The 72089-nt window shown below is 39.4% G+C and overlaps 1 protein-coding gene across 2 annotated transcripts; it reads left to right on the top strand.

The window, feature by feature from the left end:
- The first annotated feature begins 41035 nt into the window (after positions 1 to 41035).
- RRP15 (ribosomal RNA processing 15 homolog) lies at positions 41036 to 63468 on the top strand. 2 transcript variants are annotated; one of them, XM_009472940.2, is made up of 5 exons: positions 41036 to 41178; positions 44605 to 44879; positions 46781 to 46878; positions 47722 to 47923; positions 63001 to 63468. In XM_009472940.2, exons 1-5 carry the CDS (start codon positions 41115 to 41117, stop codon positions 63151 to 63153), a joined length of 792 nt encoding a protein of 263 aa, XP_009471215.2. In that variant the 5' UTR covers positions 41036 to 41114; the 3' UTR covers positions 63154 to 63468. The 2 variants fall into 2 exon arrangements, with proteins under 2 accessions (XP_009471215.2, XP_087633281.1); XM_087777155.1 differs by lacking the exon at positions 41036 to 41178 and adding an exon at positions 41205 to 41738.
- The last annotated feature ends 8621 nt before the right edge of the window (positions 63469 to 72089 follow it).

Genomic DNA, 72089 nt, shown 5'->3' with positions numbered 1-72089 from the left:
CTGATACTGTAGTCATGACATTGCATGGGACAAACAAGGCTTTTTCAACATAGCAATTCACGTGGAGCATATTTTAAAAATACCTATTTTCTTTACCTATTTTAGGTCACATGCCATAGCTTAGAAGTTTAGTATGTTGGGTTTTTTTAAAATAGCAAAACATATTAAGCAATTTTATGTTTTGCCTTCAAAGCACAGTAATGGAAAATCATATCACACAGCAGCTTCTGCCCACACTCACTAGCTAGAACCATAATAGCATATGTTAATATATACTAACTAATGGACTTTTAATTCCCTTATAATTTAGGGAGTTGTAAAGAGAAAGAAAAAATATGGAGGAAGAATAAGAGGATATCTGTATTCAGCAAGAATACATTCATAATCTTTGAAGCTTTAATTTGTAGGAAAAAGTAGATTTATGTTTATGTCAGAATAGCATTACCATTACCTCTTTTAGAGAAATGTTCACTATTCAAGTATACAGTTTAAAACCCTGTGGAAGAGAATTTCCTCTTTCAAAAATGGTTTTGCTAAAAAAAAAAAAAAAACAAACCTCAGAGAAAACAGACCCTGCTTGCCCTCCTTTCTGACTGATTCCTCCAGGTCGATAGGATGATCAGTTTGGAGAGCAGGATTAGGTTCACATGTGAGTGGAAAAATTTGAATTATTCAGTCATGGAAGCAAAAGAAAGGTCTCCTCTCTCACCAATTTTATAGCATTGTTACTCCACTGAGCTGAGTCTGAGTAGAAAGTAAAGCAATCAAGCAATTTACAGTAAGGTCTGTTTTACTGCATGCTTTGGAAAGTAGGCATGTATGATATAGATATTCTGTCCAAAAAAATGCATCTTACTAAATTGTTACCACGTTCGGTTTTAAATTGGTAAAGATATAACTTGTATTTAAAATCATGTTTTAAAGTGACCTGAAATAACTTTTGTGTTTAAATGCACATCATAGCTTTAAGCTGCAATCACTCTGGACATTCCTGGGCTAGGTGCAACTTCTGTTTGTCCCATTAGAAAGCTAGAAATACAGTCTTTCCAGAGGTATAAATCATATGCTTTTAGCTCTTAAGCATCACAAATACCAGATCTTAAACCTGTCACTGGTGTTGGAAAGTATATTAAGCATAATGGAACTAGAGCCAGTGTAATTTTGGAGAGGAAATTCTACTTCTTACTGGAAGAAGATAATTCATTCTAGCCTCTTGTTTCTTTGAAACATGGCAGTTCAGTACTTTGGCAAGTTAAAGAAAGCATATGGTAAAGTAATGTCAGGCGCCTTCAATTACAAGCATAGTGGAAAGGCTAGCTAGGCTGGAAACACTGACCCCAGTCTATGAAGGCATTTAATCTTCTACTTATATTTAAGCAAGTGCTTTGAGATGGACGTCTCATGCTTGAAGTTAAGGAATTCCTACATTTCACTGGAAACTTCTGGTGTAGAAATTACCTAAAATTACTAGGACAAAATCTACATATCCAACATAAAAAACCCCTTCCATTTTTAATTCCATTACCCTGAGTAGAGAAAAGGCAGAAGAAATGGAGTATTCTCCATCCTTTGAATACTTGTACCCACAATCGGGTTTGCCCCAATATGGAGAACATAGGCACAGCATTTCTGCAGCATCTCTCCAGAAGGTGATGGACACCCAAAACCAAGAAACTATCCCACTAATCTGGAGATGCAGCTGTCTACAAAGGTGAGCATATGATGCGCTGCAAAGAAAACATCTTATATTCACCCAGTGCAGACAGTAATTTTTTTCTTGCAGATAAACAGTAACAATCCTAACCAGATCAGTATAATGGATGCATTTCACTGGAAATATTAATCCCACCTTATGAAAGCATTTGAACACATCTTTGATTTTCTTTAAGTCCTCAAATACTTTGCTGGGTTAAGGCTCAAGCAAGTATTATATGCAACAGAATTAATTCTGGTTTATGTATATTTGTGTGTGTGTGAGTAACTCTGTTTAGGTCAAGTAAAATAAATGCAAAGACAAGCATGTTAGCAGCAAAGTGACCCTTTAGAAGTCCTAAAAAATTACTGTTGCAGTCCATAGTCCAACATTTAATAATGCTGAACTTGATAAGGGATCTCAGAACCTGAAAAAGGAGATCTGAAAGGCACCTTTATAGAAAACAATTGATTTGCTTCATTTCATTGAAATGGCTAATGCTTTGATGGTTCATATTTACAATAGCTTGTCCTGTTCTTCAATGGAGTTGATATGTTGGAGTCTTTAACACCATAAACTTGATCAAAACTTCTTGGGTAATAAACAGAGCGGATTTAAGATGTGAGCCCCCTCCCCATCATGCTACTGCAGCCCATCTGTGTGCCAATTTGTAACTAAAGACATCAAGAAATGTGTTCTTCATGCTCAGACGCCCTTGGCAGTTGAAAATAGTTCTGAGAGCTCAATATGCAAACTGGGTTCAGAGTCTGAAAGACTTCAGAGTGAAAGATTTGACCTTCCATAGCAAAGGCTGTAGCTTGGCTAAATCCATTACTGAGAGTGGAGTTTTTACATACCTCACAATGCAATCTGGATTTTAAATTTTACCTGGCTTCAAAAAAAAAAACAACCCAACTTTCTCCCTACCTTTCAGCAAAGGGTAAACGTCTTCCCACCATCCTAGAATCTACATCAATGGGCAACGTTTCCATGATCATATACAGCCATACTTGGGCGTGAGGTGGGGGGGTGATGGAAGGTTTTGGGAGCAGAAAATGGAAACTTCGGCTTCTCACTCTCTGGTTTGAACTAGTATTAAATCATTAGAGAACAATGATTTCCCCCCATCCAAAAGCTGGTTTTGTCCTCTATGAAGATATCTGACTGTGTCACCACCACTCCCCATCCACGAGAGCTCTGATCAGATATCCAACATCTCAACACATGCTCTCCTGAGCAGTCCCTTCAAAGGGATCCTGGGCTGGCTTGAGACAGAGGGCAGTCTGCTAAAATCACACATGAGAAGTATCACTCCTGCACATTGCGATCTGTGTGTCGTGACCGCATGATGGGACATTTTGGCAGGACTTCTAGGAAGTTTATCTCATCTCATCTGTCTCTCCTCATCCTGTGTCTGCTCTGTTAATGATTTATTTGTAAAAGAAGTAAACAATGGGATAAAATAATACATAATTCTTAGTCTTGTAATGCTGCAATAACAGTACAGCAATTGGATTTCAGAACTAGGTAAATACACTAAGAGCAAGGTTACTTATCACAGACTTTCCATGCTGGTATATATCACTGACAATGGTTTTTCTTATGCTAAATTTCAAGTAACGTTGAACTTAAGTGTGTATTAGCAATCATATTTATGTCTGACTGTTAAAGCTACCTCCTTGCTCACCATCTCAAGGGTATTTCTGAGACTTAACAATTATAGACTATTTCTACTGGAGAATTATAGTTGTAGTACTTGCTGCTCTCACGTTTCATTTTGTCACTTATTTGCTTGCAAATCACTGAAGGCACATCTCAAAACATATTTTTAAGCATGGAGATATGCTGATAGGCATCCAGTGTGATTTTCATACACACTCAGTGCCTGACTCCCATAAAACCAGTAACTTTATAAAGCTGGCTCAGAATCAGAGCCCCCATCACAGACATTTCAACATCTATATTTCTTTGTGTGAGTACAGACTTATTAAATTCTCTGAGCAAAACCTGGCCACATTCAACATATTGCCATTAACACCTATTAACAAAGAATTCACTTTATTCTTATCTACTACTGTTACATTTTAAAAATTCAAAAAAAGGGAAAAAAAAAACAAAAATGCAAGTAACTGAAAAAGCTAATAGTAGACAACAACAGAGAGATTTTCTTGCAATCTGTTTTGCCTGATGTGCTACCTTATAGCAGCTTTATGGACTAGCATTCCTAAATATGAACCGTCTTTTCCCTATTTGGGCAAGTCTGGCTGTCCTTTTGACTTCCTTAATTGTATGCATTCTTTTAGCAATATGATTGATTGGATCAAAGTATAGCTTTATTATGTTGGTTTTTTTCTTAAGGCAAGTTATCTGAATTGCTGGAGATGAAAACAGGTTTATTTTCCAATAAAAGTAAGTCTGTGTGTCTGGTCTTCAAGAAAGACCATGCTCTCTATCTGTTGTTATGTTGCTCAGTACAAGTAAATAAATTGATTTTTAGTAGAGGTTTTCATACAATAATAAAATTTAACTATTAAGAAAAGCATGGATAAATACTAGAAAGAATTATAACAATGAAACCCACTCCAAATTAAAGAAAATGTCTAATCCAGGTGAGTAGAAAAAAGGGTTAAAAAAAATTGCAAGAATTCAAGAAGCTTAGATGACTTTGGAAACACAGATCAAAAACAAAGAGACTGGAAGTATAATTAACTCCATTACTGCTCAGTCAAATGAAAACAGCTGTGACACCCCGTCTTATTTATGACAGCAGCAAATAGCTCTATTCCCTTGCTGGTTATTGCTGTAGGACAGCAGTAGTTCTACAGCAGGTGAAATAGAAACAAGCTGCTAATATTTATGTCACTAGATCAGGTTATGGATACAAGATTTATGCAAAAGTTCTATAAAAATATCTAAGTAGCTTTTATATCTTCCTGCAGCAATCCTTTTCCAATAGCAAACTAAATATCTCTTTATTAAATATAATCCTACGCTCTCAGTAGTATTGTGGCACAAAGGCAGTTCCCCCGCTGCTGAAGACGAGAATGTGTTTTCACTGCAAACCCGGTTTTGTTCACTCTGTAAAACATAAATAAAAAGCCATCTAGGTCTCAAAACCACTCATTTATTTGCAGATCCAATTTAGACTTTGTCAATGTGGAACAGGATACATGGTAGCTTGATAATAGAACTATTTGCTGTACTTCAAAGAGCCTGGGTTTGCTTTAAAAGTATGGAAAGCAAGCAAGAAAAATAGTTTTCAGATTGAGGCCTTTATTTTATTAGCAAATGTCATTAAATCAGATGCTACCTACTTTGATATAAAAAACGTGTGTGGGCAGAAGATTTCCTAAAGCGTTTTTTTATCCTGCAGCTTTAATCACTTTGCTTCCTACACCTAATCAGTCTTACTTCTCACTCAGACAAACTGCCTGTTAAATAATGACTGAGAAATAAGATTGTCAATAACAGGGCAGAAAATAAAGCAAGTAGGATGTGGCACACTTCACTGCTAACCTTTTTACCCTCTCCCCTGCTCATCAACCTCCCTCCTCCCATTCCCCTCCAGTTTCAATGCTGCCTGCACTCCCCAGCTCCACGGTGCGTTGACGCTTGCTCCCCACTGCAGCGCCTACCTGCGCCCCCACAGATCCAAACCCCTTTATTTCTCCACCCCTCTTCCGTTATGCACAAGGAGTTTGTTCTCTAAGCACCTCACTTTGGTCCCATGTGGCCAGACCTGCCCCCCCAACAGCCACTGCCTTCCAGTGGCTTTGAGCAACCTTGCCATCCCTCCCAGAAGAGGTCATCTCCTCCACCTACCCCACAGATCCCACTCCAGGGACCCAAGTGGCATATGAGGCTCCTGATCCCTCTCCTACTGCAACAGCATACATCCAAATGCTCCTCCCCACCCCTCCCAACATCACTCTTCTTCCCCTCTTTATGTGTGTTCAATACAAAGAGTAACATCAGGAACCAGCCTCTGGGGTATGGCTATGCTGGAATACCTCTACTGTGCTGTGCCACCGTCCCCCAGTAACGCAGGAACAATGGAGTAGCTGAAGTTTGGGCTCAGACAGACAGACACCATTTGTCTTTGTGTCTCCCATCTGGTTCTCGCATTATTTTTTAGTATTTCTCAAAAATCAACACTGTTGGTAATATTCCCTGTGATCTTTTGGACCCATCAACTGCATATCCAAACAGAAATGCCATCAAGATGACCACAAGGGTTTCAGATGCAGGTAGAAACAAATTTGCCCTGTTTCTACCCCACAAACATGTGGATCCAGAAGGTCTGAGACTCCCTCCTAGTTTCACCAAAAATAATGTGCGGAAATCCACTGAGTAACTACACATGTATTTAGTTATGTATAAGCACAGCACAGACCATGGTGAGCTTCCCATATGGTCCCATCATTATACCTTTACCCAGCCCTTTTGCACCTGTCCACAAGAAACCACAGGCATCATCTCTCTTTGTGGTAGCCTTTAGCATCTTGTTACTGACTAGTTTGGAAGACATTTTTTGGTCCTGACTCTTAGAATTTTTTATGAGAGAGAATACAGGAGTGAAACTCTGGATCTGACAAAACTGTGAGCAAAACTGCAGCTGGCTTCAGCGGTACTAAGGTTGAACTGCTGGCAGTCCTGTGGGCCCATGCACAACAACCATGTTAAGACAACTTGGCATTGTCACACTAAGACTAAACTGCTGCTTTCAGCTCTTCCACAATGCAGATGCTTTGCCTCGATCTGGCAAATAATTTATCCATGTTTTGAGTAACAGTGGGAATATTTGTAGTTTTTAACTCACAAAGGGATGAATTCCCCCATGTATACTTTCTGCATGATGGAGAAGCAGCACTAGATGCCCAGAGGAAATAAGGATATAGTAACCATATTTTCTAGCCCTTTCCTTAGGGAATAAAATTCCTCATTCCTGCCTAGTACAAAGACCCAGACCCACAAGACAATTTGTGCAAGCAATGCAAAGAAAAGTGGTACTGAAATCATGAACAAGGTAAATGCTTGCCTGGATTTGGACCACAAACCAAACTCTCCCAGACCTCGCTAAAATCCCAGATGATTTCCATGCTTCCAGGAGAAACCCTGCATTTCTTGGCTTTCTCAGTCTCCCTGTAGCTGCAGTGCAGCATCACCATCACAGCTGTGAAGGCAACACACAGTGACCAGCTGCGCTTGGCTTCCCACAGAGCCATCCCTGGGAACACTGCTCAGGACAAATGAGCTGAGCATCCCTGGCAGCCAGAGCAATGTGGGGCCTCTTTCTGCCACAGTGTTACTGAGAAGATTTGAAAGTAGGGTTTTTCATTTCAGGTTTGTGGAGAGGGTCAGATTCTAAAAATTATTACGGAATTCCATTTTTGCTTCTTCTGGGCAAGTTATTTTGTCGATAGAAAGTTGCAGCCAGCTCTAGGTAGCTGTTCACTCTGTAAGAGGCCCTCAAGCAAAGAGAAGCACAGAGGACTCAGAGCACAGTGAAAGACTGAAGTGGTCAAAAGAAGGGCAGGGTACAAGGGATGCTGCAAAGGGCACGCAGCTGGCAAGGCCAAATACCTTCAAATCTTTGTCCAGGAGCTGGACTGTAAGGTACCCAAGGCACAGAGAGGGCTGATATCACTCAGAATCTAAGGAGCCTTGCACCCTGTTGACCAACAGCTGGAGGAGCGCAGGACAACAAAGATACCTCAAAGGGTGCCACAAATCCAGGTTTGGGCTGCTGAATCAAGCTCTGAGAGCTGACAACGAGCCCTGGGCCACCTTCTCAGGAAAATGTTCTTCTCTTGCCTTCTGCAAAAGGTTGTGGCCCAACCAAAGAATATGGCTGACATGGTAATATGTGTGTTGATAGAGCAGATGTCTTCACCACATCATTCTCGCTATTTTGTACCTTGCCAATAGCACGACTATAAATTTTCCTATATTATAGTAGCAAAATTAGATGATCCTAACAGTCATTTGTGAAGAAGCATATGAGGCTACCAACGATCAACACAGGAAGAAATTATTTTGTAACCTTAATGTCAGACCCACACAGAAAGCAGATTCACTGCTTCTGGCATATCTTCCCAAATTTGGCCTATAACCTAAAGACAAGTAATGTTTAAAAATTAGCAACAGGAAATACAGACTGCCCTGGTACAATTCTATGGATCTTTCAGCAACATAATCAAGAGACTAATGCAGTCTATGAGGTAATCATGTTTTTAGAAATTAAATAGTTGTTCTCTTAAAATAAATATGATGTCATTTAATACAATTTATCCAGAGAGTAGAAATATAATAGTATATATATATGATAGTATAATAGTACTCCAAATCAAAACAGAGGAGCTAAAAATAAAATTAAAAAACGCATTTGAGTAAGACATACTGTACTTTAGTTAAAATAACAGCTAAATGTCAGCTTATATTTCTGTACGGGAACATCTGACCTGCAAAAGACCACAAAAAATATTTTGTCTTTAATATAGGGGAGCTATATTAACTCTACTTAGTGAAATGAAAAAAAAAAAAGGACTTTTAATTAACAGCTGTAAATTGCTTATTAACCTCAAAATAAATTAATTTCTTTATCTGTCCCTAGTCCACATCACTGAGACGGCAATAGTAATTAAAAAACAGATAAACTGTTAAAAAAGTCCATAATTTAATACACTTAGGCAACCTGAATTCTTAAGTGTGCAACAATAGATACATTAAAAACCATCACACTGATAAGATTCTGCTTTAAAGATGAGACCTCATATGCCAACTTTCAACAGAGAGTGATTTCTTAAAGTCAAGTCATAAACCCTAAAACTGGGATTTCATGGAGACACTATAATTTATAATACTTCTGCAGTTTTCAATTATTCAGATGCTCATGGCCCAACAAATTGAATAATGAATGGAGTAATGAATTGAACCCTGACAAGATGATAACAGAAAATATTATGAGTAGTCAATACACAGTGGAACCCACTTACAGAAAGATCCCTCAAAGAAATAACTTCTTTGAAGGACACATTTTCTCTTGAAATCCAAAAGACTTGCAGGAAAATGTGTGCAGGAGTTGCCATTAACAAATAACTGCTAAAGGCATAAACCTGCAGAACAGTATATTTCTAGTGACCGAACTGTGAATCATAATCATAAATAGGCCAGTTATATTTTCTGTGGATGTAGGTTATGCATTTCATTATTGCCTTTTTTTCCTCCCTCTAATGCCACAGAGAGAGAAAAAGAATGGCCATATAAATTCTTAAACACTTTAGCTGCAGGCTTAGCCTTGGAGGTGTGATGATATTCCACAGATGCTAAAGCACACAGGTCTTAACAGTATTTAATACATTTGCATCAACACTGCAAGCCAGAAACATAAATAATAAAAATGATAAATATACTATTCAAAAATGGCGATAGGTAATGCACGTTTGTATCTCCCAGCTAGTATTTAAAGGAGCAGTGCAGGGAGCCAGCAAATGCCACATTTAAAAAAAATGACACAGGTTTAAAAAACAAAAACAAAACAAAACCAAAAAAACAAAATCACATTAAAACAAAACACTATTCTGCACCAGCAAAGAGATGGGCAACTTATCCTACATATTAAAATTTTATGAGACATTGACCACTGCTTCAAACTAAGGTAAACAACACTGTGTTCCAAAAACTGACCCCGAACTTCCTGCCAAAAATCAAAATAAGCCTTTGATGGAAATTTGGAAAATACTGGACTACCTATAACAGAAAAAACCCCGACTCCTGTTAGAGTAGATCCAAACCCAAAGCCAGTTATTTGTGACATGTTTCACTTGAATCCAGGGTTGGTCTCCAGCGCTGCGTTAACACTTTTACTAGGTTCGCCCCAAAGACCCAAATAGCTAGGAACACTGGAAAAGCTGGAAATAAACTTAACAACTCGAGACTGTTTGTGACTGTACTTTTGCCCTCTCTATTTTGATTTAGCAAAGAAAACTTGATGGTATCAGAAGCCCCTAAACTTAGTTACATCGGGCTTCCCAAAAGCCAGGGCAAAACAGTCAAGAAATCGGGACGTTTTAGTAAATGTTCAAATTCTTGGACATTCTTGGGCACAGCGGACTTCTCACCCCCTCCTAGTGCAGAATAACTCTACCTCATGGGACTATTGGGAAAGAAGCGTGCTTCTTTCCGTGAAATAGTGAAAGAAACTGCCCGTTTCCAGCATTCTGAAGAAAAACCCCAGTAACCCAGGGACCAGTGGCCAGGTGGCACAGCCCACCTTTCAGTAGCATCTCCAGGTGCTCTGTTCCTATATGGACACCTCTAATGTGCAATGATGGCTCATCAAAAAGCCACATCAATTGGGAAAATAGATCTGCACTTTGGAAGTCTCCAATATTGGCACAGCTCCTACCACACGCAATTCCCAGCTCACCACCCTTTCAGAAGCTCCTGTGCTCTCACATTTGTTTCAGCTCTCCCTAGACCACCTCCATAAAAATCCATGAGCTGGGTTACAGTGTACAGTGAGCCTAGACAGCACATGCACACCTGTCCCTTCTTAGAAATGTAAAGGGATCTAGTCAGCTCTCAGCACCTGAAAGACCTGTTCTTATGCCACGGAGAAATCCAAATCTCTGCTGTAATACTGTAAATCCATAATTATCTACATGGATGGAAGAAATAAAAATATACAACTACCTAAACTGTGCATATATGATTTTTGTTTATTGATTTCCTCTCATAACAGAGGGAAAAACAGGCATATCTGGAAGTCTGGACTAACAATAGCATTGAAAAGGCAAGTCTGTCTTAACAATGAATTGGCTTTGAAAATGAGATGCTCTAATAGAATCACTGTAATTACACTTAAAAATCACTTCCATTTTTATTTCAGCATTTTCAGTACCCTGCTGGTAGTAAGTGACCTCCAATCATATCCTAAACATTAAATTGCACCTTTTGCCTTTCCATTTTTCTTCAGAAATTGTTTTTTTAACAGGTCTGTCACTGTTCTCTTTCCATGAGCATTTTTCCTAGTATTTAACTCATCAGTTGTGGCAGCTTGCATTGCTTATCAAATCCAATATCCCATTACTAAAATCATGATCTAGCAGTAAAAACACATTGATTTGTGTTTACTGTTAATATTTTACAGCTTAAAGCACGTTTTTGTAGCCAGAATAATGATGTGCTGCTCAATTCTGTCATCTTATCTCATACTGAGTAGCTCCAATGAAGCCAATGGGATGGTTTACTTAGTATGGCAAGACTCAGTGTAGCACGGGGATATGATTCTTAACTAAAGACAGAAACTTTTGAAGAATTTTTAAAAAATTATCCCTATCATCCTTAAGCTCAACTGCAATTGAGGGCAGTGGGAACTACCCCAGAGAAAGCCTAGTAACTAGTTTTATACAGGCTGAAACTGTGCTCACCATCCTGCATTTTTCTTCCCCACATAACAGCCATGAACTGGAGCGCCAAAGGGAAACACGTGCAGTGGTCTTGCAAAGGACATGGGAAAGCTCTTTGCTAAAGGCTGAACTGGAAATAGTCTATGCCTCACTTGAAGACAAGCCTCCTGAACACAGGTTCAGCTCTTCTCAAAGGGATGCTTCACAAAAGCAATCTGAATTTCAGCATGGTGCCACCAGTATAATTTTGGTGTGGTGGAGCCCTGCCCCTGCGAGGTGGGGGCTTTAAGGGAAGATTTAAAGTCTCTTTAAGGAACATTGCATATGGAAAATGTCAGCCAGCTACTGTTAGGAGAAGAACACTTAAAATATGTATTTCTGAAGCACTGGCACTGCTAAAACCTTTTTCAAATGGTATTTTCTTCAGCTGGGACCTGTGTTTGATATTCTTCAGAATTTTTTTACTACACTGCTTTTCTTCCATAGGTCTCTTAATAGGAAAAGTACTGCTGTATCTTCATCACTACTTTGTATTTCTTATCCTTTGTCTGGTATCTTTCTAAGAAATGCATTTCCTTCATGAAAAAACTCAGTCATGTGTGGATGGTGAAAAGCCCTGGGCAAGACTGTTGTCTTTACTTGCTTGATCTGTATAGCCTGTACTGTCTGAGCCTCTATTAAATAGTTTGGGTTACAAATGACTTACTTAATTTTAATAAAAATGGTGATTTGTTTCTATGCCTTAGTTCACACATTAGCAATAACAGGCAAGGCACTAAAACTACCCCTGTTTTATTAATTATTATTAAATATTACCTCTATATTTAAATTCTGTTATGATTAGTGCTTCAATATTGCCCAAACATGTTGGGCTCTCTAGATGAAAGACATTATGTAAGTATAAAACTGCTATTTTATGATAGTTTCAGTTAGCTCTGTACAATGAATCTTGACACAAACTTATCTCAGCTCCTCTTAGGGCTAGCACAGCTTGCTGCTGGTGTTTCAGGGTACACCTCTTGCGGCAGCATCAGAGCAGTTAGTGGTTCTCATCTCCCTACATGCCATAGAACAACATTTATGCAAGCAGACCATGCTGATGCCAATATATGGATTATCAGCATAAATCCACTACTGAACTTCTAATTCAAATATTGGGCTTGTAAAGCACAACATAGAGCCTTTCCTGAAAATTCTACCCTATCCATCAGCTCCGTCTTCTCTAAGACCTAAAAAATTAGATGAACCCCACTTCAAATCAGACTGGGTCAGAGCCTCTGCCAAAGCCCAGCTACATGAATTACATGCTGCGCGCTTAAAACCATTGCCCGTATCTCAGCTATTTCAGGCAGACACAGTGCCTCTCTTCACAGTCGTCGCCAGGATGCCGCACCATGGGGCTGGGCATGGCCAGATGGCCCTTGTGTCCCCTCACAGTGCTGGGGAAATGCCTCGTTTGCTTGTTTGATGGGGAAATGATGCAAAGCACACAGGGATCCTCATGAAATGAAAAGGCCTGTTAAAATGTCGGATGTTATTTAACATCCCCTTCAACATGTTGATTTTTGTATTCCTGTGAGAAGAGGTAAAAACACAGCAGTACAGAGAGACTGAGGTTATGCTGCAAGTGCTGAAGAAGGATGCACGTTGTTGCTTGGAACCAAACACTGAGGCAACACCTGGGGGCAACTCCAGAGACGTGGCTGGAGGGACTCTCTAAGGAGCTCAGGAGCTCACTTTCTTTGGTGGAGCTCACCCTTGCTTTGGACACTGTTTAATCATCCCTACCAAAACCAGTTTTTACTCCAAGGGCTCCTAAAAATAATCCAAAGGGTATGGGTCATGTTATTATTCAGTAAAACACACATGCATTGGTACTCGCACTTATACAAAAGAAAAAAACAAAAACCAGTAACAGCAACAAACTTTTGGTGCAAAAGAAACTGAAACAAAGGATGACAGCTTATGATGAAGTATTTCCAAGAAAGATTCGCTCTTTCTTCAAGAGATCCACTCTCAGTTCAAGTTTGTTCCTTATGCTACACCTCTCTCTTCCAATAACCATCCTCATTTACTGAATGGTAGTTCCAGTAGCCGTCAAAACCGTAGCACTTGTATGGCAAGCCAAAATCACTTAAGAAAAAGTACTGGAATTTTGGGGAGCTTTTTTGGATTGTTTTTCGTTTCTGAGGATAGATACAAAAAGACATTTTCTGTAAATACTGAGGGTGCCTCTAAGTAGATATTTTTAACTGCACACAGTCCTAATATGATTCAGCACACCAATGAGAGTCCAGTTCTTGGCCAGACCAGGTTTTGTTGTCCTCACCCTCCAATGATGAGGTGACGTGCCTCTGATCCAAAAGCAGTGTACTCTCAGGAAGTCCCTAAACTTCATTCAAGCTTAAATGGCAAATAAACCTGGTGCTCGTATTTTGCACAACTATTAATATTACCTCATGAGCATCTAACAACCTGAGGCATGTAATTTATCACAAAGTTAAAAAATTTCTGTAGGAACTTCTTTTTTATATTATTGACACATCACTGGTAAAATCAGTTGCTTACACAGCAGAGTTAAAAAATGAAAACTCCACAAACAAAAATGCAAGCATCATTTAAAACCGCAAGAATGGTTATAAATATTGTGTTATTGCCTTTCTAATTGTTACAGAAAAATGAAATGATAAATCATGTTTTATTAAGCCATAGCTTCTATGAGAGCTTCTCTTCCATGAGATTGTCTCATGTTTCATTTTACTAACTCTGAAAACACTGCTGGAGTTAAATATAAAATAGGAAGCAGTTTGGGTTTTTTAAATCATGCTTCACAGTTAGATTTACTAATCCAGTTAAAACTGCATCACTTCAAAGCCTAATGTATAAACCAGTTTTATCTAACGTGCTAGGAAAGAACAGGTCGATGAACTGTTTGGACTTACAGAATGTACTGACTTGATCTATTAAACAGACAGCTCCACTCAGTGAGAGTCTGGTTTTGAATGGATTCCTTTATTTTTGGATACAAAAATCTATGTCACTCAGAAAAGTCTTTAAGAATGCGTACATACAAATTCAAATGTGTATATATAGTCCTGCTGGATTCAATGGGAGTCAATGTATTTAAACATCTGCACCTATGGAGCGTTTTGCTGGATGAGGGCCATACAAAATATTGACATCTGGATTAAAGCATAAGCATCCATTAAATGCATATCTAAATCAAAACTGTAGCACAGTTCTAACTGCATTAAGCGCTTAGATAACCCTATGTACTTGGAAAATCCCATATGGTGAACACATACCTGGCATATAGCAGTAGATCACCCAGGATTAGGTGTCTTACGTATCTACAGATCTGACACTGAAGTGAAGTCCCATTTGGAAAGTCAGAACTCAGACGAGTACAGTAGTTCCGACATTAAGAAAGGCAGCTTTATAAAATAATGACACATAGTCCTTAATATAGAATTTCTCATTTGTGGAACTGCTTATGTTGGGCTTTCTGCAGCAGGGTGGGGGGCAGATGTTACCTAGACTATGGTTTGTGGGATCCATCTGAGACTGAGGCATTGCTGTGCTAAACACTATATTGTAAAAACAGACCCTGCCATGAAGAATGCATTGCTTAAATGCGCAAGAAAAAGATGGTAAGAGTGGAAATAGAGACAGATGAGCTGACTTGCCCAATATCTGAAAGCAGAACAGTGCCACAGATGTGGCGGGAATCTGCCTGACTGGGAGAGGGACATGGAAATCTAATAGACAACAAACAACATTAGTTTTGGAAATGGGGATCAAAGGGAAGGGCAAGTGCCTCCAGCCTCACCAGAGTCTGGCTTACAATATGAAGGTGTGTCCCAGCTCTCCCAGCCAACTTCCCCAAGAAATACAGCCGAACCATTCCTAAGCACAGTATAGTACACTATACCTCCTAGAGGGAAAAAGGAAAGAGGCAAGTCCTTTGGGATTTCATGAAGGAATGCAACTGTACAAGCAACTGAGCAACTGTGCAGACTTGTCCCAAGCAGCTCAGAGATGAATTCATAAACCTCACAGCAGTCTTCCCATTGGAGTATAAATAGCCATGCTTGTTTTACAGATGGGTACACATCTGTACAAGTGCTTTCTGGGGGCCAGATCCTGAGGATCCTAAGGCTGCTGAGCACTTTCAAGGATGCAGAACCACAGCTACAACAATTTATTGGTGTTACAGCAGAGCTTGGACCAGTCCACAGCAGTTTTCACCACTATTCCCCTAAACCAAACTTGCACAGCAATTAGCAGAGAAAACTGCTTCCTACAGAACACTGCACACAGATGAAGCCATCTGCAAGTAACCACCCAGACCTTATCCAAAATGAATACACTTGCTTTTTTTTCTCTCTCTCTCCCAAGCAGAATATTGGGACAAGAGAAATATCCTTTCTGGAGTCTTAAAAGTCACTCTCCTATAGTTGAAAGCACTCTCTCTGGCACAGCAAGCACATGCATTGTGCTCTTCACCTGTCATTTCACCCACCTGTGCCAGACAAGGCCTCTTCTTGTCATGGAAACAAAGTCCAATGCTGAAGGATTCCAGCTTGAATAGAGAAGACCATCGTGATTTTTGTGGGACTTTGTCTGAACATTTAACATCCTCCCTTATTGCTCTCCCAGGAGGTCAGACTTTAAGAGAAGTCAATGCAGCACAACACACAAATGCACTTGCACATTTGAGATACGTTTAACGCACACACACACACAAGTCCCTGGGATTTTTTAACAGTAAAATAAACAAGAAAGGTGGGGGAAAGCAGAGAAAAGCTCTCTGATCACTAGTGTAAACCTAGTTCTTGGCATATTATGGAAAATTAGTAGCTTTTAAGAAAGGGCTTTTAATTGCTTAATCTAAGTAATGTGGACAATGGCATACGTGTTTTATTTTAGGGTCTATCTAGCCCACTCAGAAAATGTAATGGACCTAATTTTCATTTAGTATAGGTCTGTGCAGTTCCTAAAACATCTAAATGGCTATTAATTTAATCAGGTAATTTAACTATAGCTCTAGAAAAGGCCACCAGCTAGTTGTCACGCAATGATTATGAGGATGACATTTCTATCCCATGATGCCAGAGGCAGACTTTGATACATCATTTTCTTTTTGAAGGTTAAACTCAGATAACCTGCCTTTGGCATTTAATTAGCTACATATTAAACACTCTTTTAATAATAAAATGATTAAAAATTTTATTGCTTCTCAAATGAGGCCCTTTTAGATAGATTTAATGACTTGGTTAAAGCACTGTAGTTTGTGAACCAAACCTTAGTTAGACCAGTATATAGTATAATGATATGCTTTACAGCTTGCAAAATCTGTATTTTATTCAAATGACTGCCATAATCATTTTGGGTAAAACTTATAATGCATTCTTCTGTATTTTTAAGTCTAACTGTTAAATGTCATTGAAAAGTAACCAAGAACCAACTGATTTCAGGATTTAAAGAAATTATCAAATTCAGGTATAGTTACATGAAGCTGCAGTAGGATTAATGTACTGTATTTTATACAGAAATTGTTTATCCTTTTAAAAAAATCATTTTTCACAGTTCAGTATCTTTAAAAAAAACCCTCATGTTCACCTAGCAATGATAAAAAAGCATGCTACTTCATGACTGTAGTCTCCACTCTTTATTTGGTATAAAAATGTTAGCAATTTAATGAAAACTGACACAAAAAAGATAATATTTTTCCCATTCCTGCATGGTAATAACAGTGTCATGACTGCAAAATAGCTGTAAAGATAATAATTCCATGGGCTGTGCCCACAGAGCGAATAGTACTATAAGGCAAAGCAAGTACCTGGCATTTAAGAATACATATATTTTATGTCTGTGTGCATATATATTTCTCTCTATACTTAAACCAAACAGGTACCTTATCTACAGATTAAGGTAATTATTAAAAGCTCAACTTTTTGCAGCCAGGAGTTTGGCCCACCAAAATCCCATCACCTTCACAGCCAGAACTAGGTCATCTCCTCACAGGCAGTTAGTTACTGGCAGAGACGCATAATGTAGGAATCAACCTACCATCCAGTCCCTTTAAAAGTGGTCCCTTAGGGAAGAAGTACATTGTCAGGACAGCTGGATAAAGAGGGAAGTTCATCTCCAAGTCTGTCAACCTAGCACTTTTCATAAGCATAAAAATGAAGCAGAAAAAACAAGAGCAAACCCAATGAAGAACTGAAGAGTAATATCTTTTAAACTCTACTGCTTTGTTCCCAAGTCTTTGAAGGATTCCTCACTGACTTAGACCGCGCTAGAAAAAAAACAGTCTTTCCTCAACATCTACTCAACCCAGTCATGACAAAGTAAAAGCCAGAGCCTTCTTAAACACTACCTTTACAGGCAGGTAGGACGGATTATTTCCTTTGCCAAGATCTATTTGATAAAGGAAAAGGGGGAGGACATCAGGATTGTGGTTATGCCCCTTTAATTTTCAAACTGCCTTAGTCCCTGTCCAGATGTAAATTAAGAAAATCTAGAAGTTGCTCTGCTTACAGTCTCAGCTGAGCACACCACAGGGAGTAAAGGTCTACTTCTCTCTGCTCTTCCCATGTCTCCTGTGCCAGGGTAGGCACGCTGCGGTAAAGCATGCACTGGTGTCCTCACCGCTGACATCCGCACAATTTTACACCTCATGTTTGATACAAGAAACCACATACCTAAAGAGTCAGGGTAGATGGTCATGTCAGGGCCGATGGTTGTTTCAGGGCCATGAGTGTGCCAACAGGCTCTAATTGCCCTGACCAGCCTGTCATGCACAGCGTACCTGCCTTTTTGCCTTGGTGGTACGTTGGCCTGGCTTGTCCTTGGACGTACTTTGTAACCACAGGCTTGCCTGGACTGTTGGTTGCCCCTGGTTGCTGTTGTTGGACTCAGGCTGCTCCTCTTGTTCAGGTACTGTGGGGCTCAGAAATCCCTGCCTGGGCTTCCCTTGTTGTTACCCTTGCCTCCTGTCTCATCCACCCTTGGGAAGCAGCCTGCTCCTGCTGCTCCCTGACAGGTTGCTGGTGAGCACAAAATGTTGGGGGTTTTTTTGCTTAGTTGTTTTTTTACTGGGTACATCTGCACAACATAACATGTAGAAATAACCAAGCTAGACTAGAGCTAAACGAGTTTGGTAATGAAGCCAGGGGCTAATATATCCCTGTGAGAAGCCTGGGCAGTCTTGCTCCTGCTAACTGTTGAGAGTTACTGTATATGGCTTCACACAGCATTATGCTGGTGTATGGACATTCCTAACATGCTTTCTTTCAGATTTTTTAGGCCACACCTCATTTCAATTAATTAAGACTTCTTCATGCCTCATTATATGATATTGCTAAAAGGCTAAGAGGTGCTTTGCACCTCATTTGATGCTTTCAGCACCTAACCCATGAGATGAGATAAAACTTTAGAAGTGCTGCCCTGATAGCCCAAAGGTGGTACCATATAGCATATTTACATTTTCCAGCCTGGACAAAAGCCTTGCCAGAGGGGACCACCACAGAAATGTTTCTAGAAGAAACTGTAGTAGATACATCAAGAGAAAAAGATGAGGCTATCTGTTCTTGGGCAGTTCTTACAAAGGCAAATGGAGAACACGTAAAAGACTACCATTCAAGTCTACCTCTATTTTACTAAAATGCCGTTAAGCCACAGAGAAAAAGAACCACGTACCAAGAACTGAAGGTTTTGAAGGCTATTTCTTCTCATAGTTAGAGGACAAGTTGCTTGAGGAGATGGTTTATCACTGGGGTGATGCCATTCACATTGCTGCCTTTGAATTGCCCTTTTGTGAGCGGTGGGGGAAAAATAATCTCCCAAAGTTTGTCTTTAAGCATGTACAGATTTCAGCATGAACTCAAAAAGAAAGATGGTAGGGAAGGAGATAGGTCAAGGATTTTCCTAAGTACTAGACCTACAAGCATGTCAGAACAAAACAAAACAAAAAAATCAGTCTTTCTAGATTTCTTTTTCAGTAGCATCCATTTTAAGCATGCCTTCCAACACTGTTGCCCTTTCCATGGTGGCTTTTGTTTTCTGTTTTGTTTTTTCTTTCTTGGAAGTTGAATCTTCCCTTTCAAACCATGTAATTCTGCAAGCTATTGTTACTTGAAAGCAGAGGAATAAAACAAGCAGCAAATCTGTCTTAAAATGCAAATGCCCTCTTCCAGTCATGCGTGTGCCTGCTCTGGGAGCATGCCCACCCTCTGCAAAAATTCCTAGGCATACCAGCTTTCATATTCTCATTTTTCTTTGTGAATAATGACTATCCCTTTCCTTATGTTACACTTCTGTGCCCAGCTATTCAGTTTCCGCTTTTTCACAGAGGAAAAAGCAATGATCTTAATATCATGGGATGATATTGAAGTATATTATTTTACTATGCATCTATGCTGCAGGTGAACTACTGAATGAAGAAGAGTCAGGCAACAGCCTCTCTCTTTTTACTCCTGTTTTGAAATTATGCAGATTTTTCAGTCCTTGAATACTATGAAAGGGCTTCCTAGTGTGGTGGATTACATGGCCAAGGACTAAATCTATACTCAAATACAAATTGTTAGCCCTTTTGTGCCTTTTACAGTGCCCATCAGGACTAGCTAATCTGAACACAGGTCAGAAACGGTCCTCCAGCAATGCCACCAAGCAGATACTTGGGTAAAAGCCTGACTTCAGGCAAGACGATGGGAAAACTGACTGCCTGCAGTGATGCTTAAGTTTCACCCAATTTATTCAAATATATCAGTTATAGTTAACTCCAGCTGGATGCTAAAGGTATTGTATTAAGGGTGCTGTAAGGGTGCTGTAAGGGTGCCTTGGCTAAGCCAAAGCAGTTGCTTGTTGCAATGAAATAAAGCTTTTCCCTTTCTCCCAGGCATGTGATCCTACACTCCGCAATACCTTACGGAGTCAGCTCATCACATCAATAAACAACTAACTTGGCAAGGAGAAAGCTTTCTGGTTGCACAGTGAGCTGAGCTGGCTCACTAAGGGATCCAACAAACCTGGCTTAAGGGAACAAAACTGTGACTGGGACCAGGACGGTCCTTCTCAACAACAGCAAGCCTTTTGATGTCATCAAATTATGCCTTAAATAGGAACTAAAACATAAAAAAAAAAAACCTCTTCAGGACCCCTCCAGCAAAAAGATGAAACCCAGTTTTAATTTGCTGAGAAAAGGCAGTGATCCAACCTTGTACAAATTAAAGGGTAATCACGTAACAAGACTTCTAGTTTTCCAGCATCATCACATGCTACAGAAGATATCTGATAACATAAGCAATGTGATTTGGACCTACACCTTATACTTTAGCTACCTGCAAAGGAGTAGCAAGTACAAAGTGAAGCTGGAAACAAAACACACTGCACTCAGAAGCCATAGGAATTTCAGATGTTCAAAAACACATTTCTAGTTAATATTTAAAAAAAAACCAACAACACCAAACCAAAAATGAAAGCTCTGTATGTAATGTTATAAGCTCATCCCATGACTGAGAACTGGCAAACTAACTATTTGTAAGAGAAAGGACATGAATAGCACTGTTTGTAAGAGAAAGGACAGTAATAGCACTGTGCTAGCAATGATCAGAGATACAACACTTTAAAATTAAAAAAAAAAAAGGAAGATGAGATGCTCCCATAGAAAAGTTTGATGCAAAATTTCGTGGGGTAAATGGAATCTTTCCTTTGACTTCAATGGGCTTTCTGTGAGGAGTCAACTGACTGAAATTAAGGGGTAGTTTTTCGCTAACATAACTGGAAACAGAAAATAGAGTGACTAGACTAGAACTGTAGGCACTGAACTTTGAGCTTTCAACCAGGATTTTGTATATGGCATTTTTTTCTTAGACTGTTCAAAATATTCCAGGAACATACTAAAAATTTTAAGCAGTTCAATAATTTAGCTAGTGCATTGAGTGATAACTGGTGAAAGAAAATGCAGTAATTCTGGGAATTGCCTATAAACCTACTGCTCATCTAATCATGGGGAGGGATTCCAAGTTTACCCCCAGAAAACATATACATTAAAAAAAAAAAAATCTTTGAAAACCAGAGATTGGTATCACATCATTTGCAGAAGAATATCTGGTTTCCTACCTCATTTTCTATGCATAGTAAGATCCCCTTCCCACTCTTACAACACTTATCATACTTCTATTTGCTTATGCTTTTCCTTTAGGAAGTAGAAAGTTCCTGAAGTGATGAAAGCCACTATCACCTCTATATACCTACTTATGAAAGGGAAGACCTGTAAAACTACACATATAGTTTCATTCTTCTTTTAGATCTTTAAAAAACATAGATAGAACACACAGAACTGTAAAGAAAAGGTAGAGAATGAAGAAGCCTCTCATATCATGAAGGTACAGGTGGTTGACTAATAAATGTCTGAGATACTTTTTAAACAGTAAATACTTTTTAAACAATTTAAAGTCACACTATTAGCTCAGCATTATCTTTTGTGATTTGAAATGTTTGAAGAGAAGTCAAGAAAAGACAATATAGAAATAGGCACACATTTTTACACTTCAGTATTCTTTATCTCTTAAGCTCATAATGAGGTTTAGTGGCTTTCAGTTTCTGGGCTTTTCTAGGTACATTTTGGCAAGCTGTTATGCAATTTGTTTTGCTTTTCTTTTAGAGAACGGTTTTATGGCCAGAGCTAGAAAGAAGCTTACTGCTAGTTCCAAGCTCAGAAGAGAAATACTGGTTTGGAGTTCCACATACTTACAGCATGTAATGCTTCTGGCAGAATTAAAACAAAACCAAGAAAGCATCGCATTATTCAGCTTTTTACTTTCATGAACATGGAATGAACATCACAAAAAAGAAAAACAAAAACCAACAAACAAACAACAACCCAAAACTTCTTGTTTCCCCAAAGCCACCTGGAAAAAAGAGCATCCCTTCTATATGAACCTGAACTTCAGAACTTCAGGCCCTGGTGGCCATAGGAGTTTCTATTAGTGAAAGGATTACCATGGGAAAAGGAATCAGGATCTGGTATCTTGGAACTACTCCATTTAATCCTAAAATTACTTTTTCTCTTCAAATTGGGTAGAGAATTCCTACTGAAAACTAGTTAGAGCAGCTGCATACTTCGTATCCATGGTCCATAAGGATCAATATTTAACTTCGTGTTATTTTTCCTACTATTCTGTGTGTGAATTCAGAATGCCATGTTCAATTTGTTCCTAAACCCAAAGTAGTAATCATGATCTGAGACAATGGAGTAATATACTCTCTTTCAGTATATACCTTGGCCTATGTCAGAAAGCATGTGATCCTTTTGTCTTATTCCTGGCTTAGCATTCAGAAAAGTGAAGAAGTGTTCACTTGCAAGGAAGTGTTTCCAATCATTAGGCATACTTTGATCAGACCACTGCCTCATACAGAGTGATGAAAGACCAAAGTTGACTGCCTTTGTGGCAATAATGTCTTAGGAGAGGCAAGGAAGTGATTAGTTTTCTGCTGATAACCCTACCCACCAGTCTCAATATCTCCTTTACCTCCAATACAGTAACTCTGAAAAGGAAACCTTTCCATACAGGTTACACATTCTCAGTAGTAGTCTATTGAGCTCAGCCGCTGTGTTCAGCCATGTATACAAGATGTAACACTGCATTTTCATCACTGAAAATGCTTTGCCTGTAGCAGCCTCTGTTGCAGAAGAAAAGTTTGATATGCTCAGTGAAAGTGAGCACTTGCTCCACTGAGGAATAAATTACAGCTGTAGAAATCCAAAAGAGAAACTGCTACAATTTTTTTTTATACAAACTTCCTACAGACGTACAACTTTTCCTGTGTAGGATTACAGCAAGGATTCTTAGTTTTACAAGACTAAGTAAAATCCAGCTTTGCCTAATGACTGCTACCTGCAAAGCACAGGAGCTTTCCTTTCCTTGTGAGAAGCACATGAAATGTTGTTCCCTGCCCACACAGACCCAAAACCCAAAGCTGTTGTTTCTCTGCACACTTGCTGCTTTGCTGTCTCCCCTCAAGGACAGAATCTTGGGGGTTTCATGTAATTTGTATGAAAATGTAATGCTTTCTGGCTCTTTCATTTATGTTATGCAAAGTCAGTATTCTCCTCTCCAGAATTTAAAGCATACCCAGTGAAACTTGACAGGTAAGGGAGGGTAGGTGGAGGAAGGTCTTAGAGGTCTGAGAAAGCGAATATAATTTACAATGCCTAAAACCATAAAATCTCATTAAATATGTAAAGCCAGCAGAGCTACCAGGAGAGGAAACTAGGTAGGGCTGGCCCCAAGCACGGAGGACGCGCTCCACAGAGACTCCCTAGTGACCTTCAGCGGGGAGACGACTGCGCATAGGTGAGCTTTCCTGCACCCTGGCAGAAGTCTTGTGGGACGTTCTCCAGCAAGATGAGCTGCTGGGACACCGCTCCATTTCCCCTCCCTCTTCATCAATAGTGGACAAATATACAGGCAGACGCCACACTTCATCCATCACACCACTCCTTTGCTTGGGAGTGATTGCTGAGGTGAACGAGAAACCGTTACCCTGTTGTGTAAGATTTAAAGACCATTCCTGTGAAGTATCCATGATTTTTTACAGTTTCTGCTATGAATCCAATCATCTAGTGTTTTCAGCTTATAGGTAGGGTGTAGGAAATGTAGCTGGCCTCTGAACTATGATCCACCATGGCCCAGGAAAGCCCAACGTTGGGCAGATTTTACCCTTATCTCTCCTTCTGGTTCGACATTCTTTCCTGAGTCTATTAAAATAATTAATTCTAATAAAAGCATTATTAAAATGGTAAGTCAAGGAAGTACTCTATTTCAATAAACACATTTTTCAAACAAATGCCATTTTTGAGCTTTCCCAAGGATATCACGCTCAGACTGTAGATGGGGCCCATTTCTGTGATTTCAGTAGGAGCGGAGTGTGCTTAAAGATCCCAAGCACCCGTACAGAAGGTACAGAACCAGATCCTAGACTTCACGGATTAAATCATACGTGCATTGGTCAAACAACACAGAACTGATTCCAAAGATTTCAAAATGCCCAGTATTCTGTAAAAGGAGCACTAAATGCATATGATTTACAACGCTACTAATTGAAATCCATCCTTATGCTTTTAGTTCCTTACAATTTCTCCTCCACCCCCTCTTTCTGTTTGGGTGAAAAAAATAATATTCCACCTTAAGCACGGCACTCAGCCTCCCAGTTTTGCTATGGATATGAAAAACAAATGCTCAAAAGAAATGCACCTGGCTCTACGCAGTTCTCCAAAATACAAGATGCAGTGAAAGAGCTGTCACAAGTCTTACTGCAAGTATAGAAAAAAAAAACTCCGGGGTTTTTCCTTTGCATGCTTCACATTTAATCAATTTACAATGTGACAGTATTCCTAGAAAACCTTCTTTCTCACTGTATAAAGGCCTGGTATTCAAGCATTTTTGAGTGATTATTCAATAGGATTAAATTACACTTGTGACAGCTCAACCTCACTAATGAGGTACATTTCAGTAAACTGTTGACAGAACTGTCTGGAAGGCTTCTTTAATTTACCAACATGTAACAACATGGGAAAAGCATTAGTCAACTAGATGAAGATGAATAAGCATTGGGGTCCGGGGGCATTTTACATTAACACATGACAACCTAAAAGTGTTTTTGTCACTTGCTCTATTTAGCCCAAGGCAGTCACTGAATAACTGGTACCTGTTAGTGTGATTGACTTACCAAAGCAATAGAAGGGATTATATTTACGAATGTCGGTATGGAAAACACGCCAGAGAAATGTCTTTCTTTTTTCTTAAAAGATAACAGTTATTTTGTGGGAAGATGTCTTACAGCTACAGCCAGGCTGAAAGAATTTTTAAATCTCTTCAAACAGCCTGCCAGAGTGCTACATCGATTCTTTCTTTTCAGAAGTTCTTTAAGACTAGATTTTTTTTAAGCCTGGTTAAAACATATAATTCTATACAGCTGTTGACTAGCAATAGTATACGCAACCTTTTTCTAAGCAGAAAACATAAGAGGAAGAGAAGGATGCAGAGACAGACTCTATGGCTTCCAGTAACACAAAACAACTCTTTATGTATATCAGTTTCTGCATATATACTGCCATCAGCATGCTTAATTAGAAGCTGAGGGATATTTAAGGAACTGATGGTATCATTAAAGAGGGAAACTAAAATGCATAAGAAAGTGAAGATAAAGCAATGCCGGTAACTTTAAATGTGCAGCTTCCTGTAGGTGTAAATTAGTGCAGACAATTTTAAAGGTGTGATGAAAAGTCTCTTGCCCAATGTGCTCAACTGATATATCTATCATCTGCTGCATTTTTAAAACTAGAAAAGTTAAATACTTGCAAATAGCTTAAGACTTAAGCAAAACACGTTGTACCACGGCTTATGGGAAGTGGTTCACTGAAGGAAAAGCCTGTCTTTCTATTTAATCAGGTTGCATACTTAATGGGGGGAAAAAAGGTATTTATTCTATTCTGTCTCAGTATCACCGGGTGCAACGCTCACGGTTCTGTGTGAGTTTACTTCCCTCAGAGGGACTGTCTGCTTCAGAAGAATTAAAACATTCCCTGACGGGAGGGAGAAGAAAAGACAGCTGAACCAGAACACAGGTTTCCCAATGTAGTGGAAACAAGATAAACATCCTAAAGACAGACTGTGGTTGAGGACTGAGGGGAAGCAGGAGATTTTGTAGGCTTACCAAAGGAGACAAACTGAAAGGCTAAATTCACTTGGATGGGAATCAGACCCCAAAACCACATAGCTGTCTGATTACATTGAATTTGAACAATGTGAAAAGAAGAGAAACAAAAGAGGTGTAAATTAACCTTGCCATGAGTAAAGCTGATGAGGTTAAGTGATAGATAACCCACTGAGTCTTTTAAAAAAGATCCATCTTTTCCATTTGGATTTGTGCTAGTCCGCTGCTATCTGTGGGCTACCATCACCTTCATTTTTTCCATTTGTACTGGCTGTACTACCTGAACTCACCACTTCTTTCATCTGTCCCTAATTCAAACAAGACTTAATCTCACCAGTGTAATCCTATTGCCTATGATCACAAAATTAAAAATCCTAGTTTTAATACCAGTGAACAGCCCTCGCCAGTCTCTTCAGCATTTCAGACCGGTAAATATGACTGATGAAAAGGAAAAGGGCTACAGGGGCAACACCTGGGGAATAATATAACTGCCATAGTTTCATGCTCAGTGTCCCCCTCTCACCTCCTCCCTGTCATTTACACACAGACACCCCTGCCTCTGTACAAAAGCAGATCCACAGAACAGCGCAGACACACTATTAAGGACAACCTGAGTGTAGAGTAACCTACATTCTGGTCCCTTCACACCTATTATGAACAACATCCTACGAGAATAAACATACTGAAGGTCTGGTGCTAGCAGGCTCTTTTTTCCTCTGTCAGCTCTCCCTTCTCACCTCCCCCTGCGACTCGTCTCTCTGTACGGCTGCAGTGTTGGTGCTTTGTATGGGCTCTGCTCTCCTTTACAGCAAGTAATGGGAAGCCAAGAACTTTGACTGAGTTTGTAAAACTGTTTTCAAAACGTATAGAGAAATGTCTCAAATGACAAATATCCAGAAGGAGGAATGGGGAGGGGAAAGGTGATTGTCACATATAGAAGAGCTCATTTAAAATTGTTTCTGAAGACCCTTGCACCCTGTAATCCCAGTGATGGCTGATTGAAAGCACTGATGCCACAAAAATGGAGTAGAAAAATAGATGCATGCTGTGCCGATAATGCATCTTTTTTAACAGTTTGAGTCTCTGGGGCTAAAAAGGGCTGGCGCGTGACTTTGCCTCTCTTCCTTTTTCCCCTTGGATATAAGTGTATGTATTATGCAGCAGGCTGAAACCTCCGTGTCACAAAAGTTAACTTTTTTCCATTGAGTTTTACTATTTGCTGGAAAGGGGAATTGTTTATACAGCTTTCATTACTGCAGCGCCAGAGTAGCTCACAGTCCTGGTGCCTTCATCCTCACAGAATTATCTGAAGGAGGGATAACACTCTTATCTACATTTATGTATACGGCAGAACTTGAGCTCAGAAGATGATGCATTCAAACTCAGCGACTTGCCCAACAGTACATGAACTTCCCTGCCATAACAAGGCCCCGAACTTGGGTCACCCAAGTTCGTCTGTATGGAAAAAATAGCAATTGAAAGAGCTTTCTTTTCAGACAAACATGCTTCTGAAAGCACATAATTCCCTTCTTAACTGGTTCTTAGGTCTACCAAATGTCTACAGCTGTCAGATGACACCTTGAATAATCCTCAGGATGATATGATCAGGCATATTAATAAGTCTATTGACGGCTTTAAGTTTTTTCCTGCTCAGCTATTTTATTATTAATAGTTTCTAACTACGGTGTAATCAGTAAGCGAGAGTGAAAAGGCTGGCATGCATCAGCTAGCCAGGAAAGGGCTAAGAGTCCTAGCATCCAAAATAGCAACAGGAGTAATTTGTCTAGCCTGTTTGAAAACACAGGGCTTTGGTTAAGTTTTTTAAAAGCAGTGACATTTCCTAACCAATCACGAGCTTCCCAGTATGTCCAATCTATTCGACTTTGAATCAAGAAGTACTTGCAAATTCAAGAAAAACATCAAGGGCAGGATTGTATCCTTAGGAATAATTTAATTTCATTAAATCTTGCAATATTTTTCCTGCCCATGAATACATGTCCATTCACCGAAACCAGCACTACATTTGTAAGGAAAGGTCTCTTTCAGAGACCAGAGTTCACAGGTTTCCTCCCTTTTCCCTTCCACCAAAAATACTCAGAGCAAATAGGATTTAAGGAACTAATCTGGTCTGTATCTAATGAAAAGCAGCTTTTTTCGTGTTCATTTCATTAATTGCCAGAAAGATATAAAAAGGAGGGAAAGTTAAGACATTGACTGTATGCTCATTTACTTCTGGATGGCACAAGGCAACTTCAGAGCATCCATGAACCTGAACCACTTCTCTTAATGAGACAGCATCTAGGAACATCCATGGAATATGAACTACACTGTGTCTTCGCCACATATCAAGACTTTTCTCAGACACAAAAAATGATGCTTTGGAAGTAAGTGTAGCTGAATGACAACAAAGGCCTAATCTGTCCAGGTTCTGGGAGTACCTCATAGCCATCCAGCAGTGAATTCACCAGTGGGTTAAATTTATACTCCTCTGGCACATCTAATGAATGACTAAATTCATACTCAGTACTGTTATCCTTTCTCTACAGGCGAAGAAACTGGCCAGTGCAGAACTTGAAGTAGGACACTGGAATGCCAGAATAATCACAGATTTTGAGTGCTTCTTCCCAAACACCACCAACACACACAGCCTGGACTTGCTACTGATGCTAATCCTCTCCAGCACCCTCAGCAAAGTCCACAGGGCACAAAGAGTGGAGCTCAGCAACCTCCCTCGCTCCATCCCGTAAGTGAAGGACAGCAATGCCATCACATCTTCCTGACAGTGTTATTGTGCAATTCCAGAGCTGGATCTTGGGGTTATTTTCTCTCTGTGTTCAAACATTCCTGCATTATTAATTTACTATATGCCCACCACTGTCCTGATTCTTTTGTTCAGTGAAGAGTCCCCTAAGTCACTGTCCTTTTTTATAAGGCTGTAACGCAAGTACTTTACCAGTGGTAATGTCTTCGGGTAGCAATATCTGCAAAAATTGCACTTTCCCAGTCTACAGACAGTACAGCCAACCGTCAGAAATGGCAGTCAGCTCCAGTTCCCTGAACGCTAGTTCCATTCCTACCTCCATTGACTGAGGGTAACCTCTTGGGCGGAGGTGCTGAGCTGAGCTGAAGGTGCAGCACTTGCACACAAGGCAGCTGCCTGCCAGTGTGGCTCCTGCTGCAGGTGTGGGCCTGATCACCTGTGGAGCCATGACTGTAAGTAACACCCACATGATGGTATCTCACAGCTAATGCAAGCACCTGAACAAAAGTAACTAGGTGCTTCCTTGGCATTCTCCTTGGGAAATGGCTCAGGTCTTAACTTGTCCTTCAAAACATGTCCTTATTCACATTTGTGGAGCACCTAACCAAAGATGGACAAGAAGCACCATCCCAGAAAAAAATTGTGATTGTTCTAACAAGTACAGCACCTACCCTGAAAAATCTTCATTGCTTGCAATATATGGCCTTGACTTGCCCTGAGAAAATAGCTGGGTGGACAGAGCAAGGATATCATGCTCCATCTTTCAGCTCATGGAGAAAAGTGTACCCTAAGTTGCTATTACTCTGCTCCTCCAGCTCGGAGCACTGACAATTCCAGTCTGCTGCCCTTATCTACTACAAGATCTGCCAGCCAAAAAATGACACACATGCCTTGTTATGACAAATTGCTTAATTACAAGTTTGGCAATATGTAATACTTTGTATTTGCTATTACCATCAAAGCAGAAGAAACAAAAAAAAACATCCATTACCCTGAGAAAAAAGTCTACTGTTACCATAAATTTCTGATAAAGAAATGAAATAGGTTCAAGTTTAATCACACCAGCAGTAAATCAAATATCAAATTTAAAACAACGAATTACAAAGAGCCTCCTCACAGTCACTTAGCATTGATAAATTAGTAATGTAATATTAAATTATTCATATCTTTTTTTTTTCTCCTTAGGACTATAATGATATACTGTACACAGCACTGATAATTTACTTAGGCTGAGTCCATTCATTTAATTATGCTGCTAAACTTGGTAGGCCAATTGGTCATCATGAGAGTTTCCAGGCAAGCTAATCACAAATATATAGAACATGTCCCTTATTGTCCCCAGCGGCTAAGTGCTAAAATGCTATTTAGTGCTCAGAAGGTTAATGTCCTGCTTATGTAAATTGTCCAATTTAACATTCAGCAGCAGTATCATAAATTCTGGCTCCAGGATTTCATTAAACGTATGTTCAAACTAGTTGACCTTAAAGGTTAACAAGCACAAGTTAACAGGACAATTATTTAACTCACTTCTTATCAAGAGACTGAAGCGCTCTAGCCATTTAATAGTTATGCATACTTCACAATTAGAATTCTTAAAAGGTCTCTGATAAAGCGGCAGGTCATGAATTTTCATAAGGATGTCAGATAATAACTATTTATCTGCACTTGTTTTTCTTTCTTATAAACTTAAACTTTGATCTTAACATTCAATTAGAAATGATTCCACAGAGAAAGACTAGGTGACTCAAGGAGCTTGTCTTCACATTAATTTGAATCTAAATTAAGCTTTAAAAACATTGCATCCATATTGTCTCCTACAGAAATTAATTCGGAAGTTAGCGACCTATTCGTCATGCAAAAAAACCACTTCAGCCTTTCAGCGTTAGCCGATCGAAAAACGCTGAATGCCAAATTATTACATCAGGCTAGCCATTGCATTTTTATGTAAATCATGGGAAAAAAAGTCTCCCTATACATCATGAAATAATTTGTATTATACACAATCAACTTGCCTCTTAATATGTTAACCAAAGATGAAGACAGACTAGCCGAGACCATTTCTTTTTTACACTGCCCTATTTCTCACACAGCCTCTTTTCCCGAGGCTTTTGTGAAATATGAACAACAGCAGCTCCTGAAAGTGGCTGCCGCAGCCACCGCTACCTATGGCAGCGGTGATGCATTGAGAGCAGCCCCTCTGCTGACATTTCAAATCCCAAACTCACAACTTCTAAATGCAACAGGATCAAGTCGTAGCTTCAGGGATACATTAAAACAGTAAACATACACGAGAAATCTCAGGAGCTGACAGCAACTATATGCCAAGAAGTTGTAAGAAACATTTTTCTCTTCAAGCTCTGCTGTATGAGGTGATCTTATTTTCAGGTAAAGTAGCAACTGCAAACAGTTTTATATTTATAAATCATACAAATCCCACAGCATTTTAGAGACAGGGGAAAAAAAAAGGGAGACAAATCAAGTTGTTATTTGAGAAAGTCTTTTCCTTTTTGAATATGATTATGCTATCACCCAGCTCGTAATATGAGGATTTTTTTAGTGCATTTTTTTTTTTTTATTCCTGAGAGTGTATTTTGCAAAACAGGACCAAAGGACACTTTGGAGCTAGGGCCCAACTATTTTCAGTGATACCTAAAATAAACGCAGGTCAGCTGGAGTAAGTCAACAAAGATGGGAAGTTGACTGCACGTTTTTCAGTTTTTTATTTTAAAAGTTTTCTATCCTAAAAGGAATCACAGAACTACACATTTTGGCAGTCCGAACAAATACTCAAGAATAAAGTTACACCATGTAAGCCTTGAGAGGAAGGGACCAAGACTTTGTAAGCTGCTACTTGCAGTACATTTGAACAGCCCGTGGAAGTATGATACATTCTAATTTTGTGAAATTAGCTGATTACTTCAATTTGATTCACCAGTTTTGTTTCCTAAAAGCATTGTAATTTAGTGATGTCAACACAGTAGATGATGAATACTCATTCCTCTTTCTAAAGGTTACTGAAAACCTTTAACAAAGAAAAGAATTTTCTAGCATCCTGAACATGACAGCATTTTATGACCTCATGTGTGGCTCTTTTTCTAAACTTCATCTTTTGAATTCTGGCTTCAAATTCTTACTGAAAGAGGGCATAAATAAAGCTGAATGGCTAATGGACTAAAAACACTTATGATCAGGTTTTCATAATGAACATTATTAACGGCTTCCTTTGCACACTTCTAAAGTAAGATTTAGAGCTCTATTTGCAATAAAAAGCTAACAGATGCAAATAAAAAATGAGAGATTCCATTACATAGTTACATGCAATGGATTTCTATTAAGGATAAACAGAAACATTTTCTTCTAAAGGCAGAAAGAGCTTCCATAGAGCTTCATTAGAAACTCACACATGTATTTGGGATCCACATTCATCTTCTCAGACGGACTTGGGTATGTTTCTTTTATTGCTGTCAACAGTTTTAAAAACCTTGGGTCTGCTTTTTAGTAGTAATGCACACACATATCCTACTTTGACTCTTCCTAGAACTGTGAACCTTCACACCTGAAAAATCAGAGGTTACAGATTATCTAAAAAAACCCCAAACAAAACAAAAACAACCCCAAACGCAAAAGACCCAAATAAACAGAAAAACCACAACAAAAAATGAGCATATATCCCTCTGCCAGGCTTCTAATCTTTTTCCATTTTTCCCCTTTTTTCTTAAGGGGCAGTAATGAGAGAGATTTAAACCTAGAAATGAAGACACATCACCTGAAAAACGATTCTCTATACAAAATGCAGCAGCCTGCCTATTGATTGATATAGATCATCATAAACGCTCTACTCTGGCTCTTCACAAATCCCAGGCAGGCTAAATGTTTTTGTCCGAATATTGAGAACCAAGTTGTTTTTCCTGCTGCCACCACAGTACCCCCTGGTAGCCGCATCCCTGCGGAGCAAATGAAGATCTTGCCAGCATGGGGAGGCTCACTGGGGCAGGAGGCTGAACATCCCCACAAGCCTGATTTACTCACTCTCAAAACGAAACCAAGAACAGCTATGAAACTAACGGCTTTCAGAATTAAAAGTAAAGCTTATTTCACTGACTTTGCATTCTTTCAGCAATTTCTTTAGATGCCTTCCAAACATCCAAATTCACAGCAACAAAAGAAAACAACACTAAATCAAGCAATTCACGTCCCCTATAGATTCAGATGAAGGCCTATAATGTTATTCTTTTCTCAAATACTAAATGATGCAGTGATGAGGCTCAAATGAGACCTTAGGCAAATGACCAAAAGACCATACAACTCTGAAGCTGAAGGTTTTATAGGAGTCAAGTGTCCTCACCATATCAGCGTGCTTTTTGCAATGGCTGCTGCCCAGAGACACGTGCATTGTTGGGCTAGCTGGTCGTCTCCAAAAAGGGTGACAGTAGCAAAGCCTATCCTATAAAAGAGGGACCTGAGAAAAAGGAGCCCCAAGCACAGTTTGGTCTGAAACATGACAAATAGCTACACAGGTTCAGCCGAGCCCCTTGTCCCAGTCAGTAACTTCATTTACAGGAAAACTGTCCAGTGAATTCTGGGAGTTCATTTGCAATAATCATTTCTGTTGGAGCTGGAGAAGAAAGAAAGTGATTCAAGTTTAGTTAATGCTAGTATTCAGATGAAAGCTGAAAGAATAATTTTTAATTTTAACAGGTTTGTCCATGAATAATGCCATTACCAAGGTAAATGCATTACTGGAGGTTTATAGGCAAGAAAATGAACTTGGCAATCATTAGTAGTTATGGTTTTGCATAAGGAATAAAAATACAGTAGGAAATTCTGTTTTCCCTGACCATAGTGGGAGATCTGCTACAGACTTCAGTGGAAGCAGGAATTTATCCACTTGTTTTTTATTAAAGATGAAAGCTTCCTAAAACACTTCAAAAAATAATCCCAGTGCTACCTAGGAGGGTGTCTGTTGCAAGAACATAGAGGGAAGAAAACTTGATGAAGACAGATTGGATTACAAATCTCTGCAGCACCATCTTAACAGTATATGCTTCTCGCTTGATAGAGCCATCCCTTCCTTCCCCTTTACTTCTCCATCTCTAAACATATGCAACATACTTTTCACTGGAGAGTTTAGGTCTCTCTAAATATGTTCCAGGCATGGCAAGACTCTTGATAGATCTCATCTTGTTTAAATGAGTTTTAACTACAGTTGTTAGCCAAGTTCTCATTCAGCTGAAGGAGTATTAGCTGGATTCACTGATTTGTAGATGATTTCCACTGTGAGGAGGAGGGAGCGGAGGAGGAGGAATTGATTTTTAGAAATAAATTACTTTGCAGCAATACATCTGAATGCAAAGTTTAGTTCCCTATGTTTAAAGTGTTCTTGTGACCTTACTACTAGCAAAGTTCAGGTTCTTAAAAACAGACCATTATTTGAAAATCTGAGAGTATGATAGGAGACCAGTTGTAAACCAATTCCCGTTGCGCTTCAGCTGTCAGGAGAAAAAAATTAAGTCTTAATCATTTTACAGAAGATTTGCTGATATGAGAATCATGGCTTTTCATCAGCACTCAGGTGCAAACAGCACATCCCAGTTACAGCTCACGTGCCCACAACCTCATATATTCAGGCTTCATCAAGGTAATTACACACATGCTTAGTAAGCACATGTTTCAAGCTCACAGGTACTCATGGAGAGGTTTCATGTGTTGAGGGTTCACAGGTATATAAGAGTCTTTCTGAACAGGGGTAGCTTTTTGAAGTCAGATTTTTTTTTAAACTGATTTTTTTTGTTTACTGATTGGAGTAGGATAGCTTATGCAATCAGTTGCTATTGAAGGTAGGTGTATCAAAATCTGGAATCAAATGAAGTGTAAAAATAGATGCAGTTACTGATCTTGTGCAAACAAGTTTGAAAGTAAAGGTCAAGTCCAGCTAAAAAACAGAACTTCCTTGTCTTATAGTTAAATAAAATATGTTATGAAAAATTTAAGCTAGTTTAGCATGAAATCTTTCTTTACGTCTTATGCCATTGTACAAGGGTATTATCTCATCCTCCTCAATCATCTCAATGCAGTTTTTGCTCTGTAGCTACAATTCATGTTTTTGGCTAACCCTTCTGCATCTCTCTTTTATAATTACTTTTATGGCTGATGTGAAATCACTGCAGTGAGGCTTCACCTGGTTTTGTGAAGACTGTCATAATTTTTAACAAAGTAGATTCAGGAAGATTTTGCAATTTGAGATCATAATTATGCATAATTTAAAAAGATTCAGTTAACAAATAGATGAACCTTTTAAATAAAAATGTATACAAAGTTCCCCGAGACTATTCTGTAGTAATAAATGACTCATCTTTTAATTAATCACCTTAGAGAATTATCTTTTTCTGCAGTTTGTTGCTTCATAACTGGTGAGACACTCACACACTCAGAATTTACAGGAACTGTCCCTGCACAACCCTCGGTGCATACAAGCTAAGTCACTATTCTGGCACTTTTGTCCCAATTTGATTTGGTGTTAAACATTTGGATTATCTTCTACTACAGACAGGCTCAAACCACAGTCTCTTGTGTGACTTCCAGAGAGTGGGAGACAACTTTCTAAGCTTACCTAAGCTTTTCTGCTTTTTTATATTTGCAAGTTTGTTTTTCTTCTCTTTTCTAACTGTCACTGACAATTCTTTAAAAATTATCAGATGTGATGAATACGGTTGACAATAATTTAAGTGAAAAAAGAAACCTCCAAACCCTTAAAGATTTGGATAATAGGTTCATTGACTGTTTTGTTCTACAACCTGCCCTCCTTGACAAGTCTTTAAACATTTAAAATGTACTCAGGACATAAAAACACATTTTTGAGGACAAGCTCTTTTTCTCATTTGTTCATTTTAACTCCAGTTAACTCCTGTGCTTCAGATATTGATAAAATGGAGAAAATCTGACTTGAATTCCTAAAATTCCAGTTACTAGTTCATGTTTTGAACTTGATTATGTCAGGTAATATATCACTATCATAATTCATTCCCATGAAATATGGTTATTGAGCCCGAATGAATGAATGGAATTAGTGAAGAAGAAACAAAGAGGAATTTAAGATTTAGCTACCAGGTACGTTAAGCCCTTTTATCTCTCTTTCATTTTCTCATATTGATGTGCGAGAAAATAATAATTACTCTTCAATAGGACATATACACTTACATATCTCTTAAACCAGGGAGCTGTATTTCAAATGGCACTATTGTATTGGTTGAGAGCTAATACATAATAATCCATAACTACATGCAGAATAAATTGTGTCAAATAATAGCCATAGTTGCAAACTCAAGCACTTAAAAGTTAGGAAAACACACATTTAAGATTACCCAGCATTACTCCAGGCATATGCGATGTGATAACCTGCTACATTCAATGAGCAAGATTTCACAACTTCTTAGCATCATTTTTCAGTCCATGACTCCAAGCCTCGGAACCAAAATCTCTTATGTACACAAGAGTTCTTCTTGGCTTTTCTATGGTTGTCATTGCTTAGGTAGCTAACAGTTGCAGAAGTATTCAGCTAAGTCTAAAAACGTGCATTTATGTTCACAAATACAAGCATAAAGGTTTGAAAATGTTGTATTTACCCCTTTGTGTCTCCCTCCTAAAAACATTAAGATTTACTTCACTGGCGGTTGTGAGACTCAGGGGCCAAATGAATACCCACAGAATGAAATAGGAAGTTTCCACTTGCCCTTGCTGGGAGCTGGACTAGAACTTTCATGAGGCAAAACATTTGAAGAGAACCAGGTAGTATTTTATTATGATTTATTAAATGTCAGTTTATATGAGTTTTATTTAATACGAGATTAGAGCAGTAGTTATTATGTGACAGCACAGTATTCTGTGATTTACTCATGAACTGCTCTTCTTTCTTCATCTGAAAATACCCTGCAGAGTCGCGGGGAAAACATGGCATCAGCTAAACTAAAGAAATAGAAATTAGAATAAGCATGTTTAAATCTTGGGGCATCAGAGAGCTTTATCATGCTCATCTTCTATCTGGTGTTATTGATCTCTTTTAGGGCAAGAATCAGGTTGTGAATACAACCTACAAAAGTGGCAAAGATTTTGAACTTTATTATACTGGCTTGGGATTCAGCCTTTATTGGAACCGAAAGGGCAATTGTTCAGGGGATATGTGTGAGTCAAGGCAATTTGTTCACCAAGTGAAGAGGAAGAGAGCAGTAGCAGCCATAGGGGAAAGCAGGAAAAGAAAACACAGCCAGACAGATCAGAAACAGCGAGCTGTTCAGCTGGGATAATAAGGCCTCAGTACTTGGGAAGCTGAGGATAATGCCACAGATAATGACAGATAATGACAAAAACATATGAAGGATGCTACAATGCTCAATTCTCATGGATGCCAACAATAATTTCCAGCACAGAACAAGGGGTTATATTAGAAATTATCACAATTATATTATTTTTTCATTTCTATTCTACAGAAATTTAAGCAGGAAGATCTTGATCCATGGGCCACTGGAGGCAGCAGGTCCCTGCATTTACTTGCACACCTATCCAATTAAGTCAAAACTGGACTCCTATCTTTAAGGCTCCCAGTGGTCTGCGCCGAGGATATCTGAGAGGCTACGCTCTGGGATGAAGATCACCGCTGATAACTATGGCATGATTGAACTTTTTAGAATAAGGGTAATTCTGCCTACATAGGCAAGAGTACCTTTGCACAGAATGAGAGAAGCCTGTGGAGCAATTTCCCAGAAGAATTAAGGATAATACAAAACTTTACTACCTTGTTTAAGCACAAGGTATGTTTCTCTGACCTTGTTTTCTCTTAAATAAACCCTCTGCACATTTGTGTTGAAATGCATCACACAAATTTCCTTCCTAGAGGCAAACTGACAACAGTCGTATGGCAGACATCGGTCACTTTGCTTAGCACATTGCTGGGATCTACGTGTTCTCTGTAATTCTAGAACAGACCAGGACAGAAGGGAGCTTTACCACTCCAAAGAGAAACCAAAGGGACATTCTGTCTTCATTTTGCTGCTGCTATTTTTGTAATGAGGAATATACAGTAACCACTTCAACTGGGCAGTGTCCCAGTATTGTTGATATTTAAACTTTAAGCCAAAAAAAAAAAAAATCTAACGCATTTAAAATCTCAGAAAAAAATGTTAGGATTGCAAATCCCCGTGCCTTCCTTTTGACAGCTTTTTTTCAGACGTTGGCTCTGCTGCATCCACAGAGTAAAGTTTCATGCACTGCCTCGTTAGCCATGGTTTTACTAGAGACCTGTACAGGCAGAATGCCAGCTTGTGCCTCTGCTGCTCTTCAGATGCTGCTGACAATGATAAGCTGGGAGGTAACTGCTGCTTTGTCTGGGCTGGAAAGATTTTGTAGGCTGGTTGTATCCCCAGCGTTCCTCAGACCACAATTTCAATACAGAAAAACATTCAGGCCAGAGTGATGGGAGACAATGACAGTCACTTGAAATGAGGTTTGGCAACAAATTTGCTGACAAATGCTTGAGGATAATGCTTGTGGAGAGAAGTATGCTATCAGAGATGTGACTTGTTAATTCAGTCTGAGGGAAGAAGGTTCAGACCCGTCATTTATTAGAACCTATTACAGGACTTAATCTGAAGATTTTGACATACTTCCAAGACAAATACGCTACCAAGAGTAAAAGACATGTTCAATAAGGTGTGTGTACTAGGAAATGAGGACTGTAATTGCCATACTGGAAGAGCTTTTTACCTATGCAGTTCAATAACCTTCTCCTAGCAGTGTCCCTTCTGATGCAACGTGATTCAGAGATGAATCATGCCAAGCAAATGGTGTCTTTATCATCACATAGCAGACGTGACCAAATGGTTAGTGCTTGGTATCGGCAGACACCCTAGCATTTGAGCCCTACAGTATAAAACATTAGGAATTATGTCTCCTGTAAAGCTTAGGCCTCTTCATTAAAAATTATGGCGATGCTTATGGTTTCTTTCTTCCTCTGCAGATCATAGCAGAGGCCCAAATTTTTCAGCACAGGGTTTCTCTTTGCTTGTAACAATGAATTAGACTGAAATTCTTTCCACATAGCTCTTCTCTGCAGGACAGCTTATGATTGAAACAGTAAGTCCAATGCTGTTTGTCCTTAGCTGGCACTCAACCAAGACGTACATATTTAGCCTTGATAATCTTTTCCTCGTGAAACAGTTTCCCTGGCCATGTAATAATTTCTGTCACTCTCTTCTGACCTCTCTTCAACTTCTAATTTTTCCACCTGATACTGAGGTAGCAAAACAAATTTGCTAAATCTTGGCTGCCACCTACATCATTAGGAAAAAAACACGGAATGACAGAAGTACAAAGACACAGGCCACTGACTTTGCAGGGTAGCGATAACAAATGAAATATTTATTTACAAAAATACAGGGTGTAGAAATTAAATAGCATTTTAAAGATTTTAAAACTTGCAAAATACTGAAAAATACTCTACATGTAACATTTTTCTCCTGTAGTAATTTTTTTCTGAGGCACCATCATATGACAATTGAGCTTTAAAAACAAACAAAGTCATCTTAAAATCAGACCACCACTCTGAGATCATTAATATCTAAGGATAGCACTGCCTTGCAACTCATTTACAATGTGAGCCACCATTCCTTATTTGAATACATGTTTATGCATACAGACTCTCTAAGCTGTCAGTGAAGGTGGAGAGGAGTGTAATATTTCATCCATATGATCATGTTTAATGATTATGACCTAAGACAGCAAGCGTTTTGGGCAAATCTTCTCAAATACATTACTATCTATACTCATATCTATAGAAATGCTTTTCAATGTCCAAGGTTATTTGTACTGCACCTTTAGGCTCCAAGGAATCCTGGAGCTTCTGCCTACCAGCATGTTTAACTGTTACAATAACAGCAGTTCTTGATAACAAACTTTTGTTTGCTTAGCTTGGAGTGCTTTTAAGTAAGAAGTTGCCTGAGAAGATTTGCCTCTTTTACAGTTTTGGTGTTCTAGCTGGGGCTTTTTTCAAGATATACTTACAGATGCATCAAATTGAGTAATTGGATGACCAGTAGTGTTACAGTCTGGCCTTAAAATCTGTGTGTCCATTTACTGGTTGTGAAGTGACAGAAACTTAGTGTAACTAAGATAAGAAATTCTCTAACCTAAGGTAAGAGGGATTTTTTTTTTCTACATATGGTGGATAGCCTGCTCTTCTGAACACCCAGTGCTAAAAACAAATATTACCATTAAGAGAAAGGGATTTCAGTACATCAACTGAACAGGAGTTTGCAAAAATTTCTAGCATCCTAAACTCTTATTCTGAAAAATTTGTAAAAGAATGTAAAGCATAGTGAGCAATCTAGGACTTAAGCTCCTCATGCTAAGCATTAGATCAGGGTGGTTTGGGTGGATACCGTAATTGTCATGTGGAGGTTAACATCCCAGAGGAGACCTGTGGTAGAACAGGTCATTTCAGACACGCAGAAGAAAAGCAGAATTGTTTACAGAGGGTCCATGGCCTACCCACCTCTCTGGGGCCCACGTGCCCTTCGGTGTCTGAGGAGGTTTGAGCCCATCCACCCCACAGATACCAGCGCAGAGTAACTTTTGATTGAGGGATTGAGAACACCCTCCCATGAATATCCTCAGAGGACACCTCTAGTGTAGAAAACCCATATTCAAAATAGTATGTGGAAGCATCAGTGTGCAAATGGTGTATCTTTAAGGGAATGTAATAAATGTTCTTTTTTTTTTTAAAAAATTTGACTGAGTGAAAAGCCAACAAAAGATAATTTCAGGTTTTCATTCCTCCCCATGTTAAAAACTGTCCTCCTTTTGGGCCTCAAAGCAATGTTTGAAAGTGTGGCTAAGTTTTCTTAGGGCCACAAGCATTGTGAAGGTGGGACTTCAAATACTTCTTCCCACCACCACGCAATCTACAGCAAATATAACGAGTTTATTTTTATCATTGCCACGTTCACTGTGGCTCTCAGAGGTGGAAGAGAATAACTAGCAGAGAATAACGAGCCTTGGCTTTGCCGGGTTTGGGCTTTTGCAGGGTTATTTCCACGCTTTGGCTGAGACAGCCTTTCTCAACACACGGAAACGCGAGGCCACGTATCCGTGGGTGGCGGTGACCCCAAGATGGCGTCCCTGAAGGCGGTAACAGCCCCTGGAGGAGAGGCCCTCAGGGCCTCTCTGGGCTTTGCCCACTGCTGAAAGGAGCAGCAGCCCAGCGCCCGAGACCCACGGACCTCCCCGGGCCTGAGGGAGAGGAGAAGCCCAGGCAGACCTCTCTCTTCTATTTATTTTTTTATTTCTGTCGCTTGTTCAGTAAGAAAACCCCAGCAGATCCTGTCAGGTTGGTTGAGGCGCCTACCCGCCTCTCCAGGCCCGCGGCCCGCCCCGGAAGCCGCCGCCGCTCGCCTGCCCGGAACCTTTAGAGCCGGAACGCAGATTCGCAGTGCGGGGGGCCGGGTCGGAAGGCGGTGTCAGCTGGACCCTGGGAAAGATGGCGGCCGCCGTGGTGGGCCCATGTGGACGCGGGGCTGCGGTGGCCGAGCAGGCGGACAGCGGTAACGGGCGCCGCTTCCCCGGCAGGAGCGGGAAGGGGGTTGGGTCGCTTTGTGCTCGGACGGGCTTCTAAGGCCTCCCCGGCCCCCGCCGTTGGCCGCTCCTCTCTGCCCCGTCCGAGCCCGCCGGTGGGCCCGAGCCCCTCCTTCTTCCCCTCCGGAGCCTGGGCCGAGGGTTGGAGCCGGTTGGCGCGGGGTGGCGGGAGCCCAGCCGCCTGTCGAAGCCCCTTCCCGGTGGGGTGGAGGCAGCGGGGTGCTCCGTGCGGGTGGTTTCCCCGCCGTGCCTGGTGGTGTGTCTGCTCCCTGCCCGCCGGCCCTGCCCTCCCTGCGCTGTCGCTTTTGGTTTTTCTGTTGGTTTTTTTTTTTGTGCTTAGCCCGCGGAGTACTGACAGCAGCTCGTTTATTCCCTGGGCCCACCAAAATAAGTTTCGCTGCCGCGTGTCTCTGGGGTACCCCTTTCTTGGGGGCGGGGGGTGATTGGGCAGAGCTGGACGAGCTCCGGGGTGTGATGGGCTGTCTGTCTGTCCGAGACGAGGATCTGCTTCCTGCTCCAAAGGAAACCCGTAAGATACGCCAATTACAGTAATCCACCAGGAGAGCACAGCATATAAACAGACTCGTACTCCATCGTTTATACATGGTTCTCCACTTATTCTTGCCTCTTCATGTGTTGTGAGGGTGTACCTCACTAGTTGTGATTGCTTCTTAATTATATCATGTAATTGGATTTTTTTTTTCCTTTATTCTGGGAGGAATCAAATTTCTGGCCATTTGGAGCTGTAGCTCACAGTGTTTGGTTTGAGGTCCAAAACTGAACCCAAGGGGAAGCCTTGTGTGGGAGCTTCTTTCAGAGCTCATTTCTGAATGGTTGCTATTTTTAACTATATGTGTCTACACCTAGATTACTGAGCATGTTCAGAAGAATAAAGTATGAAGATGTGTATGTATATTTCCCACACATATACAGACATTTATATTAAACCTATGCTGGGCTTCAATCTTGGCAATTCAGAGTAGAGCCCCAGGTTCTACTCCGATAGAGTTAATCTAGTTTAAATTACTTTGAAATACTTCTGCTTTATCTTATGCTGTTGACAGATCCTCTGATGTATTAAAGATTAAGTCATGGCTGGTTGTTGAAGCCTTGGTCATCTTTCTGTAATTGTTGAAAGCAAAATGTTGTTGGTATTATCTGGCATTATCCTCCTATTTTATTGGCAGAAAATATTATGTAAAGGAGACTAATACATGCTTTTGCAATTTTCATTTTTATAATTGTGATCTGGTTTTTATGGCTAACTGTGGAAGTCGGTCCTAAGCAGTGTGTGGAATTCAGGTTTGGACTTTTGGTAGCTGTTAGCTTTTGTATGTATAAAAAGGCACAAGTAGGGGTTGATTCCTTGTTTAAAAACTACATAGCAATATTCTAGCATGGACAAGGCTTAAGGGTGAGAACCTGACAAATTGTTTTATGTGTAGGAACCAGGATGTGGTGATGCACTTCTTCACATGTAGTGGTTTGAATTTTTAAAAAAATTTGGAAATCAGGATATGGAGACATACTGTTATCATAAAAGGATGCCTTTAGTAGTTTCTGAATGTGTTGAACAAATTCACTACTTCTAAATATCCAATTTATAGTCAGGACTGTTGAAAAAAAACCCGTAACTTATTCTGCGTGGAGCATGACACAACACTGTGTTTACCTCAGTGGTGGTAAAAATCATACTGATATAGATAATGAGCAAGTATTCAGTAAGTATTTCTCTTCCACATTTGTGATGTAAACATATAATCTTGCTTCTTTCCATGATGATAACTAAATGCTCTTTGAGCCTCTAAACATGCCTGGGCATTAGAGGCTTTGTTTTAAATTGGTTAACACCACTGTTTTGCTGCTACATAGGGTTTTATTGCTGGTTCAAAAAGGCACATGGAGAAGGCAGAGTAATGAGTTAGCCTGGCAACAGAGTGTATGTTTATATTTCTTAAGTAATTAAATAGGCAATTGATTGACAGGGAATATCATTAATAGCTATCTGCATGGTTTTACAGAAAACAGATATTGTGAAGCAGTCCTGACTTCATTCTCTTAGTGATTTGGTTGATAAAGGTAGCTCACGGGATATAGTAGTGCTTGCAAAGTAAAGCACTTGGCTCAGTAGTACTTAACGTTGTGATTTTAAAATACGCTTTTTGAAGTAGTGTGAGAGTGGTAGATGGATGAAAGCCAGTCAGCTGATATCTCAGAGTTGGTGGGGAGTTGTCCCCTTGCAGGGGGACTGCAGAAGTGTCAGAAACCAGCCTCCTTCTGTCCAGCACTTGAGTTGTGGCCTTGAAAGTTGTATATAAGATAATTAATTTAAAACTTTTTAGGTGGCACAAATATTAGCAGAATGGTAGTTAATAGTCGCAGGACACTTGTATGCTTTGCTCTTGATTGTACGATAAAGTGGGTCCACCAAATGTATTTTAGCACACCCTAAACTTGCATCCTGTTTCATTCTAGTTAATCATCCGCACCATTAAAGGCTTTATTTTTGCCATTTGACCCACTGAACAGACTAATGAGGGAAGCGGTAGATTCTTCATGTGTGTGATTTGCCATTTAGTTGGCTGTTCTCACTTGTCTTGCTGTTGCTTGATTCCAAACTTCAGTATTTTCACTGTAATTCCTTCTTTTTTGTTCTGAAGGAAGCCTAGGGTAAGGAAACTTGAATTTGGAGGTGTTTTATTTGTGTAGCAAGAACTTGAGCAGTTACTTATACCAGAAAAGCTCAGCACCTCTGGTTTCTTTTGAGCTACCTGACAACTGTCTTGATTCTGGATTTCACAAAGCACTCTCCCTTCTTTCTTCATTATGCTTAGGTAATTGTATTTTTGCTGGCATTATTTTCCTTGAGCAGATTTTGCTTTCACGTAAAAAATGCCCCCCTACCTTCAATTTAATTCATGTGGCGGTTTGCATTTAAACACTAGATGTCACTATTGCAGTTTGTATGTAGGTATGTGCATGCACACATACATATATACATACATATGTGCATGTATATGTGTTTATAAATTATTTTTGAACTGGAAAATATATTTTTTTCCCAAAACTTACCACTCCTAAACATTAAAATATTCATTAATAATAATTGTCAAAATTTTCACTAATAATAAATATCCAAGGCTGCCTTTTCCCTTTTACCCAACCTCTTAAATCACTTTAAATCATCGCTGAGATGAGCAAGCACTTGCACTGGATACTTTCTAATAAATTCATTATGGTGGTGTATGTGTGCTTGAGGGATTAATTGTAACAGTAAGCAGTACATGGCCCTGAACTCGGATAACATTTGCATATGGAGCAAATTATGCTAGTGATGGATCCTTACTAGAAACAGAACTCCTGATACTTTTTTTGTTTCTTTTTTTTACCCCTAGATTCTGAGTTAAGCTCAGGACTTCCAGAAGACGGCTACTCTTCAGGAGGTGAAGCCCTGGATGGTGATGATGAAGATGAAACAGCAGCCCTTGGCAATGCGGCTGAAGAGGCAGCAAGCTCCAAAGCTGGCCCAAGTGCAGGCTGGGCAGATGCCATGGCAAAAGTGCTCAACAAAAAGATTCCACAAAATAAGTCCACAATCTTGGCCAAAAATAAAAAACTGGAGAAGGAGAGAGAAAAGGAAAAACAAGAAAGGCTGGAGAAGAGGATGAAGGTGAGAAAAAGATGCAGTATTTTATTGTGCAGTCACAGTCAGATTGGGATACATGCAAGATTCCCTCAGCAGGGATTTGGGAGAGTGCTCTGAGGCTGTCTCAGTTTTGGAATCTCTTCTCCACAGTGATCTCAAGTAGCATCAATTTTTTGGCTTTCCAGACAGTCATGCTGCAGGGCTTTTTCCCTTACTGCTTTTTCTGGGCCATCAGGCAGCCTGATCTTTAGCAGCGGGACTGTTCCAGTCTGTCAGCTTAAGGTGTTTTTGTTGTTGAGAAGGTGAAAGCAGCTCCTTTAAGCTTAGTTTACTAATTACTGTTGTTCATTTGGGGTATAATTCACTTTGTCAGCATTACAAGTTGAAATAGTTCTCTCAACAGAAGTGAAAGGGAGAAAGAAAACTGCTTTCATTTAAATTCTGCTGTGACTTCCAAAATCAAAGACCTCTAGGTTGTGATTGCAGTAATCATTGATGTGTTTGTGAATCATTGTTTGCTCCCCTCGATGATTTTGCTGGTAGGAGTTTTCTATTACAGTGTCTGTGCCCTAAATTGCTTCTGGTTCTGAAACTGTTACGAAGAAAACAGAACTATGTTGGCAATCAAGTCATTTGTTTATGTGTCTTTAGTGGAACTTTTAATTCCAGGCTGTGATTGATTTTACCTTCAGGCTAAAAATATATTAATAGTTCTAATGTCTCATCTTACCTGTTCTGTTTCAATGGGATAACCAGGTTATCCACCTGACAGTCTGGGACATGCTGTGGTTGGGCCACGGCCTGCCTTTTAAATACAGAGGGCTTCAGTGTGGCATCTGCTCACTTATGGTTGTCCTAAATACCTGTTCTTATCCAGTAAATATGTGGGAGTACTGCAAAGCAGATGTGGGCTGCAGGTCCCCAGACTGACTTGTTTGCTCGTAGAAAAACTTGAGAACTCTCTGCCTTCTATTAATTTCTTGCTGATGGAAGCTAGAATAGGGCAGCTCTTTTGATAAAAGGCCAAAACATGATTGCAAATTCACAAATTTGTGGTAGTCTGCCTAGAATTATAAAGATAAGGACTCTGAAATTCCATGAAAGACTTCTTGCATAAAACAGAACTAATGCAACATCACCAGGCCTAGAACACTGTTAAATTGTTAAAAGGGGGAAAAAATATTTCATTACCTTACTCCTGAAGCAGATGCTGGGGAAGTACAGTGTTCTTCTATTCTAGCAGAAATAAAGCTGGTAGTGTTGTGGCCCCTGGTAATGCAAAAGCGGATCAGTTTGTTTTTCAAACTCAGAGCCTCAAAAAAGGACAAAAATCACTGTTATACACAGGAGTTGTTCTCTGGTAGGCACTTGGTGCTTTTCCTCGTGTTTAAGTTCTGCCCGTTGTAGTTTTTGCTGTGCATCACTGTCGGTCACAAAGCTGTACCGTGATTAATTCAGCGGGGGAAGTCAAATTCCCAGGGCTCAAAATGTGACATGCCTGTCTTGATATATCCAGCATTTTATTATGTATAAATTTCTCTGTGATCAGCTTGTGAAGTCTTGGAGTTAAAAAACGTCTTTGGATAATTTCCTTGTCCGTAGCAGTCAGCGTGAAAGCATTTTGAGTTTAGTTTCCAGACTCCCTGTGCTTGTCTTGAGCTAGAAGCATTGCTCTGGTGTGACTCTTCTAGTTTTTGCGGCAGAAGGCAAGTGACTGTGCGATTTGACTGTGGCTCCTGGGGTGTCAGTGCAAGAGACTTGCCTCAGACCTGTTGTCCAGCCCCATAGTGGAGCTCCCCTTACCCTCAAACCAAACTGAGCTTTGTTGATTTATCTTTTTCTTTCCTCCTGCTACATACTCTATCAGAGTATGCTGCATTCTCAAATGTTCCATGTTGTTTCACGTAACAATATTTATAACGCAGCTCGATAAAAAGCGGGAGTGGGAAATGATGTGCCGAGTGAAGCCAGATGTTGTCAAAGACCGAGACAGAGAAAGAAATCTTCAGAGAATTGCCACGAGGTAAGAGTTTTTTCTGAATGCTTTCCTTAAATATATGTATACCGAAAAGGGGAAGAGAAGGGCTGTGCAGGTAATCTGTTTCTGATCAGATTGAACTCTTAAGAAGTGACTAGCAGGAGCTGAGTGATTTATATACAGGACTGCATTGTACAGTATCAAGTTCAACAAAAGATTTCAGAAGCTTTGTGAAAGAGTAAAAATGTAGATAAGAATGTAATGTTTGCTTAACAAAAGTGCTTTGTTGGATCCCCTCATTTTGTTAATTTAATGCTTTAAAAATGCAGAACAGTTGTTTCTACTGCTCTTTTTTCCTTCTCCGCAGAGGATTCACCAGATCCACCACTGTTAAGTTCAGTTGTCTGTTCTGCATTGCAGTAGTTTGGTGTCGCAGAACTAGTAGAACACCTTGATGTGCTGTCTGTATCCGTCTCCTTACTCATTCCTCTGCCTTGTCCCCCTACTTCAACTGCCCTAAAGATCTTGCCTGAGGAATTTAATAGCTGATTGTAGGATGAGTAACATGCTTCTGGGGATGAAACATGCTGTTGCACTGATCTCAGTCCCATGTTACCATGCTTATTTTGGGGTCTGAATAGTTATTTGTGGATTTGTTTGTTATTGGTTCCTAGCAATAAGTGTGAAGGAAGAGTGAAAATTGAAGGTCTCTTATGTTGTAGTAAATGTTACTTCTTAACTGATTTGAGGTTCTAAGTAACCATTTTGGGGAGCTAGAAGCCATCCAGTGTCTGCACTGATGAGTTGCTTTGGTAGCGGGTTCATTTCTGTAAAGGGAACTTGAGCTAAAAACTGTTTTGGTTTTTTATTTTCTTTCCCCCATCCTAGAGGTGTTGTACAATTATTTAATGCTGTCAGGACGCACCAAAAGAACGTTGATGAGAAGGTGAAGAAAGCTGGGAGCTCTGACAGGCAGCGTGCTAAACTGCTGTCATCTGTTTCAAAGAAAGATTTCATCAATGTTTTAAGAAACATGGAAGGTGCTAAAGGAAGCAAGTCTCTTGCTGGAAAGGCCACAAAAAGTAAACAGGTAGGCTTCATCTGGGAGAAAAAATGCATACAAGATACCTTTGCAGTATAGTTACTGTCCATTAATGTGCCTGCTCTTCAGTGATCCAAGTGCCTGTGTTTTTTGAGACTACTTAGGAAGGGAGCGAGTAGCTCTTAGGCTGTCTTCCCTGTCTTTTGAGTATCAAGGTACAAAACACTGGAAGCTCTTCTGATAAGACGTCAAGCCTTGTGTACAAATAACTTGGTTTAGCTGTGCGTTTAAAAAAAGAATATGAAAAATTGGATTTTATCTTTGATTTTGCACCACCCATGGAACAAACTACTAGATTTCAGTGGGTTGTGACATTTGGAATTTGGCCAATAGTAGTTATCAGCTCTTTAAAAATTGTGAAAGGCATAGGGGTTCTTCATCTTGGATGGTGTATTAGACTGTACGGCTTGTGTGTACCCACAGTTTTGGGCATTTCAAACTCACTTGCTCTGGATGGTTATGGTATCTGGAACTTTGCCATACAAGTGAATACCGCAACAGAAAGAAACTGACACATATTAAACATTGTATGTAGGCTTTTCTTTCCCTAATTCTGTGTGTATGTTAGGCTGATGTGGCTTTATTGCTGTTAAGATGTTTTGGCATTGTATTTTAAAATACGAAAGGAAGTATTTTAACACATTCCACGTTTTCCAAACGTGCTTGAGAGAGACACGGTGCAGTTGGACTCATCCAACTCTATCAGTTCTTTCAACTCACCAAGTAGCTCAGGGTTGAAAACAAGTTGCTCAGACATACTCTTTCTCGTATTTCAGAAGCTGTACGTTTTTGAAGCATATTTGTGTTCAGGTTTGAACTTTGTGCTTAGTAGTGGGTGGAATACTTCTGTTGGCCCAGACTCACAGCAGTTAACTAAGTGCTTTTCTGTGCCAGGAAGAAATACTTTAATCAGTTGGGAGACAACAGTTTGTCATATGTTTTTTGTTTGTGTGCACTTGGGGAGCATGCTGAAACACTGCCTGGCATGAAGAGCTCATACAATTTTCATGCAAGTGTAATATTAAAGTATTTTTTAAATTCTTTGGATAATGAGAACAATTTAGCTTGGTGCTGACACTTTATTTCTCCTTAAATAATTCCAGCTTGCTGTTTGGATGGGGGGTGTGTGCGTGTGTGTGGTTCCTCTATTTTTTTTCCTTCTTTTTTTTCCTCCCCTGGAATAGCAGAACATTGGAGTAATAGCAGTGCCAACTACTATTGTAGTAAGTATTGAATCAATAGCTGAGTAAAAACTAAGACTTTTTTTCTGTGTCCGATCGTAGCAGGGCAATTTTCTTAATTACTAGGTCAGAAAACATAGATTGCAAATGTTTCTATGCTATAAAAAAAAAAGTCTTATTTTGGCAGCGTCAGTAACAGCATATTTCTGTTTGAGTGCTCTGGAGGTGCTTTAGAAGCTGGCTGGTTAGTGTCAGTTTTGAGTATTGATACAGGTTCTGTTTTCACATCGCCTGTGAACAAAAACTTCAGATTTTTGAGTTTTTGATTAATATAAGGCTATACTTGTAGGTTTGGGGTTTTTTATTTGGGGAGGGGCATTGGGTTTTTTAGGTTGGTTTTTTTTCCTTCTTTTAATAGCCATGTCTGCCTGGATAGACCACCTCTTCCCTCCCTCCCTTGTTGCATTTGCTTCAGTGACTCTCCATTCAGTACAGAACCAAACTCTTTAAGAACAGCTTGAGAAGGAGTTATTAATCTGCCTTATTTTCTTTTGAGAATATATCTTACCTGTTTAGCATGCTTCCATCCCCATAGTTGTTGGTGCTTGAGGATCAAAATCTGATCTTCAGTCTCCTCCTCAGAATTACACAGACATTAAGCCACTGAACAGTACTGCTGGCCTCCACTGTTGTATTTCTGCTTTTTGGTCTTTGAGGGTTTTTCAGAGGGTAGTAAGCAAGGATGAGGCTTTTGGGTGGTGAACTCCTTGCAGCAGGAGTTTGGTAGATTATTTGTGCCATCTGAAAGCTTTTGTTTGTTTTGTGATGGTTTGGTTTTTTTGTAGCAGCCTGCTTTGTTTTTAGCAAGTGAGAGTATGGCATGTATTTAATTTTTAAAAAAGAGGGGGGAAATACATTTATTTATCTCAACATAAACAGTGGAAGAGATGCCAATTCAAACTCCAGGCACTCTACCATCAATTAAAATGCAGTCCAGAACAATAAAAACACCACCCCACCCACATAAAACAAGCAGACAGCAAGAAAAATAGCAGAATAAAGTTTTCCCAGTGAAAGCAAACCTTTCTTGACTCAAGCCTTGTGCTATGAAAGGAGACTTGACTGTATTTATGAGAACGGTCAAATGCTTTTTCTTACTCTGCAGTGGTTTTTGAATGCAAGATTTGCTGCTACATTTTTGAAAGTCTGGTGGTTTCATCCAAATGTCAGGGCTTGTTGAAGAAACCCCTTAAAGCTCTGTTGTGGCTGACTATTTAGTCAGGTATATATATGCATGAGAAAAAGAAATGAAATCAGTAGCAGTGGGATTTCACAGTAGCACAACCACTTAAAGTTTCTTCTCTATTTTCATCAGCTTCACGCATTGATGGGAAGGACAGGTAACCTGTGCCCTGTGAGAACGTTGTTTATAGTCTTGTATACTTTTAGCTGTTGGCCTAAATATGACTTGGTGTACACCCACCCAATGTAGCTATGAAAGAAAGACTGTAAGGCTGTGAAAAGTTTCCCGTGCCATGTGAAACTGTAGCCCTTCTTGGGTTTTGTGTGCCCAGATGGGAGTAATTACTTTTCTGAGCTGGAGCCAAAAGCTTTGCCTTTCATATCATTAGCTGTTTATCAAGGTATTTCTTAATCCTTGCTGAGCCAGCTGACTTGTGTAATATTTTTTCCCTGTTTTTTTCCAAGGTACTGTACATGATGCTTGCCTCTGGGTAAGATCATCTAATTTCCCTCCCCTCATCACCTTATCTGAAAGCCTTGCAATGTGTGAGAAAAATGTAATAATTCTTTTTTTAAAAAAAATCCTGCTTGTTTGTTGTTTGGGTGGGTTTTTTAAGTTTTGGGGTGGGTTTTTTTGGGAAGCGTTTATTGGGAGATATGAGAGCTTTCAATCTTGTTCAACACAATCCTTACAGACCAGATTTTCATTTCAGTATGTGTTGGTTGTATCTTGCAGTTTCCCACCTGTAAGATACTGTAAGAAACATTATTAAACTACAGGTTTAAAAGAGGTACATATCAGAGATGCTGTCTTTCCAGCCCTAGAGGCTGAAGGCATCTTTATGTCTATAGAAGATATACAAAAGTAGGTAGTGGCAGTAAAGGATTCCTTGCAGGAATCCTTTGTTTTCTTTAGGTCCTTAAGAAATTTCTGTGTGCTCTTAGGGTTATGGGGTAGGGAAGTACCTTTGCTTCCAGGGCTGAGTGAAGTTTCTGATCTCTTAGGGCTGCACAGATATGTTGGCTGATGTAGTGAATTACGTGAGGTCTTGAAATCCTAATTGTAAGAAAAAAAAGAAATTCAGAGTTAACATTACCAGAGCAGCCTCAATGCTTTTCCCTTGCTGCATGTCAGTTACAACAGGGTTGTTCAGTACCAGAAGCTCTTGTCTTGACTTTTCGCTTGTCATTTGTGCTACTCCCTGTAAAGCATTACTAGGTGGTAAAACATTTTCTAGTGACATATAAATAACTGGCATGAAAGTTAAAAATATTCTTTGTGACAAGCATAACCTGCACTCATCAACCTTTAATTTCGAATTAGGCCTTTGTAGCATGGTTTTCTGAATCGCCTATGTTTGCTTCAACTCATAAGTTTTCTTACACCAGATCTGTGGCAGAGCATTTCAGTGGTGGAAGTGAGAGCAGGATTTCCTGGTCTACTTCAGTAACCACGATCCAAATTCTGCAAGGTAACTTTTCTACATGACTTGAAGGTGCAGTTTGTTTCCTGTGTTGTGATAGCATCTGGAGAAAAACGGTGTATTGGTCTCAAAATAGTACCTATTCTAAAATAATTTATTGTTGGGAAGGAAGATGAGTAAAGAATATCAGTGCTATTTCATATCAGCTATTGCTCATATGGGACTTGAAATAAAATGCTTTTCCAGAAAAGTTCCTTCTGCCTGAAGGCATTTTATAAATTGTAAATTTGTAAACACAGTGATTAGTGTCAGGTTTGCTATAGATTTTTCTTTTGTTCATAAGACTTTTAATATTCATAAATATTTTAATTTTAAGCAGTAGTTTGAAGATTGTTCAAGGGCAGGAGGAGTACTACATTTCCAGCTTTGACTGCTGCTCTTACTGGGACACAAGAAGTGGCATGGGGGCTTTCAGTTTTCAAGTTAAATGATGATATAAATGTGCTTTCCAGCTTAAAAGTTAGATCTGTTTAAAACCTGTGAGAGCAACTGCCTTCTTTTTCTTGGAGATGCGTAAGTACTGGCCATTGGCATGTTGCTCTACTTTTTTCCAGTTTCCACAGTGCAGAAATGGGAAGGGGAAAAAAAAAAGATTATTTAGAGGGGCAGTAGTCCAAACAATTGCTTCAACCAGCTGTAGGAAATAGTTTATTTCTAAAGTATGGATGAAGGCATAGAGGACTTCTAGAAATTTGGTAAGGTGTATCAACACCTCTTTTAATCTTAAAATTAAACTTTTTTTCTTAGGTGATAATGACATTGCAGAGTAGCAGAAGTTTATTACTACAGCTGTTGTGTGCTGGTTTTACAAAACTAATTGAAGGAGTAACCGGGTGTGCATGTGTTCCAGCAAATTTGAGGGGGCAGCCAAGAATTAATGTAGCTCAGCTGCAGCCAGAGTAAATGTGTTCTCCCAATTTTAATAAATGTCTTCCCAACCATGCACAAAAACTTTTAATTTGGATTCCTTTATAAATTGTGCATTTGTATCTGTTTTTCCCAAATGTGTGTACACTGTCTTGAAGGTCACCTGGTATATGTTTGGAGCTGATGCTTTTAATGTAGTTTTTTGGTTTTGTACCAAAAGGTTGCTGACTACCTAATTGTATGCTGTATTCTAATTTTTATCCTTAGGGATAAATACAGTGCAGCCTGCCACCAGTTTGCTATATCCTAAATTCCATATGTTCTTTAAGGTGAAGGGTTGTTGTGCAATATTAGAAGTTGTTTGGTGACATTTTTACTTTAAATCTGTTTACAGGAAGATTTATTGGCTTTACCCAGTTTGGGTCATCAGAAAGGTTAGGTTTTTAAGATGTACAAGCTCAGTTCCTTATCTGTTGCCATAGCCAGCAACACACATCTGTGTTAACATAGGAATGTAGGTTTTTGTCAATATTTAAATGTGTATTTGATTGATAGATGTCAAGAACTTGACACCGTGAGTTCAGCTCCAGATAAGAGGATTAAAGGCTGTGTGATGGCTGTATTTCACTAGGTTCACCCTTTTTCCTGTGTTTTTTATCCTCAGATTTCCCTTTCTGCTCTCTTTTTCAGATACTTAATCAGAAGTCAGGAAGGGAAAAAGACTGTGATTTTTTGCACTCTGATTCCATCAGCCTATTTTTTATCCTTGTCATGTTTTACGTTTCTGACAGGTTCTTTCCCCTTGCACCTGAGGGCCGAGCATGCAGCCCAGTGTCCTGGTGCCTAATGGGAGAGCAGCCCTGACAAACTGCTCGCAGAGAAAGACTGGTTCCCTGTTTGTCATCATCAGTCACGCACGGTCCAGTTTAATGCTGCCTTCTAAGATGCAGATAGTATGTGATCAGTGAGGACAGAGAGTTTAAGAGAATTTGGATACTAAATGCCTATCGTATCTATTTAGGTGATGACCTCAGGTTTGGGGAGGGCAGTCCTCCAGCTGTTTATAACTTGGCCAGATCTGAGAAGATGTTCATGGAGATAGCAAAAGACACATTCCCAGCTCCAAAATACATCTTTAACTGATTTTTAAGTTCAAAAAGAATGAATGATGCAAGGTTTTAATGGATGCCTGTAGGAAATGTCTTTTTCTTTCCTCCTTAGAGCTGTAGACAAAATACTTTTGAGTTCGTCTTTCTATGAAAAGGGGTAAAGTGATTTTAGTTGAAACATCGTGAAAGCCTTCAGCATGAAGCAGTTGAAGTTTGGCAAATTTTTTAAGTGAATATAAACAGGGACTTGTGATTGAAATGTCACGCGATACTGAAACAGCTCCATCTGTCATAGTTGAGACTAACTTGCCTTGCTATTTGATTATATTAGTGCACAGGATGCTATGATGGTCTTCTATCTTCCCAGAAGATGTTGCAAGGCTTTTTTTCAGTAAAACTATGTCTGAAACAGCCCCATGAAAAACTTGTGGTATACATCTTCTTTTGATCTTCCTGTAAGTATACAAAGCACAAAAAGTCAAATCCTATTAGACTTTTATCTGGTAAATTGAGTTGGAAGCCTTATAAAAGCAGCTCTCCACTTTTGGCTTTGTTCGTAACTCTTATAGGGAAGGCAATGTACTTAGAGAAAAATACATGTAAACGTTTCATCAAGTTTTATAAAAAAATGTTCTCTGAAAGTAAGAAAGATTGGGTGGAGCTTGTCTATCTGAAGCAGTTTGTTTCCCACATCTAAGCATTTTCTATTGGAAATTATCTTGAAAAGTGATTCCCTTACTTTGAAGTTTTATTAAGGTATAAAATGTTCAGATTTCCAGAGTGTTGAACTTGCAGATGTGTATTATAAATGACCTCTGTGGGCACCTACTCATCTGTTTATCTTGGTAGACTTCAGGAGTGGTGGGTCAGACTGCTTCCAGCTTCCAATGGTTAGAGGGTTGCTGAATTCAGTGTTTTGTTTTGCTTTTTTTTTCCCTATGGGAAAATCTGGCAAGTTTTTAATGATAGTTTCTGAAATTTACTGAAAACTTAGAAAATAGTCGTTTTTTTTTTTAAAAAAACCCTACTATTATTACAAATGATACTAAAGCTGTTTTCTTGGAAAGATCTGACCTCTTTTCAGTTTGTTGCTGAACCCTGGACAGTGTTCTGCATGTGGTCTTTGTCATTTCTTCTCCACCTGCAGGTGTTTGGAGAACCCATACAGAAACGTAGAAGGAGATGGAAGGGTCAGAAATGCAGAGAAAGGGTAGTCAGATGGCTAAGATAAGGGATTGGGATCATAAGCAGTTTACATATTCCCTCTTCAGGTTTAAACTGCTTTTAGAAAGCAGCCTGGGATTGTTGAGGGGTATGGTCTGTTCCTTTATGAGTTTGCCACTCACCCACGACAGTGTGAGGGAAATTACAGGAATATAAAATTAAAGAGGCTTGGATTTGCAGACATTTAGGGTATGTTGCAAAAGCCATTTAAGTAAAAGCAGGGGCAATGAGGGTAGGGAGGTTTAGCCAGACAAGCTGCTTAGTAGTCATACAAAATTCAGTATTTCATATTTAGTAATAAAAATACACAAAAGCTAGACCTTTGTGGTGGTTTTTTTTCTCTCTCCCTCCTGCCTCATAGTTTTTTGGATCCCTATACTTGTTTCAGGACTCAAATGTAAGTAGAAATCCTGAGTCAGGAAGAGGAGGCTTTTTATTAGCCCCAGTTCTTCCTCATCAGCTACTCTGTGAGATGATTTCTTAAATGCTGGAAGTGAAGGACTTGGTCATTACTGTAGCCTTCGTTGTTTGAGACAACCTTTTGGGACACACTCTGTTATGCCTCTTGCTAAATCATAATCAAAAACAGTGGACGATTTCGGCATCACTTGTAGGAAATAATCTGAGTCACATTCAGATTATTCAAAAATCTGCAAGCTGCTAATTTATTCTAAAAAAGGATCAAAAAATACTCCAAACAGCTGTGGGCCTACATGTTTCCTACCGTGCCAACAGGCAAGCTTTTATAAAAACCTGCAGAAAATTTTAGTTACCCAGCTGAGGTAGTGCATAAGTGTCTTGCATAAATGGGTGACATCTGAGAAAAATCTGTTGTGACTCAAATGTTTGTCTAAAGTAGGCTGTTGAAAGACATTAGTATTTGACTTCTGAGGGATAGCACATTGAAGGCCTTAGTCTTGACTGGATGCTGTTTACTAGGCAGTCTTGCTGTATCTACTATTTTCCAGGTACAGCTTGATGGTTCAGGAACTGTGTAACCTGCTGCAAGGATGTTGTGGATCTGCGTAATGTTTAGGCTGATCTTTAAACTCTGTCATGTCTTCATTACTGCAACAAATACACATTAAGAAATGTACGGCCAGCTGACGGAGAGAAGTCTCTTTTTTTTATTACTTGTGAGAAGTTGTGTGGCATTTTCTGTCAGGGTTGAAATGCTAAGTATCTAGAAAAGTTCTTTCTTCCTTTATTTTGAATCCCATCCAAACAGAAAAATTTTCGGTTCATTATTTTCCTTTTAGGAATAACAATGAAAGCTGGTAAGGAGTCGTCCATATAAGTTTGCTCTTGGTAATTAACCAATACGCTTTTTGGTACAAAATGAACAATATTTTGCAGGCTGGTTACCTGAGGCTCATGATTAGCTAGCACGAAAAGCTAGTCTTTCTGATGGACAGCATTCTCTTTTCCAAGTCAGGAGTATGATTCAACTACTTTGAATACTATAACTTGCTGTACAAATTTTTGTCTGATAAGCAATGAAAGTATAACCTGTTGCTTTAAATACAGAAGTCTTGATCATATGCTGTTTTCAACCACAGTACTCATTGGGTCTGTATGTCACGAATTAATTGATCTCGGTGCTGTGTAGTCTTTGCTCAGGATCCCATCGTTCAAGTAGGTGAAACATGAAAGCTGTGTGGAGACTTAGAGATGAGGAAAGGGTAAGAGTAACAGGAGAATACTGAGATAGTAGTGGCCAAGCATGGTAGGCAGTAATTTCACTGTCAGTAGTATAACAGGCATTGCAGATGTGAAGGTAAAAGCATATAGATGAGGATGATGTAGTAGTTCTGTTTTTACAGGAGGAAAAAACAAACATGAGTGAAAATGAGCAGTGATGGCATACTGAAAGGGTATACTGTCTGGAAACTTTCTGTCCTGATGTGTTGCATGATAACCTAATACAGGGAATGTTACTTCTGTTTCTCCAGTTATCTTTTCTGTAATAATTTGCAGTCTACTTTGAGCTAATTTTCCTTTGGTGCCTATGTAAAAAAGCTTACTTGTGGATTGTTTTGGCCTGACAGTTGGAAAGACAGTGATATAAATGATATTCATGACATTGTCATTTTGCCTTGTATTTTACAGAATGTGAGTTACAAATTACAGAATGTATTCCACAAGGGTAATTATTAGTATGGGTAAAGGTAACAGTTCATATCTGTGTTGTAACTTAACTGTAAGATTGTTTCATTAGGTGAGGCTTATTTTCAGGGGAGTGTATATGAGTTTTTATTTTCTGTGAGTAGTTCCTGGGTGTAGCATGCCCATGCTGTTCATCCTCTCGTTAAAATGTGTAAAGGGAATCTCAATGGCAGTATGGCCAGACATTGTCTTGCAGCAGCATGTGGTAAAATTCCTTGTGCAGCGGAAGGATTTCTGAGATGGCTGCTATCAGAGCTGGAGCACAGCATGGGCTGAGGAGTTCCAGAGTGTCCTGTATGCAGAAAGGCCCTGTGTTATGCCTGAATTCTTAAAATATTTTTGCTTTTTCTGACAGAAATACTGATTTATGAGGTTTCTGATGAACTAAGGCTGAGGAAATCTGTTCTCTCATAAGCTCTTTCTGTGATTCTTCTCTGCAACTGAGCATTTAATAACAATGCTAATGATTTTTCTTCTTTGCTTAAGTCCAGATGCTTGTTTTTAGAAATTCTGTAATTCAGTTCTGACCCCTCTAAGGTTGGGGCATGTTTAAGCCTCTGCATGCCAACCCAAAGCATTCCTTCTCATTCACACATCCCCAGTTGTAGTAAACCCTAGAGGAGGATGTGAGGATGGGGAGATTCCTCATGCAGGTCATTAAGCTCTGGGTGGTCTTCTGGCTGTGCTCAAAAGGAAAATCAGTATTTGTTGTGCTTGTAGTAATAATTCCAGTACGTTACTTGGAGAGAAGTTTGAACAGGAACAGCGGGTTTCAAAACACACTGTAAAAAAATTTCGTTCTTAGATTTATTTACTAGAAATGCCAGTGCAGATTCTGGTGTGCCCAAGAGACCTTGTGGTTTGAGTAAATCTCCTGTGCCACTGTTGATATCCACAGTATAGCATCACTTCAAATATACCAAGGCGATTTAGTTCAGTCGCTCTAATTTCTCATTCAGAGAGAAGGATGCAAATGGGTATTGAATGACTCTCACCCTAAGGAATAAACGATTGTGCAGAATTATACTGCAGCAGAATAGACTTCTGTTGTGCAGCTCGCATGTTCTGCAAGCTCATAAATGCCTCCCAAAGTCAACATGAGTTGCTGTGAGACTTTGGCTCAGAAGTTCAAGACAGAAGTGGTACAGGATATATTGTCAGTTTCCAGATCTGTGGTTTTTTGTCTGTTTGGGATCAGGAGTACATAGGAACCTTTCTTATAGTCAAGATCTCACTGTAATTCAAATTAAAGTTGCAAGAAGCACTGATGATTAAACCCAAGTACAATTTTTCTGTTGAAAATCATTACATTTTGTTTTCTGCTTATATAGCTGCTTTAGATACTTCAGCTGCAATTTTCTTTATTTCCTCCCAGCCTAGAGGAAACTTATTTTCTGAGCCTGTGAGCTTGGATATTCCTGAAAACAAATTTAGGAGAAATGATTATGCTGGTGTTCTTTGTTTTCCATTTCCTCCCCTTCCTTCTACCAAGTGATTTATTTTTTTTTTCCCTTTTTATTTTTTTTAATGGAAATGTAACACCTTGGTTTATGCCTATGCTGGGAGGGTTTTTGGGCTAGGTTTAAACCCACTTGCTTGAGGATGAGGAACAGAATAGCAGCAGTCATTTGGAGCAAGATGCAGGCTGGCGGGGAAGGTAATTGTCAGACAAATGCAAGAATGCGTTTTGGCAGTTACACACTTTTTAACTTCTTTGCCATGACAAAAGCCTCCCTGTATTTCAAGGTCTTAGATGTTTGTATTGAGCAAATCAGAGGAACCTGGGGAGGCAGTTCAAATTAATTAGACATGTTAGAATTGTTTTCTCAGGGCTTAAAGTTGTTGCTTGAGAGATATTTATGTTAGAAATTCCTTCCCTGACAGGTACAAATAAACGTTTATTGTATGTGATGGTAAAGAGAGATGCCCCTGCTAGCTCTGGCATTTCATCTTGTACACGGAGCAAAGGCGTGGGAGTCCAGTGTGCTGATTGTAATTCCTAGGTCTGAGAAATGTTCATTTGTTAATACCCTGCAGTTACTGTCTTCTGGATGCAGGCTGTAGGGGAATCGCTATGGTGATGTAGGTACGTTTGCTGTTTTGCAGATGCAGAAACTGGGGTATGTTCAAGTGACGTGAGCTGGCGGAAAGCAAAGTGCCATGCTGTCTTTAATCTGTGCACCCTGATTTCAAGACCTATCTTTTAACACCGCTACTCATAAATAAACATTATGGGAATTTGGTCTGATTATGTATAGGGTTCTGAAAAGCTGTGGTAAGCTTTCCTGCTCTGGTTTTAGGATGTTGCTGTGCCAGTAAAGCAACAGATGAAAATGACAGCATCCTGTGACTTGACTGAACTTAATTCCCTTAAGCTTTCAAAGGAAGCAGGCTTTGAGCTAAAGCACTCTTTTGCAGACTGAAGCAGCTGTGTGCAGTTACAAGCATCCTGCTCCTTCTTCTGACAACTTCAGAAGGGGTAGAGAGGACGGATCTCCCACCTGAGTGGCAGTGAAATCTGCCACAACTCCAGCGTTGAGTTTGGCAGGTCTCAGTTGAAGATACTTACTGTAATGTCATTTACCAAGAGTGAATTACGTAGTTCCATGTTTTCGCAGTCGTAAAGAAATGAACCAAACCAGGGAGATTTCTAACTTGATCTTGATCATATAGCTGCTGATGATGCCATGGGGCTTTCACAGACCAATTTCTTCAAAGCATCCAGGAGGCAATTCCAGCCGGGATCCTGAAAGGGACAGCTGTTTGTTCTAGGTGACAGACCTAAGCTTTATGTTTGGTGGGTGGGTGGGTGGTTTTATTAGGACTTGGCTAAGAGTTTCAGTTCATCTAGTCCTGGTGCAGATTTCAGAGGGTATGTCTTCAAACCAGAATTAGTTTGGGAAGGATGTCCCCGCTACAGAGCCCAGTTTGTCTCAGACTTGAGCTAATGCTGTGATAGCTTAGGTGGCACACCAAGCAGGCAAGATGGTGTTTGTTTTATTTGTATGATCTCTTTTCAACTGGACTATTGGTCTGTCACAGCAAATAAGTATCTGCACTAGCGTAACCACAGTGTGCATTTTGCTCTGTCTTATTTCAGCTCATGATAACAAGTGGATCACCATGCGCCAGTGGCTCCTGAGATATTTTACTAACTGCTGCCTCTCAGACCTTTTGAAATAGGTTGCCACACCTTCAGACAAAGAACAAACCCATTCAAATGCATGGATAAAAAAGGAGAGGGGAAAAAAAGCAACGCCAGAATTTTTCACTCCTTGCCTTACCGAAGGATCTACTTTATGTAGCGTTACACGCTAATGTTTATATAGCCTGCTTGGTTTTCGTTTGGGGATGTTCAAAGGGGACTTCAGTGTTGTAGTGAAATGTGGGATATGTGGATGAACAGCTGACTGGAAGTTCAAAAGTGGTGGTATAGAATGAAAGCTGGTTTATTTTCCATGTGCCAAGAATCAGTTTTGTTTTATTTAGATGAAACCCAATTATGGCATTGAAAACCCAAGTGTATTAACATTCTTACATAAAGCAAGTTGGAAAGTGATGTTACAGTTGAACTAATTGTTAATTATACAAATAGTCTTGCTGCATATTTTCTTAAGACTCCAGGAATGTTTTGTGGTATAATAGATTTGGGGAGTTTTTATTGTGAGAGGAAAATAGAGCAGTAAATGAGTTAGCAATGAAGATACTAAACACGGCGTTTTCTTCACTTGGGAGCATGCTTAAAATTGATTAAATATTTGCTTTCAAGCACTTAATCTTCATCTTTGAGGCATGGACATGCTACCTCTGTCTTTCTCCTTAGGGCTTGTTGTAAAACTCTATTCAAACCTTTGTGGTGCCTTACATAGTGGGTAATGCTGTGGAGGATCAGCATCCCTCTTTTGTTGAGGTCCTGCTTTTGTCCTGTTGTTCTCTTGACACAGCCAGAAAGAAGGGCTAATGGTTGCTGAATAGTAGCTTGTGACGAATTTGAGCATTCTGCTTTTCAAACCCTGAGCCTTTCACTGTCATTGCTGACAGTAATCTTCTGCTTCTGTGCTGTTTAAAAAACGAAACAAAAAAAATCCCTGTTCTGCACATCTGGGGAAAAAATGGAATCTCTGTTGATTCATTATTGAAAAAAATAAGAAAATTGGATTGTTTTGTAAGGAGAATGAGATACCTAAATGGAAAAATCCCAGATTTTACTCTGTGGCATGTTCAACCAGTGATTTATAAAAGATAAAAAAGAAAAAGCTTGGTGACTTTTGTAATCATTTCTACCTGTCTCTACTCTGCAAAGGTAAACACATAAAACAACTGAAACACAGATAAAAGGGCGGGGGGGGAAGCCACCCTCTCCTTGTGTCCCAGAAAAGAGTATCTGTGTTTGCACTAATACAGATTATTCCCATGTGAATATCTTAAGGTCTGCCTAGGCACCTACCTTATCTGTAACTCTCTAATTCCCGGTAATTGATTATCCTGTCTGAGGTGATTTCAGGCTTTACTGGGTATAGCATTTGAAATGAATTGCTGCAAGAGTGGAAAGTGGTTAGGAGGCACTGCCCTGTGGAAAGGGGGGATTGTTGGGATGGGAGAGTTACTCTTAGGAGTAGGCATTAATGAGAGCAGCTGTGAAGATTAAAAAAAAATCCACAACAAAACACGTTGCAAGCATCTCGAGGAACAGCTGTAGAGTTTCTCTTTATTTGAGCTGGGCCCTGGGAGATTCCTTTTGGGAAGAAAAGTGTTAAGATTTGCTATCCTATTTTCGTGAAAGTAATCTTTCAAAAAGAACTATAGGAGACGTCACACTTAGCATTTCTGCCTTGGTTACCTATTAAAAATACGTATCTTGTTTGGCAGACTTTTGGCACTCAAATGACTTCTCTTGGTGTGATATGATGTGTTAGATTTACAGTGATGGACCTGCATTCTCTATTCCTCATTTCTCCATTGTTCTCATTGAACAGTTTTTAGTATTTTCCTTCAGTAAGAATGTAGGAATAGCGTCAAGCTGTTCTTTAAAACTGTTGCCACAGGATGGGGCTGTTGCACTGCCCAAATTTGATCTGTCACCTAGAACGGCACCCAAGCATGGTTTTCAGTGCTAACCTAAAAATCTACTCCTGTCACTTTTCTTTATTATTTACCAGTCTGTGTAGTGTGGCCTCAGTTTATCCACTTTCAAGAGGTAGGAAATTTGGAGTAAGGTGTTGTTGGCTTGCTGAGTGTAGATCAACTTTGTTTCTTTTAGAGGCAGCTTTGCACCATATGACAAGCCCAGGTAGTGAGGTAATAATCCACATAAAGGGGATTTGGTTCAAGTATTGCAGAATATGTTAAATATTAAATTTGGGGGGTTTTAAACCTTTATTAAATCCATATTTGTGTTTTAGAAATGTGCCAAGAAGTGTTCTAATGAAGCAGCACCTGGGGGTTAATAAATGATATCATGAATCCATTCTGATTGCCAAGAAAGATTTTAATAAAGGAAGCCATGCCCAAGGTTGACTGTTTCATCCGTGAGGAATAATTGTTTTGTTTCCATATTTCTTTTATTGGTTGGTTTAAACAAGTTTGCTTATTAGCATCAAGTCATGTATGATTGTCCTGCATATTTCTGTGTAGGATGTGCATAAAAGCTAGCCCTCAGTAGGTCTGCCAATGCAAATTGTAAGAGTGTGAGAGGTGTTATTTTGATTGCATGAACAGCTTCCATCTTTTACTGCCTTTCACATTCATCTCATCTCCCTCTGTTCCCTCTTCTCCTCCCCTCAAACATTCAGGGTGAAGTGAAGTCTGAAGAGGGGCCAGAATGGAATATACTGCGTGATGACTTCATGATGGGAGCATCTATGAAAGACTGGGACAAGGAAAGCGATGGAGAGGGCAATACTGAACAAGGAGGTGGTCTGAAACAAGAAGACGAGAGTGACTGAATGAAACTAAAAACCATTCAAGATAATGTTTTATCTTAACGTTGTTTGGATAAAAAGTCAGCATTCTGTGAATGTACAACACTTGGAGGATATATCTTTTTTAAAAAAAAAAAAAAAGAGACTTGCACAACTTTGGAGTGTTTTCTCCTCCATGTCAAACTTTTATTTAATATAGCTTCATTTGCTATACTGAAATCCTGAAATATTTTCCAAAACATGTATAATTTTCAACATATTTCCAAAACATTTTGTACAGTCAAAATAGTGGCACCTGCCCAATAAAAGAAAGATTTTGCCAAGGTCATTAAAAGTTTATACATTAGTCATGGCAATTGATGTATTAGCGTGCCTGCATTTCCAAATCAGTGTTGCACTTTGAAAAGTTGTTAGCAATTCGCAATAGAAATGGCTTACAATAAACACAGAAATGCCGTCACCTTGTAAAGTTATCGGACTCCTATAGAGTCTTTACTACTTTGGCCAGGAAAGGTTTTGTAGATAATAAAGAAAAGTAACCATTAATGTGATAGTTCTGGTCTTGGAGCATTAGTTTGATTGGAGACAACTCTGGAAATGTAATTGTAAAAAGAGAGACTTGACCCTACTAATTGGCTTTTATATTTATATTATATATGTATGTTTTTTTCCATTGCAAGTCTGAAGTTGTATAAGCTAAGACACTGGTAGGAGAGGAAAGGACAGTCCTTGCTGTTGTTTTTGTTGGAGGAGGGTAGGCTTTTGTAGCAATACTGCATAAAATTATATTCAGTGTTGCTTCATTTGCAGTTCTGGTGTTCTGGCCTTTTTCAGTAAGGAGCCGGACCTCCAAGATACACCCTGTGGGTTTAGTCAGCTGTAATGCTAATTCCTTGGGTCTGTAAAGGGTCAAACAAAAGCCCTTCCTTAGGTGTGTACTGTAACAGTACTAAATTTTGGAAAACATACATCAGCATAATACTATTGGCTTTACGTGAGCTACAGCAATTTCTCCTAATTAGTTGTTTGGTTGTGAAGGTGCAGAAGCTAACATACATAATAAGAATATATTCTATAGAAGCATATGCATACAGACGGAAGTGCATTGTGATTAAGGTGTTTTAAATGAGAGGCTGGGGTTGAATTCTGCTGCCTTCGCTGTTCCAAACTGGCTGGCTGATGCTGTGTCATTTGTTTAACTTTGCTATCGCATTTCCCCATTTGCTATGTGAAGAAAATGCCTTGGGGCCTATTAATTGATGCTTAAAATACATAGTACTATTCTGTCTGTTTCTACAGATGTCTTAGTACAAACCTTTCTTTGTACCTGCTTATATGCAAGATACGATTAGGAGTGACTTTCAGATTTTCAGTCTTCAGCATTGAAATGTGTGGTAGGACAGTGGATTTAGATTTTCCTAATGAATGCATTGAGGAGGGGAGGGGGGCTTGAACTTTGTGTGTACTGCAGGACAAAAAAATATACATAGAAAATGGCAGAGAAACCCATCCTAACAACTGGCAATGGTTGTGTTATCCCTAGCCTGTTCATCTGGTATATATTGTAGCGTAATTCTTTGAGGAGAACTCAAAGCTAACAGCAGAAATGTTTAGATTTTCAAGCTGTTTTGAGCGTTAAACATATTAGATATCTGAGGAGACATTAGTTTGTGGCCTGATATTTATTGTCGCAAATGAAGGCATACACCCAAAATATCAAGTGGCAAAACCACAGGAGTTTGACATATGGTTATCGCGGCTTCTGAAGGTTAGACGTCTGTTCAGTGAGAGCTGGCATCTCGTTAGTGCAATACAAAAATATACTACAATGAGTTTTAAGTCTATGAAGCAGCATAATAATCTGATCTGACACTGCTTTCTTTCTGCAGAGTTCAGTTACTTTGTGTGGAAAAATTATATCAGCACTCTTAAATCTACAGTTGTTCTCTAGTTTGATATCACCAGTCTTTGTCTGAGATCAAACTTTTGGAAAATAATCCAGTTTTTCTTAGGAACTATGACATCCTGAGGTGATTATGAAAAAATTCAAAATACTTTCAGAATACTTCTACAATACTTGGATGTTTGAGTTTTATTTGTGCATTTTTGAAGTAATGTTTTGATTAAAGCACTGAAGTGTCACTTGTGTATTTAAGAAAACTGTGGATTGTATCAATATTGCTAAAAATATCTTGAGTTTCTATTTCATTTAGAGCACATAGCAGTAATTTTTGCCTATAGGTGGAGAGCATTTCTTGCCTTTTAAGAAGCATGATACTCAGATTTTAATGTATGTTGGGTAGTTTTTTAGTTTTGATACTGTACCTTGCCATTGCCTTGTCCTTTGGTTGTGCCACATGCAGAGAAACTCCTAGAATAACGTAAATTGGTAGCTACCTCCAAAAGAGAAATAAGCTCAAGACTCTTACAGCAAGTGGGAGCGGTATATTTTAATTTTAGGCATTTGGTGGCTGATTTATTTCAAGTTTTGTTTTAATTGACTAGCGATTCAGAAGAGCTAAAGCCTGTTTGGCCTAGACACCTTCCAGTCTCCTCTCTCAGCTGTGGGATCAGCTGCCCTACCCGCCTCCCTACCCACTTTTTCAGTAATGTTCTTCCTTTTCAATAGCTACCAAGAACAACCTTTGGCGGCTTTTCCCAGCCATCAGAGTGCTTGGTCTGTTTTGCCTGCTCCCAGGAATATCTCGGCTTAAGCAAAGCTGTGCCGTTGCCCTTCATTCCAGAGAGCATGAATCATCTCAACTTTGTATATTTCTGTACCTATCTATATAAAGCCAATACGGATGGGATGGTTCCAGTTTTGTTAGGCTTCAAGCCAACTCCAGAGTATGTAGAGTTTAATATTCTATGGATTGCATGCAAAGCAACAAAGTTTTGTTTAATAAGAGAAGGCACAGGGTCAGCTCTTCCCATGTCTCTCATCCTCTGGTCTAATTTCTCTTCACATTAATTCTGCCAACTTTTTTCAGCAAGGAAAGCATGAGTTGGCCTATGGAGGAAAAAAAAAAAAAAAGACCATCTTCTCCCTGCTTTTCTTCAGCCTGCTGTTAGGGAAACACTTTGGGAGTGGTGGTGGAATATCCTTGTTGTGCCCAGTGCTACTGCACCACAGCATCTTTCTTCCCGGCTAAAACACGGAGGGAAGAGCTCCCACTTCTGCAGCTGTGAGGCAGGTTCTCCTGAGTTCACAAGTTGAGTAGAACAAAAAGAGCTGGAAGCTGCTGCCTGGGGCCCCTGCTGCTTCCTAGTGGAGATAGGGCTTTTTTTGTGTGTGTGTTTTGTTTTAAAGAGAGAAATTAATTGCTTGGAGGCCATAAAAGTGTTTTGACTATCTGATGCTTCCAGAAGAAGGTGGTCTGTAAAGTCGCATCTGTTCAGAGCTGGCTCGGGAGCTGTCTCCAGGGAGGAAGGCAGAAGTCATCTGGCACACAACACTCTGCACAACTTAAAATGACAAACTTCTCATTCTTATGAAATGAGTCCTGGCATAGTTAATATCCACACAGAGCAGTCATCAATGTTGTTCACTTCCAGCCCCTGCAAATTGCTCAATGATTTCTTCAAGACTTGCTGAGGTAAGGAGTAGGAGGGCCAGGAGAAGGCTTGAAGTAGTGAAGACTCTTAGGATCTTGTTAAATAGATAGGGTCCTAGTGCTAAATAAGATGTTAAACTTAGACTCTAGGACCTCAGTGGCAGACGCTGGAGACTGGACAAGTTCTTGGTTAACAGATGGTGGAAGACTGTCGATCTCATTTACTGCTATTCTAAAGCAGTGGTTTTTAACCTATTGTCAGTATGTAAACCTCAAAGGTTTCACCTCTGTAGATGATCTAGCAGATAAGGGCTTTTCCTTAGTCACTCTTTTTCAGACTGATAGGGATGGCTGATATTTCTTAGACAAAGCATTTTGTTTTCAAATGCATCTTTTTAATTGCTTTTCTGTCTTAAGGGACACGTTGAAATAGAACTCCAGTCAAACTGAATAGCTTCAACACCAAAGATGCTTGTATTTGTGTAATGCTTCATCCTCTGAAATAATTTCCTTCTGTTTAAATCCATGTGTTTCATCTGTTGGATATCAAATTGTAAAATGAATTAGGACACTTTGGTCAAGCCTTCAGATATGACCTCATGAGCACAAAATGGCTTCGAAGAGGCACTTTGGAAGGTGATTTTAGGAATACTGATGAAAAGCATTATTTCTTCACAGTGCCCCTATCGTTTCAATAGCCCATTCTCTCATGCCAGTGCGTGAACTTTTTGAGCATTATTTTTCAACATTTTCTTAGTGGTTCTTAATTCTGTTTTCAGTATATGTGGTGTTAATTGTGAACTGCTAACCAGGATCAGACTTGCACTGAGGTTTGATACCACTAGGATTTCTTACAGACACTTGTTTCTTAAGTGTTCTCAGAAGTACCTAAATAATTAATAGAAATAGTTCACTGTAAAGATACACTGGTTACACTTCTTATCAGAAACTTAACACATAGTTTAGAAATGGTTAAATATGCAATGTACTGATGTTATGTACTAATCAGATCTTTAAGTAATGTCTATTATAGGCATGTATGATCACAAGTAGAAGGTAACAGAGGGTTGTTTGCAATAGTTTTGAAACCTGTTTGAATATTGAAGTACTTGAAGATACCACTAGCCATTTGTGAGCCCTTTATAAACTGCATTATGAATATAATCTTGGAGATTATGACTGAGGGCCCTTGGCTATTGAATCACTTTGTTGCTTTTAACTTTGTTTTTCTATCCCAATTAAGAAGGAGATGCCCATTCTTGTTCAGAATGGAAATACATACAAGTGTTTGTTCATCCAAGCAAAATGGTAGAGAAAAGCTTTCTTGGTTATGTGGATGTTTGGTTTTGATTATCTTGAATATTTACTGCATTGACTTTCAGGTTATGTACGGTTTATCTAAAGAGGATTTTCTTTGTTTTTCAAGTGACCCATAAATCGCGAAGTTTGTGGGCAGTGATGTATTAGAAGAGTAAGAAGTTGCAGGTAGAAGTACAGGTATCAGCAGTCCTGGGCTTCATTCCCAGCTCTGCCACTGGCATAGATTTCTAAGAGTATGCTTTTGAAGCAGCCTTATACGCAGGGTATCCTACGTCCAGGGACAACTATTGGTGTGGACCCATTTCAGGAAGGGTGCCTGAAGTCAGGCAGCTGAATGAAAACTGTTGCTAGAGGGCTGAGCACCTGAGCTCATGGCTCTTTGTAACTGAGACTTTGACATATCTGCCCATCCATACAGTCGCCGCCTTGCAGTGCTCCTTAGAGATGAAGGGCGATCAAAACCGCACTGTTAGCCTTTCCACCATTGTGTAGGTCTGCTTCCTCATTTATAATCCCAATGAGTTTCAGAAGAGCTTAAGGTTCATAAGTAAAGGATGTTGCACAGCTACATGTTGGTAACAGTAGTGTGGTTCTGTATACTGTTGGTTTTTAGGCGAGCGAAATACCTGACAGTAGCTGCTGAAATCCTGTTATGTGATTATGAAAAAAATATCTTTTTTGTTAAGATTTCATAAAATTCTCAAGTGGATGTCACTTCATGGTAACAGAAAAAGACTATGAAAGACTTTTCAGAATCTTCAGGCACGATCCTCAATGTAAGGTCTCGTTATTTTGCCAAAACAATGTGTTAGACCTAAGTATAAATATACTTCCAGTTAGAACATTGATCAAGCAAATCCAGCTTGAGGGGGATGATACAGTGACATTCATTCTTGCAGGCTGTGTTAGCAAAGGGACCAGTCAGGCCTTGCAAGATGTTGAACGCCTTTCTGATGTTGTACAAGTGCAATCAGCAGGTCAGATCAGGATTGCCATTGCTGTTCTCTCCATCTGCTATGTTAGTTATTTTTTTCCCTTTTTTTTCAACTGCTGGAGCATTCTTTTATTTCAAGTTTTGGTGTCATTGCCCAGAATTAGAGTGGCAGTGAAATATATTTTTTGTAAAGACAGTTCAAGTAAGAAGGGAAATGAATTACTTGTGTGTCTTTCTGTGACGTCAATATTATGCTTAGCAGAGACAGACTTGTCTTCGATTCTCATTCACTTCAGTTACTGTTGTAGCATATGCTGGACCATCTGCCTTGTGACAAATTAATTTCTCTTAATTTATTAAGAGACTGGAGTGATGGGTCTAGGGACTCAGGTCCTTTATGTGCGATGGTACTGGGTCTGACATCTGCATTGTCAGCCAACGTGTAGGCTTTTCTAAGCTCTGACTTGCCTGTTGATGAGGTGGATGTTCAAATGACACTTAAATTTGTGAGAGTAGGCATTTCAACTGTCAGTCTATATCTGCGATGGAGAAATTTAGGAGTTAATGTCCAAAGTAGAGATTGGGCTTTGATATGTTTAATGGAGATAGTTCTCCCATTCTTGGTATCTGTTGTTCCTAAATTTTGTTTGCAGAATACCTTTATCTTTTCTAGAAAATACAGGCCTCAAATTTGTGGAAAAACACAGCAATTCTTTTGATCTTCGTTATGCTTTTAAAGATCTTTGTCCAGGTGGTCCAGGTGGTGCTGCTCCTCAGCTTCCCAAGTGCAGCCCAGACCCAAGCCAATGGCCTGTTCTAGATCCGGCTCTAAAATAATCTAGATCTGGCTCAAAATTATCACTATCACAGAACCAAAAAGCATTCAATTATGAATAAGCGTAAAATTTTTCCTTATATTCCCAGTCATGTGCTGAGCAGTGTTTTGATTCTGCATGGACAAGGTAAGGATGCCAATTCAGTACCTTTTGTACAGAGTAGCCTTCGGGATAATATAAATACGTGGGCTTTACATATAATTCTGCTATAGGGAGATGAATCCCAGCTGAACTGAAATGGCACTCTCTGTTGCTAGATTGAGTCACCAAGCTGAAACCATCTCGCTGGAAGGGTGTAGTTCGATCAGCCACTCAAGAATACGGCTTTCATTGATTTCAGGAGCCAGACTTAGAAAACGAGTTTAAAAATGTGTAAGGCTGGGAGGAGGAGTGGCTATACGAAGACCTTCTCCGGAGCTAGTTTTGTGAGTGCAGCACAAAACCATAATATTGCATGAGTGTGTTCTTTTTTTTTCCTGAGGTAATATAAAGCAGTGCATTGCTTTATCTAATCTCGCTAGGACTATCTTGGACATGTGTTCCTTAAAAGCCATTAGGAAAAACATTTATGAAGTGAAGCTGTATTAGCTTATTAGAGCTTTTCTTCTGTGCAGACTGTACCAGCAGCCTGTGAAGAAGACAGGACTTCAGACCCAAGGCTGTTTGTTTTTTGTAGCTGCAGAATATGACTTAAAATACTGCATTACTGGCTGGCCCATTTTTGAAGTTGCTGCCAATTCATCTTGCTCTGTATGTAATCTTCTTAAATCTTCTGCAGTGCAATCTGGGTGCGTATTCTAACTCGAGTTACATAATTTTAATTTGTTGAATAAACTCCTGTAGATGCTGTGTTAGGAATACAATATTTATAAATATCATTTGTATGTTACTCCATGAGGTATAACCCAAATCATCACTGAGCAGTTCAGAAATAGAAGGCAACAGCTGTAATACTGAGAGAGAGATGCAAGTCAGGAGTTCAAACATTGAGATTAAAAGGATGACTTTTACTCTACTGTCCTTACTTTGTCATGCTTGCTATAACTAGATGTCAAGACCCTCTGGTATATAAACCACTGTGCTTATATTTCTCCCTTTTTTTTTTTTAATTATTTTTATTTTTAGTTACTGAATAGGATCATTTTCCTCTGCTGATATTTAAGTCTTACTGACTTAAGTGGAAACTGTATTTCCTGTGGTGATTAAAACCACAGGTGCTAGGATTAAGGAAGGCCTTTTTTTTCTTTGGTAGTACATAGACTAAAACTGGAATGATAGAGAGAAGATTAGCGTGGCATCCTCAGGGCTGACAGGCAGATTTGGAAGAGCACATGAGGGGATCAAACTCTGGGAGGTGTAACCATGGGGGAACTTCTCTGGCATTCACAAAATTTTTATCAAGACTTCAGTCTTAACTGATTTAAAGATGGGAATTGGCTGTTGGAAGCAGAAACCTCTTTGGATGCAGCACTGATGTGCACAGCCTTTATAGAAAACATGTATTTTTTAGGACAGGCGGTTTAGACCATTGATCGTTGCATTGCTTCCCTAGACCTGCTAACGTCCCGCTGCGCTTTTTGGAGCAAGAGGACAACTTTACTACAGGGAAGCTATTTTCTGGATTGTCAGATCCAAGCCGTGTAAGATGTGGATAATAACCCTAGCACTGAAATGCAGGTTAATGGTCATGTTCCTTTCTGTTCCCTTTTTCTTCTTATCCATAAGACTATTTTTTGCGGGTGTGCTATTCTAAGGGCCAGCTATAATATCTAAGCACCTCCTGAACATTCCCCTTTCCTTCAAACTGTAGTCATTCTGGCTTGAGGTGTCTTGCGATCAGGATCCTGTCTAAAGTTCCTTTTTTATTTTTTATTTTTTATTTTTTATTTTTTATTTTTTATTTTTTATTTTTTATTTTTTATTTTTTATTTTTTATTTTTTATTTTTTATTTTTTATTTTTTATTTTTTATTTTTTATTTTTTATTTTTTATTTTTTATTTTTTATTTTTTATTTTTTATTTTTTATTTTTTATTTTTTTTTTTGTAATTGCATTCTAGAGGTCTTTTATTAAGGTAGAGTTTTAAACACACAGACTATACAGTGCTGTGCGGACATGACAGCTTGGTCTAATACTGTGTTCTCACTCGATGCCAGAGGTCGTGCCATTCTGTAAGATCACAGAGGGGACACCTGAATGGGTTTTTGGACCAGGTCCTGTTGACTACTCTCTCTTGTGATTGTTTCCACTGAAGTTATTGAATTTATTTGTAGGAATGAGAACTTTTTTTTTATATGTATGTGTGCATGTGTATAA

This window comes from Nipponia nippon, unplaced genomic scaffold (assembly GCF_047370975.1).
Source record: "Nipponia nippon isolate SJK-2023a ecotype South Korea unplaced genomic scaffold, ASM4737097v1 scaffold_4, whole genome shotgun sequence".
Classification (NCBI taxonomy): Eukaryota; Metazoa; Chordata; class Aves; order Pelecaniformes; family Threskiornithidae; genus Nipponia; species Nipponia nippon.
Note: the sequence above shows the minus strand (reverse complement) of the source record. Positions and strands in the feature narration are given on the sequence as shown.

Excerpts from the sequence above, each read along its gene's own strand:
- RRP15 (XM_009472940.2), top strand. The coding sequence starts at position 41,115 with ATGGCGGCCGCCGTGGTGGGCCCATGTGGACGCGGGGCTGCGGTGGCC. Across the intron at positions 41,179-44,604 it reads GGCCGAGCAGGCGGACAGCG|ATTCTGAGTTAAGCTCAGGA; the intron begins GTAACGGGCGCC and ends TTTTACCCCTAG. Across the intron at positions 47,924-63,000 it reads AGGCCACAAAAAGTAAACAG|GGTGAAGTGAAGTCTGAAGA; the intron begins GTAGGCTTCATC and ends TCAAACATTCAG.